Below are 60,948 nucleotides of genomic sequence, written 5' to 3' on the forward strand. Positions count from 1 at the left end.
TTTAACATAATGACTTCTTTTCTTTTGGGTTGATACCCAGTAGTGGGATTGCTGGATCAAATGGTGCTTCTACTTTTAGTTATTTATGGAATCTTCATAGTGTTTTCCATAGTGTAGTTAATTCCTAAAATTGTGTCCTGAGTATCTGCCATATACAATGCATCATACCAGCAGCTATTTATTTTAAATGAAAATGTATATTCATCTGACATCTCTAACGGTCATCTTTTCTTTTTTTCTTCTATACTCTCACACACCTCTAAATATAGACTGCTTTGTCTGCCAAATATTACTCTTGCCTATGCATTCCCTTTTTCACACAAAGTATCTTATTTGGCTGAGAAACAGACCAAGATACTTTTCAGAAGGAATGAATATTAGTAATTTATATAGAGAATTTTTTGATTCATATCATGCATTGTTTTATATTAACTACTATAAAAAATAGACATATTTCTCCCCACAGGGGTTTGTACTCTTGCAGGACTGTTTATGTATACAAATGTTGTAGATGCCTTGAAATCATGGATATGTACTCCAATCCATTCTATTGTTTGCCCAAGGTCATTAAGTCAGAGACAATATGCATGACAATGACCTTTACACAGCCGAAGGACTGTTATATAGAGTCAGTTATATGTTGATTAGATAGCAATTAAATGGAGAGAAATTTTAGCTCAATTGATAAATTACCAATAGTTAGAGTTTTAAATGGATAGAAAGTGGTATCTTATGAAATAATATCTGCTAGTATAATTAACAGAGAGCATAAATAGTCGCCATCAGAGGTGTTGGAGCAACAATTTCTCCAGTTTTCTCATTGGGGAATTAGCCTTAATTACCTGAACACAAAATTCAACTATAGTAGCTCATAGCTGTATGCTATATATAGTTATATAAGCAGTCTCACACTTGTTTTCATTACTTGCCTATATCATTGAAATTGCCATCCCATTTGGCTGGTTTATACATTATTTAGACTATTCCTCTCTTAGTCAGCTTGTGGTGTGGCTAACACACAACCCAGTTTCTAACTTAATCCCAGAATGAGATCTGTCCCTGAAACTCCCTCCTTCATTGACTTCCCTGTGGCTTCATCCTTGGTCTCATCAAGCCAGTCTTCATGCCTAAACCACCACTGGTTATTATGCTATGGCCTGAGGGCCAAATCCAGCCTGCTCCCTGTTTATGTAAATAATGCTGTATTGGAGCGCAGCCATTTCCATTCATTTATGTATTGTCTATGCCACAGCTGACTAGTTACAACCATATGCCCCAGAATGTAAATATTTACTGTGTAGCAATTTACAGAAAATGTTTTCTGTCTCCTGCTTTAAACCACATTTCAGTGCTCCCTGCAGAAGTTCTTTTGGAATTCTCATTTCAGAATGACATCCATTGCTAATGCTTCAATATACCCAAGAGACATTTGTAGCTGCTGTTGTTGTTATATATGAAATGTAGATAAATGTGACTTATTTCCATAACTCATCACTGTATGTGTTAACAAAACACCAGCGGTTCAGTCTAGATCCTGCTGCTAACCACACAGAAAGCCAATCAAGGAAAAAGGCTTTAATCGGGTGCTGCAGTGAGGAGATGAGAGATCAATTTAAAATCCATCTCCCTGACTAAAACTAGGGGTTTATATAGCAGGGAGCAGTGTAATGATGTGTAAGGAAACAGGAACTAGGCTGGGCAATGAAGCAATCATGATGAGTGAGGTGTCTGGCATCTCATTGTCGGGATGTGGTGATCTGGTGAGTTTCAGTTATTTGATACTTTTTTGAGAGACCTCAAAGTCCTTTCCTGAGGAAGGAACTCACATAAAACACATTGAAGTTTCATGCTTGAAGACCAGAAGGGACAATTTCTATGTTTATCAAAACACTATTTATGGGACTATTGGGTCGCTTTCATACATATTCTTCCTCTATTTCCTTCCAATCCACATCACAGAATAAGCAATAACATGACAAAGCAAATGAACATGAATATATCTGGATTCCATTTTTACATGGAGATATGCTTCTCTTAGCCCAAGTAGTACCACCCAGTGCATTTCTAATAGAATTATACTCACTGTGGTCAGCCAAGTGCTGTAGTGTTATTTAAATAGTATAATAAAAGAGGCAAAATTTCCCATATTATACTCTTAAGTATAAAGTGGTATATTTCTGTAATAAATCTAATTTTAGAACCTAAGAAAATCCTCAGAAATATATATTTTAATGAGTATGTAACTTAGATCACATTTTTTAAAAATACATGTGCTTCAATGTCCTAATATAAGTAATTTATCTCGTAAGTACATTGTGAGTACTTGCTGAGACAAAAATATAAATTATATTTCAAAATTTGGCAAAATATCTGTGTCAGGCATTGTTCTTGAAGTTTATACATTTTGTATGTGGAACATTCTGTTCTGTCATAACCACCCAACTCTGCCACAGAGCAGACATTAATGAATTAGCATGATTGTGTTCCAGTAAAACTTTATTTACAAAGACAGTCATAAGATTTGGTCCTCAGTACATAAGAATTTACATATTCTGTCTCATTACATCCTCATGATGATATTATGAAATAAGCTCTTTAGATGAGAAAACGGAAACACACATTTGTGAGGGTAAAAAAACTTACCTAATGTCACGCAGCTTATAAATAGTGTAGTTAGTATGCAAAATGAGTCATAAGTGGATTTCCCAAGAATCCAGGTCTGTATAAAGCCTGTAGTTCTGTAGAATCAGATTTCCTGAAATGCTACAAACTGGGTAGTAGCAATTTTCTCCTTGAAAGATCTTCCTTAGAAGTCTATCTAGGGAAGAATTTCCTCCTGTTCCAGTATTTATTTTTGTACTTCTATGTGGCTGGTGGAACTGTGATATTCCATTCTGAGCACCTGCTGCTAATCTAATTTTTTTTTAATTCCCAAGGTTATCCAATGTGATATTTTGTTTTTCTGTAATACGTCATTTTGTCTCATACAGAAAACTCTGTGGTAGACTTGGAGGGAATATGACAATATTTTCTAACATTAAAAATTTTCTTACAAAATCTAATTAGATACTGAAAGCAAGAGTGGATTACATCTAAGTCTCAGGGGTTGTAAATTGGAGATCACACATTTTGAGTAAAACAATTACATCAGGTTAACATGCTTTATATGTCTTCATAGCAATTCATGTTAGAATTGAATGTTGTCTCAATGTTTCCCTTTGTTTGTGAAAAATATATACACATATATTCATGTTTACTTTGTACATATTTTTCATGGGTCTATCTTGTCTGCACATCTCTATATATTGTATAAATTCTAGGCTTTCTTTTTATTCATCTTGTTGTTTAGCCTTTAGTTATGATGCAAACCTTGCTTTAACAATGTTTCCTACACAGACACCCTAAAACTCCCCTTTCATGCTTCTGGATTGTGTTCTCAAACACCTGTTACTTTTGTTTTTATCTAGTACTCTCTGTTCAAATTGTGTTTTGTGGTTAAATAGGCTTTTAATGGGTATGTCCCGGGACCTCAAACACTGTATATATTAGTGGTCATAATAAAAAATATGATGTTGTGCTTCAAATTATTGATTTCAGTATAGCTACTATGACAATATCCACTCACAAGATGAAAAATGTTTTAGATAAACATACAAAAACATTTCTTCAGAGTTCTACACAATCTTAAAGAGTTATAGTTTGAAGCAACATGTTGGATTTTTTCTTTTTATTTCCTACTAACTCCCTTAGTGATTTTGTGTCTTCTATATATAGATCCAATATAATTTATATCCCAATGCCCTTCAAATTTATATTTGTTGTCCAGCACACACTTCTTGATGTTCCTCAAAGGCACTTAAAAACCAACAGGTTCAAGCATAATTCAGTGTGTTATCCCACTTCCCATTCAATTTATGCCAGTCTTCACAACTGGTATTCTCTCTCTCTCTCTCTTTTTTTTTTTTTTAAATCTAGGCAAAGGGAATTATCACCCCTCAGCCATAGATGTCAGAGTCATGTCCGCGATTGCTGACTAACTCTCAACCTCAAACTCAATCAATCACTTAAAAAAGTATTGATTTATACTGCTGAATATCAGTTGAATAGAATTCTTCTCTCAGTTCTCTTTGTCATTACTCATTACTCTAGTTCAACCTATCTTCATATCTGGTTTAGGTTATGGCAAAGTTATAACTATATATTCAGTCTCCTACAATTCCCCTCTTGCCTTCTTTAAAACAGTTTCCATACTCTTCTCCATTAAAAACATTAAATTTGATAATAACCCTTTCCAGTTTATATTATTCAAGTCTTTATGTTATTCTTATAATAAAGATTAGTTTCTGAGCACAGCCTTTAAGACATGGCAAAAATATTTTTAATAACTTCCATTTACTTGATGAAAATGTTTTTATAATAGAAAATTACAATAGAAATATGCCCACAAAATTATTCTGAAAGATTTCAAATGCTTCTATTTTATCAAAGTAGCTTTGGCATCTATAATTTTTTTTAAAAGAAAAAGTTTAAAAAGGTAGCATTGGGTGGGCAGGGGTTATTAAGCTTATAAAAACTGCATTTTAAGTATAATGATAACTCACATATGTAGTTTATTCACATGTATCTATTTTGAAAGGTAGACTTTTCTAAGCGGAATCCCTCGATAAGAATATTAATATCTGTTTACACTTTGAGATATTACCATACTACTCTCTGGTATTGTTTTAACAATTATATCATACACTAGAAATCTATGAAAGTAGTATTTTCCCTGAATCTTTGTAAACATTGACAGTCAGTATTTTATTTTAAGGAAAATGTTAGACATTAAATAAATTCACATTGCTGTTTAATTTACAAATGAATATACAATATTTTAATGGCCATTACAATTTCTATTCTTTGTTATATGCAGGTAAGTTTTTCTGTTTTCTTATTTTTATTTTGATATGTTAATCTGTTTCTAAATTATTTGTAAGAGCACTTTATAGAATAGTATTATCAACACATTATTTTAAAATTCAGTGTTTCTGTATACTGATTTGTTATAAGTATTTCCCTCTAGTTAAGCACGTGCTACTAGATTTGCTTATGGTATTTTTGATAAAAATTAATGATAATATTTTTATCATTTTATTTTATACTTAATTCCTCTAGAGTTTCCCGTGATGGAAATAAATGAATGTATCTAATATTTATTTTAAAAAGTGATGAACTATCATGGCATATTGAGAAGTGTTTGTGATTTTTTCATACACATACACAGTGATGACTAGAAAGAACCTGTTTCAATCACATGGACTATATAATTTACATTGGAGATTTTAATGTCACTACAAGGAAGTGACATTCAATCTCAGACCTAATGGAAAAATGAGAGTTTGAAAAGGCTTAATGGAAGGGTAGGGAGAAAAACACTTCAGACAGAAGATATTGAATCTCTGACAATTATATAGGAGGAAATTTTGGTAATATAGTAAAAACTGAAATAAAATTAATATGTCTTCAGTGGAGAAAGCAATGTGTGGGGGGATGAGGGTATCATACAAGATGTCATCAAAGATTATGGACAACATTATGGAAGCCATGGTAAGCCATGAGGAGGAATTTATATCTTATTAAGTCCAAAAGAAACCATTACAAAGTTGTAAGCAGCAAAGTATGTTTTGTGATTTATATTTGGAAAAGATCACTCAGTTGCTATATGATAATGATACAGGAGAAAGGCAGGCAGGGAGATTAGGTAGAAGCTTACAGCAGAACAAGAGAGATATTTACCATGTGTCTTGCAAGTAAATAGAGAGATAGAAATGCAGGAGAAAGGATCATTAAGTCCTCATGATGAATTTGCTTGAAGTATTAAGGAAGTGGTAAAAGTATTGACAGTTTTTAAAACCTAGACTAACAGATAAACCAGTGAAAAAAAAATTTCACTGAAATTAATGAGACCAATAAAAAAATTTAGAATTCAACTTTGAATTTGGAACATGAGATATATAAGAACACATATTAAGTAGAGATTTGCATATAGGAGTCATAAGCTTAGAATAAAATGAGATATAACACAGATATGCAAAGAAACTTACGAACTAATTTTTAAATTTTTTGTATTTTTATTGGTTTACAGCTGGTACATAAGAAAGCTGTTTGTGTGTGTGTGTGTGTGTGTGTGTGTGTAATCATGTTGAACCTGACATTGTAATGAACTTTCGTATTAGTTAACACAGGTTGTTACATAAACATCATCGCAAATTATTTGTATTAGTTTCTTCATCTATTACATTTATTTATTTAAGTCTCTTTATATTAGAATAAAATCTTTTCAGAAAAAAAAGTTACAAAAAACTGTGATAGAGAATATCCATTTTTGCTCCAGACTTCTCCAGGAATATCTTTTATTTTTGATATCTAATACAGATTGGCCTCACTGACACAATCAAAATTACCTGTTATTTTCACTTTTTTAAAGCTCTAGAAATAATACAGAATACTGCTAGTGAGATTTCTGATGCTGCTGTTGTGGAATGTTAACTACAATGCCAGCATCCTTCTGAAAAATTGAGAAATATATTTTTATACTAACCTAGTCTTTTTATTCTCTCTTCAGCATCCCAATCCTCTTCCACTCTTTACCAGAGATTGTCAGCTTAATCTAACAGAGTGTGATGACTCTGGGTGAACAATTAAAGGTGAAATCAAGAAATGCTGCCTTGAGATCATTCTGCTTTCCCTCTGCCAAACATAAACTTACTTGATACTTCGGACTCTCTCTGGAGCTTTATGCTGACCTTGGATCACCACATGCAATTAGGTCAGTGTATTAAAAATAAGATCTGCCTTTTCAGATTTAAAACCAGGCCAGCACTTTGGTGCCTATGCTTCTATTTCTTGTTGCAGAGGATAATGATATTGAAGAATTTGATATCCTTTCCGATGAAACGCAGCTCTCTTCTACCCGTATTCATTGTTCTGCAAAAGGAGAAGCCTCTGTTTCATGAGTGAAAGTGTGAGGGAGTCACTCATAGCCTCTAGCACCAGACCAAATGGTCAAAATGAGGTTTGACCTTGGACAAGTTACTTCCTCTCTGTGTGCCTCAGTTTATTTTTGCTAAATGGGATGACAGGACACATGTCATAGGGTTGTTATAAAGATGAAATGAGCCAACCCACTTAAGCACTCTTTCAGTGTCTAGCATTGTTTAACCCAAACTGTTATTATTCTTGTCATAGTTGTTATCCCTGCCTTGACACTTAAAGTGTTGTGTGACTTTGGATCCCCTGAGCTTTCATTGCTTTATTTCTATGATAAGAATGAAACCCTACTTTTCAATAATTACTTGGAATAATAAAATCTATATTGAATGTGAACTTCTCTGGTTGAACTAAAGAACAAATAATCATGTGTGAATAAACAGGACAAAAACACTTTAATTTGGCCTCTTCAAAAGTGAGCGGAGAGACTTGGATACTCCCAGAGCAATCCCCATTAGGTTTATTCTACCACTGGAAAGAATAGATACTTCTCTCATTGTATAAAAAAATGTGTTTCATTTGTGTTTATAACAATCTCAACATTGGTTCAGCAGATCAAAGATTGAGCAGGTTTTGTTTTAACATTTTTCTATGTGGCTAAGCTGGGAGATAGAAATGTGTCCGTTTCATCTGGCATTTAAAAATGGGAGCAATGGGAACTTGATATAAAATGACTGTTAAATTGAAAACTAAAACTGTCACTATTGTTTTAAAATTATTTCAAAGATTTCTATGAAAAATGTCCAATTATTATTTCCTAAATTTTTTTGTTTATAATAAAAAGACAAATGCATTTTTATAATTACTTGGAGAAAATTATGAACTCTGTCAGTTATTGCCTCTGTGATTCTCTATCATGATAAAATTTAACATTTACTGCAAGCTCTTTGGTAAAGTGGTATCTTTCAATTCAGAATCTTTCATACTAGTTAAATTTCAAGATTCACACACATATATATGTGTGTATATATATATATACATTTATACAAACATGTTTCTTTCTACCAGATTTCTTTTTTCTTTCAATTTTTTGCTGACAAAAGAAATGAACACTTATAGTAATGCATTTACCTTTACCTTTTAAAACTAAAAGTTAAAAAATAACAATAATTAAGCAATCTAGTTATTTATTAAAAGTACATTGTCTCACTTCTGTTCCAAGCATATTGGCTTTTTCTTAATCAGTCTCAGCAATCTCCTTTATGTCTTAGAGGTGGTATTTTTTTTTCAAATATTTTTTTGTCATCAGTCCACACTATTTTGAGCCCTATTTGCCTCTTCCCTGTACAACTCTTATTCATCCTTCATTAGCAAAGATTTCATGGCCCTCTTTTGGGAGAAGATCCTCTGTGGCCTAACACACAGGACAGTTTTCTTCTCAGACCTTGCCACATGAATAGTTAAATTACTATTATTTGGGCTTTGTTGTTGTTGTTTAAAGCAAAGAATACATATTTTTAATTGACTGCATTATTCATTAAGAAAGTCCTTAACTTTCTTGGCTGAAACCAAGTACTCACTTCTGCTCACATTCCATGTGTAGGATCTATGTACACAGACCCACTCAAAGGCAAGGTAGCTATGCTATGCGGTATAACCACTCTTTGGGCACCTACATCCCGCTCACTGTTCTTTTGTTTTTATTTTATTTTATTTTATTATTTTATTTTATTTTATTTTATTTTATTTTATTTTATTTTATTTTATGAGATGGAGTTTCACTCTTGTTGCCAGGCTGGAGTACAATGGCGCAATCTCAGCTAATGGCAACCTCCGCCTCCCGGGTTCAAGCGATTCTCCTGCCTCAGCCTCCCAAGTAGCTGGGATTACAGGCATGCACCACCACACCTGGCTAATTTTGTGTTTTTAGTACAGACTGGGTTTCTCCGTGTTGGTCAGACTGGTCTTGAACTCCCGACCTCAGGTGATCCACCCGCCTCGGCCTCCCAAACTGTTGGGATTACAGGGGTGAGCCACTGTGCCCGGCTCCCCTCACTATTCTCTAATGGATATAGCAGCGAATTTTTGAAAAACAAGAATATTAGACAATATTTTACTAATGACCAAGATTAATAAAACCTACAATAAGTTGTATGTGATAGATCGACTGCAAATAGTAATAATAATAATAATATAATAACGTCAACACCTAAAATTCATGTCTTAAATCTGTATTAGGCCTTTGCTATTCAAAGAGATTTGCATTCATCACCACATTTTGTCTTCTTTAAAGAAGATGAATTCCAGAAATATTAATAACTAAGCCTAGAACATTCAGCTTCTAAGGAACCAATCAGATACTTGAGCAACAAGATTCTAGATTCAATTGTTATTACATTTATAGTGACTTCTTCTACAGTAATTCAATTAATATTTTTCTAAAATTGCCACGTCATACTTTTATACCTTCAGCATTGCAAGGCAAGTGCTCTTATCTTCAACAGCATGGATAACACCAGAGGGATAAGGATCTGAGCATATTTCCCCATTGAGGCAACAGCTGAGGGAATGAGTCCTGTCTTCAAACTTTGAAGCAAACTCAGCTCAGTAATTTTTATTTTAAAAATGCATAAATTATTAGTAGTCACATTTGTGCACTGGGAAACTAAGATTCAGAAAATTTAAGAACTTACTACAAGATCATTAAATGAGCAAGTAGGAATTCAAACTCAGGATTTTCTGATTATAAATTCGACAGACTTCCCATTATACCAGAAGTGAGAAATTTATTATCTTTGGGTACAACAAAAAAGAGAGATTTTTTAAAAAATGTCTACCACTTTAATTTTCATTTAAGAAAGGCATTTGACCATGAAAATCCCTTAGATTACCTGTTTAGCTCAGACTGAATGACCCGGAAAAGCAAAAACAGCTAAACTCAGCAAAAATTCACGTCTTCATGACTGCATTCTTCGTAAGTACTGGAAAAGTGGAATACCTGTGGTTTCATGAAAGATTTTAGAGGAATAGGACATCAAAGTGTTTTTCACTTTCATTTAAAGATTGCAATGGCTAATTATTCATGTTCAGGAGACAGTATGCAGAAAGCTGCTGGTATAATAAACTTGGTGATTATAAAATTAAATTAGCTTACGGTTCAAGTGAAAATATTTATAATGTATAACGAGTAAGCACGGGAGATATTGCTGCCAGAAGTTAGAAGAGTAATATTAACTATTCTTTTAAGAACTATCAGGAAAAAGAAATTATGTAGGCATTGAGTTTGTAGATTCCCTAGACAAGAAAATCTGCACAGGTTTCTAAAGTTAATTTGTACTAACTACTTAATTAGCGCCTCTAGGCTTGTTCTGTGAGAGACAGGGACATTTCTAGTGAGTGTTGTTGCACATCCTCAATGATTAAAGAGATTTTTGACCCCGAATGCTCACATCTGGCAAACATACATCAAAGGTTAGAAACTCATAATCTGCTTTATTTCATAGGAGAGAACTGAAATTTATCAGTATGAATTAATAATGACAGAAATTCAGCTGGACAAAACAATTTCCATGACTAAGTAGGACCCAAAGAAGAAAAGGCACTTCTCCAATATTTTTTATTGTTGAAATACAATTTTATCTTAAACCATGCTAATATTTGCCTAGAAATCAAAAGAAGAGAATTCCAATTTACCCAACCTCAGTTACTTTGTTTGAAATGAAAACACTAGTCATGAGTTAGGTAGGTAGCTAGAAATCGTGGCAAAGGCAACATGGAAGGCATAAACTCTAACTGATATAAAAGACTGAGAGAGTCCTGTACCAGGCACTGCAGCTACTGGCACCTGCCCAAAATATGAAATTGAGCAGCAAATTATATTTTTCACAGTCTAAAGTGTAGTTTTATTTCCATCCCTACTGACATATTTTAATGAATTCAAAATCATACGTTAAAGGGACTGAAAGAGATGACTGTGATGGTACTTTGTCTTATGTGTTTCAAATGAGTAGGATTAAATTTTGAAGTATTCATTTCACAGGAGAAGCTCACAATAATAGTATGGTTTATCTGGTGCAAGCAACAGAAAACAACATAATTTAATAGAAAAAAAATCATTGAAATTATATGAAGAAGTCGAAAGTCAAAGGGAATTTATAACTAACATGATAGATTGTAAGAAGGCCAACTCTGAGATGACTCAGGTCCAGATGTTTTTATCCCTTGCTTAGAGACAAAGACCAGGTAGAAAATGAGATGGGACTTGTATGTGTGTCACAAGCCAACTCTTAGGGTAGGAAAACAAAGAGCATCTTACTAATTTTCAAGTATGACATTAAAGATTCTTATGAGTATTTCCTGAAATAATACTGCATGTGTTAATAAAAATGAAGAAATTATGATTTCTAGGTAATATTGTGTGTGTCTGTTACACTCAGGATGACAGAGTAATTTCTGTATTCGTTTTCTATTTCTCTGTAACACATGGCCACAAACCTAGCAGCCGGAAACAGCATGTGTTTATTATCTCAAAATTCTGAGGTCAGATATCTGTGCTCAGTTGGGTTTTCCACTTAGGGTCTCTCAAGGCCGATAGCATTTTGGATACTCTTCCCTCTCTCTTTTGCCTTTTCAAATTTTATTAATATCTCAGGATCCTTTTAAGTACCATCATGAAGTTTTCGGGGCTTCTTGAGTTCTCTCTGGTCTCCTCTAAGCAAATGCAGTACTCATAGTTTGTATTATGTAAAATTAGATATTGATGGTAGTATTATTTTTGTGTTCTAAATTTTTGGCACTTTTTTTTTTTAACAAAGACTGCAAGCTATTACAGAGTGTCTATTTCACATACATGTTATATCACCCAGGGTATCAACCAAAGTTTTAAATATATGGCAGATAGTGGTTATTGATATATTTTTTCCTATTTATGGACATTCTCCAATAAGATATAATGTCAAAATAAAATTATTTCAAACCTGAATACTTTCTTTTAAACCTGAAATACCACCCTTATTTTATATTCAAGAAAACACTTCCTTTTGGAAACTCTTTTTCATTTAAGAGACTGCAAAACCATTTACTCTCCTCTCTCATTTATGTCCGTCTCTGTTCTTTGTCCACACAAATATTTCCATTTGGTAACAAAGCAAAATCTGTAATTGGAAGATAAACAATTGTAGGCACATGAAATAGAGTTGATTATCCAAGACAAAACAAAACTGTAGAAAATTCAGTGTCATATAGAAAAACGTCATATAGACTCCTCATAACCAGCTTTCTGTGCCCTGGGTAGGTATGTTTTGGAACCAGGTGGTTGGCTTAATAAGAGCTCTGGCACTAAACAAAAGGTTTTCAACCTACAGGGCTCATCATTTGAACATATTCTTCAGGTGCCAGATTGGGCTGCCCTAGAGTTGATGGGGATTTGATGAAACTATATAAATGTGCAGCTTAGAGGGACAGAGGGTCAGGATCCAGGAAGCAGGCAGAGACACTGAGAGAGGGAACTGATGAGAAATAACCTTAGAATGTACTGCAGTCCGACAAAATGCTGTGGAACTAGAGCCAGCCTATTAAGAAGCAAGGATTGGCCCCTCAAGCCGAGACATCTGGCCATTTCCCCTTGGCCACTGATAGTGAAATAAAGGCAGTTCATCCTGGATTCAGGGAAAATTGGGATGGCTTTTCAATTGTCTCTGACATTTCCATTTTAAGACAATTTCAATGTGTTCTTATATTTCATATCAATTTTAGAAATCAATCATGTTTTCTTTTTATTATAGGCAATTTTTTTATTGAGGTTATATATTATAGGGGCATTTCTTCTTAGATATAAAGGTCATCTATATAGAGAAAATAGCATTAAGTGTCCTTCACATCAGATTTGGAATTGTGGCTAAAATGGTCATATCTAAAAGCGTTTTCTAGTAAAATAATTGGAACTTCCCCCATCTAAGAACCATTTTCATTCAGATAGAAAGTGCAAAGAATAACTCTTGGGAGAGTCTTATTCTTGTACTTATCGTGAGGATTTCAAGCCTGGTTAGTTTGTGTTCCCTGAGGGACAACTTAGGCTTGTAACATCTTGTATTTTAAAGTGTTGAGAAGCATGCTTCCATGTTACTCCCTCAATGAGGACCTCGACCTTGGACGGTGAGGAAAATATAGCTTGTGTTTAGGGATTTCATGTAATTGTGAATTTAATTACCATATTTATGAAGGGAAAAAAGTATAAATAATTTTGAATGTTTGGGTTTAACATATATTATTTTCAGTATATTAATTAGATTCAGCCTTGCACCAGTCAATTAAAAAAAGCAAAAACAAACAACAACAACTTTCTTTTTCCTAATTTGGGTCGAATTATGATTTGATAATCAATATGGATTTGTTAATTTAATAAGGATAAAACACACTTTAAGCAAAGCTGAAAAAAGAAAAAGTCAATGGAATATAATTTTTAGCTTCTGGTATGACAGCTGTGAAGGTGGATCAACTAGTCTGAGGAAAGCCACACTCTCATGGAAAGGAGAGTTAGGACCAGGCATTCTAAATGGTTTGAGTCCAGGTGATCGGTAAGGAGAGTTTCATTGGTGGAATTTTCATCCTTTCTAGAGTATACTATGAGGCCCAATCTCATTTTCTCTTTTTGTTTCCAGGCATAGGAGTCAATGACTAGTCAGAGATATGAGCTTTTATTTTTGTCTTGAGACACATTATTTCTGGGAGGTAAATGTTAACCTGTAAGTAGAGGCAGGAGAATATGGGAAGGGATAATTGGTAATCTTTCCTTCATACAATACACAAATCAATAGGTCCACTTCCTTAGGAAAGAGTGTAAGCTTTTTGTATGTGCTTGTGGAGTGAGGTATATTTTTGATCAATGGTTCTAGTCTCTCCTAATTCCTATGGAATCATTTTGATCAATTATTCTAGTCTCTCTTAATCCCTATAGCTAAGAAGTCATTTTGCAGTCATATCCTTGCTTCCTCTAGCCCAATAGATGGCCTGGGTTTTCCTCAGCCAAGCAGATGATATATTAATAAATCATTGTTCACCAGCAGGTGCATCCAGATTTTACCTCACTGCCCTCACATTTCTGTCTGGTTGCCCATGAAGGCTCTGACCTGGGTTCCAGTTAGACTGTCTCTCCTCAACCCTGCTGTGCAGAGCCAGTCCTTATGAGGCTCCTGGCTTGTTTATGCAGAGTTCTCCAATTTCTCTGTTGGAGCTGAAATCGTTTTGTGCTCTCTACTTCATTTGACTAGAACACTGACTCCTTAGGGGAAAAATATTGGTTTTATTTTTATTTGAATGCTTCCAGGAATTGTGCCAACAGTTTTGTTTTTGTGTTTATTAGCTCATCCAATCTTGAAAACAATCCTAAGATGCTGTTATTACTGCTACTTTATAAACAGAGGTTTATAAGAATTAATAATTTACCCCGAATCATCTATTGCTACAATTTTAGTTGAGAGAAAGCCTGATACTCATCTAAGTTCCTAAAGGGTCCCCATCTCCCAGTTTGCTTGCATTTTAGATCCTACTAGGTCTTCCAATTAACAAGTTTTTATGAATTCTGATAATAAGGTGTTTTGTAGGTTGATGATTCTATCCCTTCACAATCTCAGTTCTAGCACTTGAACTTATTATCTATCTCCAGATGTAAGAATTTTCTCACATGTTGTTCATCTTATTTTATTATAATTATTTTGTAATTTCAGGTTATTTTAACTATGTATCTTCTTTTGACTTTACTGGATTCCAACTAAAAGTAGCTTAAACAAATTTAAAACAGTAACAACAATCATAAATAAAATGGAAATTATTTATTTGACAAATCGAAGATGTAGTTTGGGCAAAGGTGAAATAAGTTGTTCATTCGATCGTAGAGCCTTTTCTTTTTTTTTTTCTAGGCTTTAATAACCTCTATTTAGCTTTATGCTCAGGCATCCTCTATCCATACAGGGCATAATGTTATCTTGAAGACTCTGTCACATAATTTACTACTTGAATCAAGCCATTTTGAAATACAGTCTTAATTTATAATTCGTGTAGAAAAATCTCAAGTAATTCTTGAATTGGACGAACTTGAATAATGAGGCCTTCACTGAAGCAGTCAGGTTGGTTTAATAATGGATGATCTGATGACAATGTCTGGATAAAGTAACTGGGGAAGGGTCAATCCACTGAGACCATCTGAAATTGGTTTTAATGGAGAAAACTATAGAATATATTTGTTTGTTACCAAAAGAAAGAAGAAATTGATTTTGGACAGGCAAACATAATCATTGTACACAACATGCTTTTATATTTAAATGGAGAACAAGAATATGAATGATATAAAAATTAGGAAAGATTTTATTTTCAACAAGGAAAATTCGAAGCAATTTACCTTATTAAATTATTAAGTATCTTTTTGGCCTTTTTTTTCCAGTAATCTTTTTTTTTTTTTTTAGACGGAGTCTCACTCTGTCACCCAGGCTGTAGTGCAATGGTGCGATCCTGGCCAACTGCAACCTCTGCCTCCAATGTTCAAGTGATTCTCCTGCCTCAGCCTCCTGAGTAGCTGGGACTACAGGCACCACCACCACACCTGGCTAATTTTTATATTTTCAGTAGAGACAGGGTTTTGCCATGTTGGTCAGGCTGGTTTTGAACTCCCAACCCCAGGTGATCTGCCCGCCTTGGCTTACCAACGTGCTGGGCTTACATGTGTGAGCCACTGCGCCCGGCCTCCAGTAATCATTTTTAAAATAAAAACAGTAAAATATGATATAAAAGTATATTTCTTTCTTAATTATGTGTAATTTACACATAATTTTACAATCATACGAAATTGCATTAACTTGTATTATAATATTTTTAATAACAATTCATGGGACCAACACAGAAAATGCAGAATTTATACTTAGTCACTCCCCAATGGTAGAAACAACAGTTTCTTCCTATTGCAATTCTGCGTCCTAAAAATAAAAAAATAATAATAATAATTTTAAAAAATACAGGGAAAATATTGACTGTGCTACTTCAGGAGAAACTGGAACAAACAGAAAAACATTAAAACTAAATCAAACAAACATGAATTTAAGGTATTTAAACTTTAAATCAAGTTAAAACACTAAAGTTGGAGCTATCCCATTGTTCTCTATGTGGATGAATCCAATTTCATTTTGGAAAAAAAGGTAGTATATAATCTCTATATCCAGTTTGAATAATTACTTCACAATTTTCATAATATATAATTACAACCTAATAGATTCAAGAAAGTGGTGGGTATTTGTCCTCTTTTTTGATGTGTTCACAGCATCTAATGTAGTCTTACAGCACTTCATTAGAAAATTAACTCTTTTGAGAAGTGTCTGTTCATATCCTTCGCCCACTTTTTGATGGGGTTGTTTGATTTTTCTTGTAAATTTGTTTGAGTTCTTTGTAGATTCTGGATATTAGCCCTTTGTCAGATGAGTAGATTGCAAAAATTTTCTCCCATTTTGTAGGTTGCCTGTTCATTCTGATGGTAGTTTCTTTTGCTGTGCAGTAGCTCTTTAGTTTAATTAGATCCTATTTGTCAACTTTGGCTTTTGTTGCCATTGCTTTTGGTGTTTTAGACATGAAGTCCTTGTCCATGCCTATGTCCTGAATGGTATTGCCTAGGTTTTCTTCTAGGGTTTTTATGGTTTTAGGTTTAAATTTAACAGACACTTCTCAAAAGAAGACATTTATGCAGCCAACAGACACATGAAAAAATGCTCATCATCACTGGCCATCAGAGAAATGCAAATCAAAACCACAGTGAGATATCATCTCACACCAGTTAGAGTGGTGATCATTAAAAAGTCAGGAAACAACAGGTGCTGGAGAGGATATGGAGAAATAGGAACACTTTTACACTGTTGGTGGAGCTGTAAACTAGTTCAAACATTGTGGAAGACAGTGCAGCGATTTCTCAGGGATCTAGAACTAGAAATACCATTTGACCCAGCCATCCCATTACTGTATATATACCCAAAGGAATATAAATCATGCTGCTATAAAGACACATGCACACGTATGTTTATTGCAGCACTACTCACAATAGCAAAGACTTGGAACCAAGCCAAATGTCCAACAATGATAGACTGGATTAAGAAAATGTGGCACATATACACCATGGAATACTATGCAGTCATAAAAAATGATGAGTTCATGTCCTTTGTAGGGACATGGATGAAGCTGGAAACCATCATTCTCAGCAAACTATCACAAGGACAAAAACCAAACACTGCATGTTCTCACTCATAGTTGGGAATTGAACAATGAGAACACTTGGACACAGGAAGGGGAACATCACACACCAGGGCATGTTGTGGGGGTTGGAGGGACAGATAGTATTAGGAGATAAACCTAATGTAAATGACGAGTTAATGGGTGCAGCACACCAACATGGCATATGTATACACACGTAACAAACCTGCACGTTGTGCACATGTACCCTAGAACTTAAAGTATAAGAAAAATATATGTATATATAAAAAAAGAAAAATAAAATGAAACTCAAAAAAAAAAGAAAATTAATAAGGATCTGTGGATTACCTAGTAGATTTTAAGCAGTGCTTAGCCTTATGTAAGAACTTTTAATCAAATTTTTTTGAAAATATTTTTATTTCTGAATCTAAAATTTAAGAAATAATGAAAATATTCATAACCGGGTTATTATATATAACTTTTGCATCAATTTGTCACTAGTATAACTTTTATCAGGTTAATTTACTGCCTGTATAAGACACTTGAACAAAGATGATCTTGCTTTGTAGGATTTCCTACATGAATACGAGAATGAGAGCTAAGGAGAATTGGAGGGCTGCTCCTTCATGAGCTTTGAAGTTGATTTTGCTTGTATATTTTGAGAGTAGGAGTAGCTTTGCTTCTTAAAACTCATACCTAAATCCTGCAGAGAAACCACTAATAATCAGGATGCAACTCATTTCAAGATCCTTATACTTTGATTTTATTCCATATATTAACTTTTATTTTTCTCCATTTAACAAAATGCTACTGCAAGGGTTTATAATTCATTTTTTAAATAACAGCTCCCAATTATACAAACGTTTCCAACCCCTAACCAACAACCTAGAAATTGCTAGACTCTTTTCCATCCCATGCTTAGAAGAGAGAGATTTGTCACACATTTGGGCTTAAATGGTGCATTCCTAATATCACAGAATTAGTCTAGTCATTACTGTCCACAACAATTTCAGTGTCCATTCATCCCTTCCTGGTATTCATTATGTGATCTATTTTTTTTCACAATTCATTCATAACAGTATAAATAACCAGCTTAATTTTAGGAAGCTGCATTTTACATCTTAGTGTTTATTTTCAACGTGTTATGTGCAAGATTGATTTTAGCATATGCAGCAGTGCATTCTTGAAGTTAATCTCACAACTTCCTGATCAGTTGTCCTTATCTAACATTTTAGGATCTTCTTACAAAATGATGCATTATTTCCTGAAAACAAAAAAAAGTACGTATTATTTAATATTTAAACAGCTAGTTCTTGTTTTTTGATTATTTATCGAATGCATTTGATTCGAAGTTCAATATAACAGACATTGAATAGACATGCTTATGAGAAGAATGAAAATAAGCCCAAATAAAAAGGGGCAGATAGGCCAAGGTATTCCAACCCTGTATGCAGGAAAATAACTATTTGATTTGCTTATCAAATTTTACATTTCTCTTTCTAGGCTTAATGTTTCTAAAGCCTCACGCTGTGCTTCAGTATTAAAAAGTCGAGCTAATAATGTTGTCATTAGGGAGGACAGTGAATACGAATTTGGTAAGTTATTCATAAATGTTCAACATTATTATGCAAATTGTATATTGCAATATAGTACTGTATAATAGAAGATAACATAAAATTGCTTGAAATATTACAAATTGTCTTCCGTTGACATTGTTGAGAATTTCTAAATTTCTATATTCTTTACGCTTTCAAATAAATTTAATTTTTGCAAGTTTTAAAAAATTGCAAAGTAATATAAACATTTTTCATAGGATTGAAATGTCAAGTAAGTTAGTAAAATAAATACTGGTTTTAGTTCGAACTCTATATAGATAGAACAAACGGATGTCAGAGATGAACAAAGGGAAACTCATGAGTTTTGGAGGGAGAATGGTGTTTTATAGAGTCACCTCACAAAATCACAGCATATGGGTTCCCCGCCTTTCCCTCCCTTCTCCTTCCCCACTCCTCTTCTTCTCTCCTCTCCCTTCTCTTCCCCTCCCCACCTCTTCTCTCTCTTCTCTTTTTCTAGCTCATCTTGCTTGACCCTGAAAAGTACCTCCCATCTCTCAATAACAGTATCACCAACACAGTACCATCCATTTGTTAAATATTCAAATGAGGAGGCCTCTAAACCTGTTAGTCCATGTAAAATTAGTCCCTCGGTTCTAGGACTTCTAGCCCAGTTATGCAAGTTAAGTGTTTATCTAGTAAACAGGGTTGGTGTCAGATGTCCAGGTATTAATAAAAAGTGTCTTTGTTTTTCTTAGTATTATTTCTCCTCTCTCCGGATCACCAGAAAAGACTGAGGCAGGACCAGATTTCCTATGAAAGTTTTAATAGATCCCAATTATTGAGATGTGATTCACAAGAGCACTGTAAATCGAGGTACTCTTGAATAATTTGGACAAGTCCAGTTGTACTTCCTGTTTCCAACTAACTCATCAATAAACGGCAGTTTAAACTCACAGGTGTCTAAAGTAACTTATAGCCCTAAATTCTTCAAACTTGTTATCTTTTTTCCCTGTTATTGTATTTTAAAGTTTTTATCATTTATGTGTATGTCCAAGTGTATATCAGAATTACATTCCATATGTTATTTTGGCACTAAAATGCCAAACTATATCAGTTTATACAAGCAAAATAACAGACATCACAAATTTGCTAAGAATTGTCTGTATACAAAACGCTATCCACATTTTGTTGGCAATTTGAGCCCTCCATTGTGGAATATAAGTAGTGGAAAGAGTAGTTGATAGTCCATTGTGGTTGGCAGAAAAAATATGTATTCATATTTCCTCTTTTTAAGCCGCTATTTTAAATGAAAAAAAGTAAAATAAAAATGAAAAAACAAATCAAACAAAAGCCATTTGTTCTTATTTTATTCCCAAATAATGTCGCACATTTCAATGACATTTAAAATCTGGTGAAGTTTGTTTCCATTCAAGTGTAGCATGGAAATAATTTCAAACCAACTTTGGGACAGCAGTAGCAAATTGCTTCTTCGAAGTCGTTGAGCATGGTGAATCACATCTTACGCCATCTGTTGACAACATGGAATTCTGCAGGCTGGAAAGCTTTTCAGTAAACCCTAAGAAGTGTATTAGGCTGGAAGCTAATTTAGTTAGGAGAAAAACAACAACAACGCAGCAACAACAAAAAGCCATGGGGTGTCCTCTTAAAAAAGCAAACAAAAGAAAGATCAAGAAGTGCAAACACGAAGCTTAGATTCTTCTTTATTTGCACACATCTGCTTACTGAACACATTCCAATTTAATTATATAGCCAAATTACCATCCCCTTACAGAACTATTGTCATGGTTTTCAGATTCTTCCAAGTGTCAATTTCAGTGTAACTCCCTGTATATTTTAAAACAATGCCTAAAAATTTTCCATTCTGTGCAATTATGTTACATCTGAGAATATGTGCATTTTTTTCTCATCTAATCAAATTTTTCACATGAGTTCCCTAAAAATGCACGCTTTGTTGCATATATATCTGCCCAGGTCATTTGCCTCTGAATCTTACATAAATATATTAAAAAATAAGTACTTGATTTTCTTAGAAATATTAAAAATATGGAATATGTATTTCCTTTATTTTAAACTTAAGTAAACTAAATTTCTGCTTATATAATAAGTGACAATTTTCATTTTAACAAAGAAACTAACCCATTCCACTGATGATGGCTGTCATCAACCTCTGGAAATATTTTTAAAAACACATTTTTTAACAACAGTCTCAATTTTATAGACGTTGTGTTCTAAACATAAATTTATCCTAAAAATCTGTGCCAGAAGGGAAGGAAATTATTTAATGACAGGATATCTCATCCTGTGTTTTTCAACCAAAGTTACTTGTTGTTTAGTGTGACATGGACCTATTTATAAAAAACTACTGAGGTATTAAATACATGTCTATAAATAGGACTCATTTTAGAAAAAGTAAAAGATGTTTTCTATTAAATATGGTTTATATTATTTAATAAATCAATCGGTGAAACATAAGATATAAAAAATGAAAAATAGTCCAGAGTCTATATATAGAGAGAGACAGAGACTATATATATATATATATATAGAGTCTACAGGCAAGATAAATTTAGTAAATTACCCACCAATTTATTTATTCACCAAACATTTATTAAATGTATATTTTATGTTAAGCATAGTGAAAGACTACTTTTATATCCATAATTATATTAAGTTTACACAGCAATCCATTGAGAAAAATGTTTCTTTCCTGTGTCGAGATAACTTACTCAATATTGTATGTTTAAAATCTGAATTATTTAGTTGTATTATATGAGTATTATTTTGACTTTCCTTTCACAGTTCAGAGTCTCTCAAGTATTAAATCAACAGCCAAAAAAAAACAAGTTTCAGTAGAAAATGATTACAAAGATGTTATATTCTACTGAAATGAGAAGAATTTGAATTTGCATTTGCAAGGAGAGATCCAGACTTTGTGTTGATGTAGTTTATATAATTTTTGGTCTTTGTAACCTTCATCAGCTGCAGAGTAAACCCATGACTGTGCATCAGAGCTGAACAAGGCTTTCGTTATACTGAACTGACTACATGGTACCCTGAGATGCTGGGAAAAACAGCCAGTGAATTCAGGCGGAAGCCCATCCATTTGGCAAATAATTGGTTTCTCCAGTGGCGACAGCTGCTCTCCTGCCTTCTGGCTGAAATGTACTGGAAAAAAATCCCTACAGATGAAGAGGAGGACAGAAATGTTGGTAATACACGGGAAATCCAAGAAAATAGGAATCTAAAGCCAAGAGAAAAGCAATTTGTAACAACCCGCTTAGGAAATTGAAACCTAGATCTTTTTAGGGAAATGCCTGTTGCCTTGTCTTTCTTCAAATGTGTTTTCTACTCTTCCCAAGATAGTTTTTAAAAGTATGTAACCATGAACTATCTTTCAATAAATAGTGCAGTGTAAGAAGGCAAGTTTTCCTGCATTGATTCAATCATGGGTAATTGTTCAGAATGTAGAAAGTTCTTTGCAAGAATAAAAACATCTTCATTGATCAGCCTGGCAGCTTTCTTTATCAGCATTTCTATAAATCCGTCATCTATAAAATTTCTCAGAAGCATTTCTTGTAGAACCAATTAGTAATTTGAATGAATGAGTGAATGAATGCTTTAATGCTATAATATTCATTTTGTTGTCTTGTGTCTATGACAAGGTTATTCTGCAAGCAATAAAATTTACTTATCTAGAACTAAGATTTACACCAGAAATTTTTTTTGAAAGTATCTGATTATAAACATTGTTTTCAGATTTTTCAAGGGAGGGTAGACTCTCTTTACCAGGGAGGCCACAGTGATTACCTAGAATCAGTGTTCTCTGAATAGGTAAACTAAGACAAAAAGAAACAATCAACAAAAACAGAAGAAACAGGGAATCCCAGTGAAGGAATGAACACAGGAGACATCCCTTAGGGATTTCTAAAAATATTCAGGTGATATTTAAATGGGGCTAGATGTGCCTCCATTTCAGCAAGTAGGAGCTCTAGAGAAAGATAATTTATTACTAATATAATCTTAGTATTTAATCTCTCTCTCTAGGGGACAAAGTTGCCTGAAAAAGTGTGGTTAATAGGCCCTAATTTCAATTGATGCCTCAAAGATTTCCATTCTATCCTGTATGCTTAAACCCTTTTCTTCTTTTGGTAGCTATGATTATGCCAGAAACCATAACATTATATATAGAACTGTGAATCTTTACTGATAAAGACAGAGTGTGTTTGATATACTTTGATCTTCTTCATAATCTGTAATATAACAAGCTTAAGAACTTAATTATAAAACAAAAAATGTCATGAACTAACAGTGAAAAAAAGGTAAAACCAATTCCAAGGGAATTTGCCCAAATTTTGAACCTCCCAAAATCATAATTCAGTACCATCAACCCTGACTCTCAGGTATTGCCCCCAGTCTTTGAAAACCTGACTATACTGCATATTTCAGGAGTAATGAGAGACAAAATAAAGGAATTACAAGTTAACACTGGCACAGGTTAACAGAGCTTTCCATAAACCATAAAAAATATATAATCAAAACATTTTTAGTTCATCCCATAATTCTGCTAATGAAAACAAAATCTAAATAATCTAACTGAATGCCATGTACTTTAATAATATTTGTTTACATTTTATTGATACTTTAAGCAAAATGTCTTTTCAACCAAATTGTTCAACATACTTTTTTCTCATCTCCTACTACATTAATTTTATTCTCTTAGGAGCTATAGAGATTTTGGATCCACCTTCATAATAATATTAACAAAAATCATATTGGAATAAAATACCCTTGGACTCTGACTAATATCTAGAGTTTCTCTCATCATATTTTTCCTAAATTATTGTTTTCCTGTCTGCATTAATGCAAACTCCTCAATAATTTGAAATGGCTTTAGTAATAAGAATTGCACACACTGGTATGGAAATAGGGTACACTGAAACTTCCTGTAATTAAACTTCTTGAAAGTCTTTTAATTTGTGTTCCAATGAAAGACCAAGATCAGTAATGCCATTCATCTTCCCATAAGAGATTTGTTCCTATAAGGAATATCTTGGAAACTTCACCTTCATGTGATAAGTACAAAAGATGAATTTCATGAAATTTCTCAAGTCTTAAAAGAATAAAATGTAATAACATAATAGAAAATGAATGGTTTTATTATATAATCTAGAGAACATAAAGCAAGCTAGCCCAAAAAGAAGCAGAAATAAACAGCAATGAAATTAGAGACACACAGCAAAAACCCTGTGATATGGTTTGATTGTGTCCCCACCCAAATCTCCTCTTGAATTGTAACTCTGATAATATGCACGTGTTGTGCAAGGGACCTGGTGGGCGGTAATTGAATCGTGGGGGCAGGGTTTTCCCTTGCTGTTCTTGTGATAGTGAATGAGTCTCATGAGATCTGATGGTTTTACAAAGGGGTGTTCTCCTCAATATGCCCTCTGGCCTGCTGCCATGTAAGAAGTGGCTTTGCTCCTCCTTGTTTTCTGCCATGATTGTGAGGCTTCCTCAGTCATGTGGAACTGTGAGTCAATTAAACCTCTTTCCTTTGTAAATTACCCAGTCTCGGATATGTCCTTACTAGCAGCATGAGAACAGACTAATACACCCTGATAAAACTGTACCTGAAGCCTGATACACCTCTCAATATTTCAGTTTCAAGAGACAATAAAGCCCTTTTTTCTGATTTGAATGTTCTGTTACTTGCTGTGGCAAGCATTCTAAGCCAAGCATTCAAACTAACTCTTTAATATTTTCTATTTATTTATAAATTTGGTTACCTTTGAGTAACTGGTTGATTAAATGGCATTTAATTGATATCACCACAAATTCTGTGTGTATGTGCAGTGACCATCTACCAATCAGAAATTCTACTAATTACACATTAGTGCAATAAGCAGTCATTTGACTTTTTTGCTTGAATAAATTCTTTAATGTATTTATTTGATTTAATAAGACAGAAATATACAACTAAAACTTTTTGGTAGGGGTTAATTTAATTTGTTGGGGGTTAATTTACCTGGCCACAAATGAACAAAAGAGGTTAAAGGCATAAAAGGTGATTGCTATAGAAATGCTAATTAAAATAATGATAGTTTGGGGAGCATATTAAATTGCTTGTGCCTGTAGTTCCAGCACTTTGGGAGGCCGAGGCAGGCAGATCACCTGAGGTCAGGAGTTCGAGACCAGCCTGGCCAACATGGCGAAACCCTGTCTCTACTAAAAACACAAAAATTAGCTGGGCATGTTGGACGCCTGTTATCCCAGCTACTTGGGAGGCTGGGGCAGGACAATTGCTTGAACCCGGGAGGCAGATGTTGCAATGAGACAATATTGCGCCACTGCTCTCCAGCCTGGGAGACAGAGCGAGACTCCATCTCAATAAATAAATAAATAAATAAATAACTGAATAAACATGTATATGTGACTATAATACAGGAATTGAGTATCACCTTACACCTGGGAGATGATACCCAAAGTGGAGAGGACTTGTAAGCCTGACATGGAGTTGAAATTTATCCTGAAGGCGATGCTGACCTGTTTTAGGAAGTAAATCGGAGGACCGACATAATCAGATGCACATTTACTTTTTCAACTCATTCTAGGCACAGTCAAGAGAATGAATTTAAGGCTATTGGTTCATCAATGGACAAAGCTGTCAGAAGAAAAGAAAAAAAAATCATTCCCTTTAAAAACACTGTTTTAAAATCCATCCAAAATTTAACAACAATCATTTATTGAGAGCATAATATACATCAGTCACAGTGAAATATTAAGATACACAATAAGACATCCTATGTCAAAATGTGCACTTGATTGAAAATTATCATTTATTTCAATTGTTCTTATAAGTCTCAAGCAAGGCATGATGAAAGTGTTGTTATATTTTGGGAACCAGCTTCCATTTCTTGCAACTATTCCTGGACAAATTTGTGCTGATATATTTTAACATTACAAGTCATGTCCTATGTTATATGACACATGAACAATAAAGTTTTGGAGCTGATGGAAATAAATTTTTATTGTAATCATCTAAACCATTCAATAAAGGTGACTTGGCATGTCATAGATGTTTGACTTTGTTCCATTACGCATAAATAGCAGGATAGTATTTTTAGCAGATGCATTTAGATGGGTTCTAAAATGTATCTTCTTGGTTACAGAAGAAATAAGTTGTGTAGACAGCAAAATGAAACATTTTTTAAAAAAGGAATAATCAAGTACAGACAAAATCCATATTGATCTCCTTACCTGATAGTCAGCATTGCCATGTGGAAGTCTGATTCTTACCACCCATGATCCTAGACACCTTTCCATTCCATTGAAGAGTAATCTTGGGCTTTCCTGGGTGGTGCAGTCATCCTCAATATACTTTTCAGTTGTTAAGAAAGAAGCACCAGAGATGCAAGTGATGAGTGGAAATGACTAGTTTTGGTGGATATAGCACTAGTTATTACAAGTCTTCTTGACCTTTGAAGGCAAACTGCTCAGTGAATGGATGATACATATCTTTAGGACATTAGGCATTTCTGTCGTGTTGCTTTTGCTCTTCAAAACATTTAATCATTTCTATAGGAGGATTTACTCTGTAGGTATTGTCTGAATGAGATATTTCAAAGAAAGTCCTGCAATCATTATGACTTTTTACACATGGCATTACATACAACTTGACTTTCACAGAAGCATGTAGTTTTCACATTAAACAAATGAAAAGTGACAATTAGCTATATCTACCCTTGATCAGTTTTCTAAAAGGTTAAATAATTTCAAAATTCATAAATTTGTTGGCTATCTTTTGAAATTGAGCATTTAGACCTTAAAAATGGACTTTCCTTGTTCTCCTTTACTGTTTTCCAAGGGCTAAAATTGTTAAGCGGTAGATTTCTTTTTGTGACCTTGAGTGGTCATCATCCCATCTAGGATACAAGTCCCAGTGTAGTAGATATACATGGAATTGAAGTCAACTTGCTGAGGTGGGCTAAGACTGAGATGGATGTAAATCTGATCATTAAAAAGTTGTGCAAACACTTTAAACTTCACAAGTAAGTTGTACAATATTAACCACAGTAGATAACTTGGAAACTTGAAAGCTCATCATGATGGTTCTAAGTCAGTACATCTTTTGCTGATATTTAAATATACCCTTTGGGATATATGAAGTATTCCAGGAGTTCAAACTCAGGTCACAAGAACATTAATTTCCCTGTGTTTTTATAGAGGTCGTATGGTCAGGAAAGGGCCAGGATGTTTCAGAACAGAAAATATGTGAATATATCTCCTAGATTCAAAGCCACACCATAATATTACAATTCTAGAAGACCGTAATGGAGTATTTCCGAAGCTGAAGTGCCTAACCCCATAGCTGAACACTTGAATTTTATCTGATAGCATTTAACATAAGCGCTTCCAGGTATAAAACAAATTGGATAATAGTTAGAGCTAACTAATAAACTTCAACTTGTTTAAAGTTTGCTGAGCCTAGATTATTTTTTGAGAAACTCATCATTTAAAGAGAGCCAGGTTCTGAAAGTAGAAATGAAAAATAAAGCACAACTTATATAAGACTTTGGGAGTGTCTATTTAGATGTAGACAGTACCTGTATCAGTATTTGTCTTCCTCTATGTACCAGCATACATAAATCTTGATGTCCAATTCTTCTGTCCTTTTGAGACTTCTTTTCTCCTCTCATGACCTGGTTTTATCACCTGACTCCTTTTGTCCTTACTGAAACTCGTCTCCCAAGTACATTTCACTCACAAATATTTATTAGTCATCTCAGCACTGTTCTAATTGTTGAGGATATAGCCATAAATAAACAGGACTGTGACATCATGTTGTTTTACATGATACGGAGAAACAGAAAACAAATAAATAGCCAAGTAAACACATAAATGAAATAAATTTGATTAGTGATATTCAGCTACTGACAATTATTAAAATAATAAAACAGAGCAATTGGCCAAAGAATAACTTTGCAATACGGGAGAGAAGGAATGATTTTATAATGTAGGGGTAACATGACATATTTTTTCTTCTGTTCTTTTTCATATTATCTTTTGTGTTTGGTTGCTTTTCATTGGGCTTGGAAGAGTGCTTCTCACATCTTATGCATTAAAGAAAGCTTTATCAATGTATATGGGTAATCAGTATACAAAATTTAAGTTAGATTTTCTATGTTATTTTCTTAACCTAAGCAGTACCATGGCATAGAATGCAGCTGTACATACATATATATTAGAGCTTTTTTTTTAATTTTCAGGACTGCTCAAGTTAGGAAAATAACTTTACCATATATATATAACTTTACCATATATATATATATATTTACTATAACTATAGTTGGATGTACTATCACTATAGTTATGTATGCCATATATATATAATCAGCTCTACTATATATATGTGCGTGTATATATACACATATATATGTTTATGTTCACTCATTGAAATAAAATACTATTAAACATTTCGAGTTTTATCATTTTTTCTACATAGTTCAAATGAAGGAATAAATGATGGAAAAAGCAATTTTACAAAAAGGAGATATTACGAACTGTACTAAGACAGAGAAAATGTTTCTCGAAAAAGCTTAGCAGTTGGGAACAGTATTGCATTGATACTTTTACCATCTAAAGTTGAACATCAATATCTGCTGGAGGGTGTAGATGTTCTATTCAAGAAGAAATTGGCACAGACATCTGAAAACTTGTGACCATAGCAGAGAAATGTAGAAACATAAAAGAACATTTAAGTTTCTACAAAAACAATTTCTGAATTTTAAACAGCCATAACATTTCTAATCTTCCCAAACCTAAGTGTTATTTTATTTGTTTGTTCATTGTATTTATTACATAGTACCATACATGTTTGGGGTTCAGAATAGTCAGCTACCTATATGAAACAATAGCAAAGCCTCCACTTTGAAATATTGTCCCAAGTACTCAAGCCTCTCCAAACCATTATTTCTCCCCTTTCCTCTAAAGAATAGCCACAATGCCCCCCACCAGGTCATAGGTTCGGTCTATAATAAAGTCCATTTGTTGAAAAGGTCATATTCTGGTGGTCAATGGCCTGCTTTAAATCTTGGCTCTAACAGTTTTTCTTGGGTGGCTTTCAGTAAGCTACTTAAACATGCGTCTATAAGTATTCTCATCCATGTGACCTAAAGAATAACAGTCCCTAATATCAGTGTGTTGTGAAAATTAAATTAGTTAATGCATATAATGGGCTTGGAGGAGTGCTTTACCCAGAAAACTTTTCCTTATGAATATAAGATACTGTTATCATCATGGTCATTATCATTATTACTTATTTGGCTTTTATAATCCTGATTGCATTTTATTTTTTAATTTGGTCAGAGCTCAAGTGGAGAAAAGTGTGTCATTTTCAAGCACCGATATTTAGAGAATGGCCCAGGAAAACTGGAAAATAAGAAAGGAAGTAAAAATTAGAGCTTAAACCACAATTAGGAGATTTTAATAAGGCCAGGGAACATTGGTATTTTGGCATTTGCAGTGTGGAGCAGTACCACAGCACAGAATGCAGCTGTATATAATTTGGGTGGAAAATATCCTACAGCCTTCTTTTCCAGCCTTGATATTGACTGAAAGGGGGCTTGATATATGCATTGTTATAGATTCTTTCAGAGCCCATCAGTGAGTGAACTGGCTACCAGAAGTGCCAAGGAGGTAGGCACAGAATTACCCTGATTTCCATTCCTGGGGGAACTCATTCTTCTTTTTTTTTTTTTTTCTGGATAAATGAATCAAATGAGTGGGTTAGGAGAAGAAGAGCCAAAAGATTCCAAAAAGAAAATGTTTCTTTTCAATCCTGATGCTTCCTCAGAGGAAGAGGTTTTTCCTGCCTCTCAGCTGGCCAGAGTGCTTCTTGAGCACTCTTCCCTGCTCTGTGGGGTACAGAGAGGGGGAAGAGCAGGTGCAGTCACTTCTTTGCAGGCCTTGGCTCAGGTTTTGATAAACCTGAAGCCTGTTCAATTCTACAGGTCCTCTTAACCAAATTCAAGTGTATAAATACAAAAGGTTGTACAGAAATGAATATATTCACCTTGAGAAAAGAGATTACAACAAACTTCACATCTTAAAAGGCTGATAGTTACCTTAAATATAAAAAAATCAAAAAAGGAATAATATTTTTGTCAAATAATGGCCCCATACCTCTATAATAACCCCACTCCATTTTCTTGGCTTCATACTCTTTGATCATCCCCTTTTATAAACAACAGTGTGTGATATCATTTTTATAGACATAATAGAAAATTTTGTCATTCTTCTAGGATATTTAATTATGACACAGATAAAATTTACTTTATGTTGATAGCTAAGAATTATGTGTTTCAACTTTACAACTTATAGTATGATGCCATATAAACTTTTAAAATCATTTTAAATAGGAGAAAGTCTCTGTTTATGTTTCCCTCATAATAGCAGTGTAAGGTTTTTTTTTTTTTTTTTTTTTTTTTTTTGACAGAGTCTCGCTCTGTTGCCCAACATGGAATGAGGTAGCATGATCTCAGCTCACTGCAACTTCCACCTCCCAGGTTCAAGCGATTCTCTTGCCTCAACCTCCTGAGTAGCTGGGATTACAGGTGCACACCACCAGGCTCGGCTAATTTTTGTATTTTTAGTAGAGATGGGTTCTACTCATTTTGGCCAGGCTGGTCTCGAACTCTTGATCTCAAGTTATCCACCCACTTCAGTCTCCCAAAGTGTTGGGATTACAGGTGTGAGCCATGGCACCTGGCCCAATAGTGTAAGATTTAACATAACTTTCTCCAAGCTAACTTCTGGCTCTACATTTCAAACTCTTTCTCCTCCAGCTATCCTCATTGGTCCAGCTTTGGATGTCATGGCATGTAATATGACCTCTGATTTTCGCAATATGTCAAGATGCCTGGGGAATTCAGCACAGTTACATTCCTCTTTCTGAATGCCTACCACTAACCCAACTATACATGAAAGTGAATCACATACTTAAATTCCAAAAAACTCAAAGTAAATGTATCCTTAACTCAATTTCCCATTGATGAATCCAAAGCCAAATCTATACCTATAGCAACCTTACCCAGCACCAGAGTAAGTGTAATTGAGGGAAGTCAGTGTGAAAAGAGACCTTTGTTGCGTGTAATAGCAGGTAAAATCATTGTTTCTGCAAATTTTACAGAATATGACTCCATTGATAAGGCCTACACTGCATTTCTCGTAAATGTGGGAAGAATAACTTGGGTGCGCTTGTCTAAGTTCTGTCCCTTCTCTCAAGAAAATAACCTAATGAGAGTTCTGCTTTGCTTTTCAACATACTAGTATTTTGCACATTCATCTCCGAAACCCCCTACACTCACACACACACACACACACACACACACACGGGGAAGCAAATCCAGCCTGTTTTTCAGTCTGCTTTGCCCATGACTAGTTACATAAGTCTGCCTAGGGCTGGAATTGAGATCTCACATCCTAGAGGAGTTTACATTAGGTTACATAGTTCTATTTAACATTTGTTAATAAATAGATGGATATCTAGACCTCCAATCTGCCTTACTTGTTTAATTTGTCAAGATGTGTAAGAGAGAAAAAATGTGTTTGTTACAGCTTCTTTATCTTCAGTCATAGTTTCCCCTAGATAAGTTAACGTAATGCAGAATTTGTTGAAGATACTAAACTAGTTATTACTTGGACTTTTGAGTTACTCAGGTTTCTTGTTAAGGTCTTCATTTATTTCTAATGCTTGTTATTTAATGTGAAAAGACTTTTTCTTATTTGTTTCAAAAGAATATTCTGGAAAAAATCAGTTTTGAACCAACAGGATGCCTCTCACATTACTTGGACATCATTCATCATTTACCCAATCGCTTATGAGGCATTTTACACTTTAAAAAACACACTCTATATCAGACCAAACAATATTTTTGGGAGAAAAATTATGCTGTACATACAGAAACAGTTTTTGCTTTTCAAATTTGTCTTGGAGCCAGCCCTCTCACAGACACCTGGCTGAGTCCTGTGGAGACAGGTTGAAATAAGTAAAAATGGAATCGACTTTGACTAAAATTCCTGTAGGCTTTCCAAGCCAAACATATATGCTTTAGTAGCTGTTTACTAAAATACCAAGGAAAGATGAGAGAACTTCTTTGAGTCTTTTTGATAGAATACAAGATTTTGAACTCAGTAAAATACAAACAAGATAGTGGTATTAAACAGTGACAATGGAGTTTTTAGTGGGACGTGGATCAGCTGGAATGACAGTTAAAGTGGACAGATTGAAGCTTTTGAAAAGAGAGTTATTAGTATTCATCATTTGGGGGTGGGAGGATGTGGCTTGAGGTAGAAGTAGACACTATTAAATAGCTCATGATCAGTGGACAAGGCTTCTTATGCACAGAAGACACTCACTGGATCTTTCAGGGAAAAAAAGGTGTAAGAATTCACAAGTGGAAATTAGAGTCAGCAAATATAGAGTAGTGAGTTTATTATATAATAGACAACTACAGAGACTGCTGATTCATCATAACTGGTTCTTCCTATTTTAGGAGCAGATACCTTCAAAATATATTTTCTGCTTAAGGTCAGAGCTCAAACTCTTCTATTACATGTTCTTTCTCCAGAAGGATATTCTCTCAGTCTGATTACTATGTTGGTTTTAGGCAGTTAAGGTTTATAACAAATTACCCTAGACTGGGTGGCTTATACAACAAACATTTATTTCTCACATCTCTGGAGGCTGGGAAATCCAAGCTCAAGGTGTCAGCAGATTCAGTGTCTGGTGAGGACTCTCTTTCTGGCTTGCAGATGGCTGTCTTTTCACTATGTCCTCATATGGCAGAGAGAGGAGGGGGAGAGAGAGAGAGAGAGAAAGAGAGAGAGAAAGCAAATGAGAGAGAGCAGAGGGAAAAAATTCTCCTGTCTCCTCTTATAAGGGCACTAATTCCACTTCATGAGCGCTCCACCCACATGAACTAATTCCCTCCCAAAGACCACACCTCCCAATACTATCAGACTGGAGGTTAAGATTTGGATATATGCATTTTGGGAGGACACAAACATTCTGTCCATAACATATGTCTATCTGAGTCTTTGAAAAACTGTATAGAAATATCACAGGATATAGATGAATCCGTGAGGATCTGAGATCCAGTGATAAGCAGGAGGTCAGTGTCTTGCCTGTGCAATACTCTAACCTCTCTATGTCCCCAAAGCCAAACACTGACCCAGAACACAATGGTAGTTTAAGAAATAATTGTTGATTGGGTGAATAAATATAGGTCATAAAGTTATTTCTAAATTTACCCTTTAATTTCTTCTTATTCATAATGTATACATAGAATACTTAATTTTAACTGTGAATGAATGTTTAAATTAGAATATAATTATGTGTAATTTTAGTTAACCGAAGAAACCCTATTGAATGACTCACATACTCAAGGATGAGATACTCAAAAATAGGATCTAACTTTAGAGAAATTGTGAACTAGACAGACTTTTTTGGCATGCCTCTCCAGTCTTCAGATAGAAAACACTATTTTTCTGGCTTCAGGAGAATATTTTCCATTTGGCATACCTTTTACTTGTCTTTTGTGACCTTCCTCCAAATTCTGATAAAGTATTTCAAAACATCTTAGTAGTAATTGTGAGCTTATAATAGCTTAAGATATCAACTTCCTACGTAGCATATTGGAAACTTATTTTTAAAAAAGAAAAAATTCCAAGTGATAAAACAATTTGAGTCGAAATGTAAATGTACTATGACTGCAGTAGATCACATAGCCCAACATCACTTCAACAAGTGAGTATGTCTTCCATGTGCTCATTACTACATTGTGAAAATAACCCATTTGAATGGGTAACATTTTACAGATCTAACAGTGTCTTAGAGTTAGTTACTCAGTGGGATTCCGTACATATATTTCATGGTAATTGAACACTGAAAGCTTTAACAATGACAGATAATCACAATCATTCTATCTTCTATGCTGGGCTAAGTGTGAATCTTCACACTTACATAATACTAGGAAATTTTCATAGGTGGGGAGGGGTGTGCAGATAGTTTAATAAAAACATGTAGCTATCTTTTCACTTATTTTCAATGTTTTACATAGAGCAAAGGTTTCAAGTGTCTGTGATCAGAATGTAACCAAACAAACATCAACTTTTGGCTTTGCTTTTTATTCTCAGTTTTAATGTGTCATCTGGCTAATTTGGAAAAGTTTTATTAATTTATTTTTCTTTAGGATGTCTACAAATTTTATAGTCCTAAAAATGAAAAATTCTGGCAACTCAATAAATAATAGATAATGTTTATTGCTTTCTCTGAAGTGTGCCCTACCAAGTGTGGGACATAAATAAAAGATTAGTAAAATGATATCTTCACGATCGCATTAGATCCAGGTTTCAATACATGCATTTAGTTGCACTCTAGGGGAAAAAAAAGATTATATAAGAATATAACGTATAGTATGATAACTCAAAAGTCAAAATATCTTCCCATAAATGGTCAATAATGATGACAGTAATTATAAGTAAGTGTTTCATAAAATGTTGTTTTCCTTCCCATCAAGAATTTCAATCTATTTTATTGGGCAATATATTGATAATAACATTGAGTTATATGTTATGTCTACATTGGCAAGAATTTGAAATGACAGTTATGCTCAAAGGGTAACAAACCCTTGGGAGAATAGAAAGAAACATGACTGCATTTTCAGTATATTTGCATATCCTCTAGTGCTTTTTCTATGTGGAATGACGTTTCCTTTGTTATTTTTCTTCTGAGAAAGATATATGATATAATAGTTCTGAAAAATTCCTTTCCAAGGAATACCTATAGGAATAAATGTTTCCCAGGAGAGTACACTCACAGAGTCTAGTTACTCTTTTTTATTTATATTGGTGTTATGCTATTGTTTATAATCTTTGAATATCAAATCATTGTTATACTGAATTTGAAAATATTTTCTTAACATGCATATTATCCAAATCAGTATCACAGGATTATTTTATAGGGATAAGGAAGATCACAAAATGCTGCTTTAATTTGATTGTTAATGTTTATAATCCTTTTATCAAAATTTTATCATTGTTAATTATGAGGCCTAAAATACAATATTTTTTCAAAAATATTTTCTTGACTAAAAATCAAATAAATAGCAAAATAATGGAAATCATGCATTTTATTTCAAACAAATCTTAAAAGTTATTTGATCCCTGAAGTAAGCTGAAAAACAGAAAACTGTAAAGTGGTAAATTTTGTGTGCTGTGTAGATACATTCCACAGAAATAGTCTTAAAAACAACAACAAAACACACACCTTTATCCACTACCTAATTTGGGCCAAATCTTGTGCCTGTTCATACATTTAAACCATTTAAAAGATGATGTTTCATATATATATTTTTTAAATGACAGAAGAAAAACTTAGTAGATAGCTGAGCTGGATATCTCTTTGACCGTCTGTGTTATGTATTGTGTGTGTGACTTTTCCCATACCCAGCTTATATTTTCATAATTGGTCTCTAATCTAAATACCAAATGATCAACTATGAATGCCAGCTTGACTGGGACAAGAATTACAAGCATATGTACAGTACCTCAGGTTATTACTGTCAGAACACTGCAAAAATATGTTTGCCACTCTTGTATATAATTACACCCTGGATTCATTATAACTGGTAATAATGCAGTCTTTTATTCAAATCAGGATTTCTCTGGATCCAGTGTAAATGTTTCTCTGTTATATTAAGTCATTCACAACATAGATGACACCACTGAAGTTTGTTTAGGAACAATTGCAACAGAACTGGCAAATTCAGTAGCATGGGAGAGTCGAATGCTGGGCTGAGAAAGGAAAATATGTTCAGCAGCTTTACCTGTTAGAGAGAAAACTCACCCAAAGGTTTTCCTATTTTTCTTCCATATACCATGGTTTGTTTGCAGTGGATGTCTAATATGTTGATATTCTTTATCTCCGTGATCATTGGTTTTAACAATGATTGTGGAACAACAATAAACAAAAGATTATACCATCCAGATTTTGACAGAATTGCTTTGGCTGGGGTTGTTCAGGATAGAATGGGATGCTAAAGAGATGGTATTTTTATCTGCAATTTTAATAATTTACTGTGGCCAATTTCAAGGTGACAGAGAATATTAAGTTACAGACTCTGCTGATGATAGACTACCCTATGACTTAATCCATATTTGGATCTATTTCTAGGTTGTGTTTATTTTTTGTTACTTTGGGTTAACTCGCATCTTCTCAGGATTGGCTCACCCTTACTTTTCCTTCTCAGTTCAGATTATATTTCCTCAAGGGGGTGTCCCTGAAGCCCTTTTTAATACGTCCTTCTGCAAATCAGGTGCCCTAAGGTATACTAAATTGTTTGTTCTTTTTATGGCATCGATCATAACTTTTTACTTAAATAATTACTTGTTTAGTTTTAAGACATGGAATCAACCCAAATTGCCATCAGTGATAGATTGGATAAAGAAAATGTGGTACATATACACCATGGAATAGTATGCAGCCATAAAAAAGAATGAGATCATATCCTTTGTAGGGACATGGATGGAGCTGGAAGCCATTATCCTCAGCAAACTAAACTAACACAGGAACAGAAAACCAAACACTTCATGTTCTCACTAATAACTGGGAACTAAACAATGTGAACACATAGACAAAGGGAGGGGAACAACACACACTGGGGCCTGTCCAGTGGGTACAGAGAAGAGCATCAGGAAAAATAGCTAATGCATGCTGGGCTTAATATTTAGGTGTTGGGTTGATAGGTGGAGCAAACCACCATGGCACACGTTTACCTATGCAACTAACCTGTACATCCTGCACATGTATGCTGGAACTTAAAATAATTACTTGTTTAGTTTTTCCATGATATAATGCAAGCTCCTTATATAAGGGTAAGGATACTTTTAGTCTTGATCATAACTACATTCCCAATACCTAGCGTAAGGCTGGTCATAGAGTGTTGCTCAAAAAAGTATTGTCAAATGAATAAATGCTTAAATAAATGGCAAACCTTTGAAGAAAATTGCTTAGTCCTAAACAGCGGGTTTGAATTTATTCTTACTTTGGTGATAGATACTGCATTAATTCTTTTTAAGTTCACTTTTAATAAATCATGTATCACTGGTACCACAAATTTCAACATATTTGTCAATTTCTACAAAACTAAATATTGCTGCATTTGAGATGATCTCATTGTTTTGAACCAAGCAGGGTTATATTTTTTTTTTTAAAAAAAGGTGTCCTGATTTACTTTTTATTCTTGTTGTAGTTCAAGCAAAGTCCCTTGATTTGTTCTTCTTATCAAAAGAAAAACAGAGTTCAAGGGGGAGTTCAGCTAAATTAGCTTCATGATCAATTTCTTTATGGCATTTTATTGCATTCTGAAGTTCTGAAATATTGTAGTTTTTGTTAACCTTCATTGGCAGAAACCAAGGAGATAATCCATTTATTTACATGGATCACCTTGATTACTCTTGAAACTGATTATTAGATAAATTGTGATGATATTAAAGGTTTAAATGAAATATTTTCCTCTTAAACATCAGATAGCCCTTTCTATTTTTATAAGTTATATAACACTAATACCATAGCGATGATTTTAATTGTTCCTAAAAACCTATCTTACCACCAAATGATAAAATGATACAATTGTGAATAATTGGAGTTGAAAAACACTCTGGGCAACTGTTCTGCTTTGAAGATGAGAAAATGAAGGCCTTGCGATATTTCATAAATTGCTCAAAGTCAAAAGTTAGCTGGTGGAAAAACTCAGGGCTAATAGATAAGCATCTTGTTCTTCCCATTAAAATATTATTCTGGTTATAAATGATTACCTTAAGTAAGGCATCTACTATGGGGTATTATTTAATCTATTAAGAAAGAGCAGAATACAAACAAGGCAAAATCTTATAACATGTCTGAAAATGCGCCTTCCTTTTTTGTGTTTAATATCTTTGCACATGACATTTGGATTACCTGCTCATTCATGTGCATCCAAAGGTCTTTTTTTAATCCTGTAAAATCTTGTTCTAATGTAACCATAATAGTGGGAAGTTCCTTGAACAACTATCCTCCATCCAATTAGATACCATTTAGTATGTATTTTGTGTACACTTTCTAATTACTATAATTACAGCAAGTATTATTTACATTTATTACACACAATAGTCTAAACATCTTTAAATATGTTAATTTAAGTAAGTCTGTGAGCTGCTATAGAGCAGAAGCAGTACCAGGTACAACAGTACATCTCCAGATCATCAGTGCTTAGCAAAATAGTCACAGAAAAATAAGGGTATGACATGCAGGAGAGAATGGGAAGGGGTTCTATTCATGTCTCTCTCCTCTCTTAAAAATATTCAGTGGACTTTCTTCTTCACCTGTACTTAAATAAAAACTTAGGCAGGTTCCATATGACCATTGGTCAATCTTTGTAATTAGACATACTAAAACAATTTAACATCACAGAAGACAGTTTAGTTTAGCAACTTTAATGGCCAATTATAACAGATATTTTAAAGCCATTTTCAATTTGAGGTGTTAACCATCCTTCAAATTGTACCTACCTCTAAAAATGCTTTGACAAAAATGAGGTGTAGTCAGCACATTCTCTTCTTTCTCTGGGCCTCTACTTTTCTACCTGTATCTCACTAGCCAAAATTTCCAGGGCTTAGAACAAGTTCAAGGAAGAAGAGAAAGGTCTTCTCTTTACAAGAACTGCCATGAAAAGTTATCATCAATTAACTTAGTGGATATTTAAAGTGGAAGCTTTCTCTTTGGGGCATGTTAATGTGTGGTTTGCAGTTCATTCCGTTGCTGGGAATCTCTCCTCTGTCCTTTCCAAGAGGCAAAGCCAACCCTTTTCTGGTTGGGGTTGGTTGCCAAGACCAGCTCAGTCGGGGAGACCCTAACCCAGCGGCTCTAGAGGAATTAAAGACACACACACAGAAATATAGAGGTGTGAAGTGGGAAATCAGGGGTCTCACAGCCTTCAGAGCTGAGAGCCCCGAACAGAGATTGACCCACGTATTTATTAACAGCAAGCCAGTCATTAGCATTGTTTCTATAGATATTAAATTAACTAAAAGTATCCCTTATGGGAAACCAAGGGATGAACTGAATTAAAGGGATAGATTGGGTTAGTTAACTGCAGCAGGAGCGTGTCTTTAAGACACAGATCGTTCATGCTATTGTTTGCGGCTTAAGAATGCCTTTAAGCGGTTTTCCACCCTGGGTGGGCCAGGTGTTCCTTGCCTTCATTCCAGTAAACCCACAACCTTCCAGCATGGGATTTATGGCCATCATGAACACGTCATAGTGCTGCAGAGATTTTGTTTATGGCCAGTTTTGGGGCCAGTTTATGGCCAGATTTTGGGGGGCTTGTACCCAACATTTAGTATAACACATCCCACTAGATTTAGGCAACTTTCGGCCCTCTACCATCATCCATCTCCCTGATAATTACCTCAGCTCTCCGTGCAGTGTTTTTGGACACAGCCTAAGACATACAGACTGGCTTTTCCTTCCACATGGACTGACTTGGCTCCTGTGAAACACAAATGTGTTTCTTATCTCAACAAATTCTGGAAAGAAAGCTATTTTCCAAATTTTTTTTGTTTTTTGTCATAGACCACTTCTCATAGCCTTTTATACCTTGAGTACAGGCTAACTAGCAGTGAATTGTACATCAGTAGGTTATTCAAGTGAACCTCTCCACTGATTTTATTACATTTGCTTTATCTTGACCTGAGGTGGTAGCTCCTTCTCTCCCTCTTCTCCAGTAGATGGAATGGGGATCACCATACTGCTTTCTCCAACAATGTCTCCTCCTTTTGTTATATTAAATTCACCTCCTGGAAGCATTTCTTTGTATATGTGGGAATGAGGAGAGGCACTCTATCTGTCAGTCTTGAGGGTCCAAGAGTCTCCAAAATGATCATCTGTGAATTTTCTCAAAATCTCAATTCCAGACCATTTTATGTCATCTATATAATGCAAGTTACAAATCTACATACCTTTAAGTTATAGTATTGGTTTGCTAACATATTCTGTATTTCTTCCATGAGATTTAATGTCTTTCATATTTTTTCCTTTATTCTTGGGAAATTAACCTAGATTCTATTCAACTGCTTATAACAGTAACACATTGCAGACACAAATGTGAAATATAATACTTGTTCAATGAATAATTTATCATTTATGAATAAAGTGATATTTAGAAATCTGGTAGTTCTGCTCAGCTAAAGAAAGAAGGTGGATATATGTACTTATTTTGGAGGAAAATAATAAGTAATTTAGAAGAAACCCAAATTTATTAAAAAATTGTGGGGCATGTAATGTTGGAGATACATGCACTAAAATAGTGCAACCTTTTGCAAATTATTCATTTGTGCATAAAATATCAGTATTACTTTTTATTTGTGAAATTGAAACTAAATTCTCAAATGATGTATTCCCAAATTGTTTGTCAAATAACAAGCTTATAAAACCGTTTTTGTTGTTGGTTTTTTTTTTCTTTTTTTTTTTTTGAGATGAAGTCTCACTTTGTTGCCCAGGCTGGAGTGCAGTGGCACGATCTCGGCTCACTGCAACCTCCACGTCCTGGGTTCAAGCGATTCTTCTGCCTCAGCTTCCCAAGTAGCTGGGACTACAGGTGCCCGCCACCATGCCTGGCTAATTTTTGTACTTTTAGTAGAGATGGGGTTTCACCATATTGACGAGGCTGGTCTCAAACTCCTGAACTCGTGATCTGCCTGCCTCAGCCTCCCAAAGTGCTGGGATTAAAGGAAGGAGCCACCAGGCCCGGCATAAAACCATTTTAAAGCCCATCATTTAAATGACTATTAGGATATCTCAGAGGTAGTTGATATTGAATATAGCAAGGAAATACTTAATGGAAATGTAACTATCAGGTTATAAATTTTTTGCTGTTATTCAAACTATTTTTTGTGTTTGTTCAAGCTGCCTGCTTTTATAGCATACAAAGAGGTCAAATGTCAGTATTGTTCACAGGTTCTGGAACATTGACTTATTTGCCAATGCAATATTCTTTATTATCAAAGAAGAAAAAGGAGAAGGAGAAGGAGGAAAGGACATTTTACTCTTGCAATGCTTTCACATATTATTCTTTTTGTAGTACCAACCTGAGTAAAATAAAAATATATTGGTCATTACTCATCCTCAAGAATAACTTAAACTCTGATAGAAGAGAAATGCATACATGAGGGGATAGAGGTGATGCATCAATTTGGGAGGCAAATCTCCTGTTTTATACCAGAATAAAATCTCTCCAACTTCCTTTCTCATTTGGGCTAATATGAATAAAAGCACTTTTAGACATCCTAGAAAATTTTGAAATGATGCCATGATTATGAAGAGCCAGTGCGTTGAGGAACACATCAGAGCTAAGTCCGACATGAAGGGGTCAACCTAAAAACACACCAAAAACAATAATAATACAGTGGAGAGTAAGCGATAGAAATGTTTCTTAATTTTATTTAGGATTGGCTAGTGACTTTAATAGTAGAGACAGACTCAGGGAAAGGCAGTAAAGGTACATTTGGGTATCCATTGTCTTGAAGTTTGAAAGACGGAGACACTAACAGCATTAAGGAAAGACAAAAACGTCACTCTTTTTCAAAAGCAATTTGTTCTAAAGATTGTATCATGGAATGGCCCTAAAAATGTACTTACCAAAAATGAAAATGAATCTATGGTCAAATAAGTTTGTGAAACATTATTACATAATGTAAAATGGCGCATATCACATAACTTATCTATCACCAGCCTCATCAGGTGATACAGTAAAGAAACTTAAAAAAAAAAACTTTCCCTAACTTTGTACAAACTCTTTAAAACAAAATATTTTTTTCTTTCTTCTTCAAAAATATGAATGAATGATTATTAATACTCCATCTTAGTTGAGGTTCCCTAAGAAGACTCTGAAGGATACAAATGCATGCATTCTATTTAAGAGTTGATCCTACATTAGTAGGGGAGGGAAGGAAGTAACACAGGGAAAGAAAGATATTTCAGAAAGCTGCATTGTCAAGCAAATTACCGCTGCGGACAATGGTAGCTCAATTTTACTGGTGGACTTGGACAGAGAGTGCTGAACATGTCTCAAAGTTATTTCAGTTATTTCATGCCAGGGAAAGAAAACTAGGGGACTTTATTTGCATACTAATATCTCTTCTCTCCTTTCGGGAGGATTAACAGATCAACACGTCTGGAGGAGGATGGAGTGTGTTCCTGTGATGAGACAAATGCCATAGCTGTCTCCAATAAGCAGAATTCAGCACATGGAGCATCTGAGTGTAGCATCTACATTATCATTTGCTCCACCCATCCTCTGTTCCATGGAACCTAATATAGGAAAGATCCTCTGAGTTAATTTGATACGATCAACCAATGCCTTTGATAGTAGGGAAAACTAATATAGGATTTTTATTTTATCTTGGAAACAAAGTGTGTGCTTTTACATGTTTCTTGTACATTTTTCTCAAAACATCATTTTTCTATTACAATAAGAAAATTATTTGAACAATGTCAATCTAAAACTTAGACATGTGATCATTGTGTTTTCTAGTCATCATTTCATTCATGTATTCATTTCTTAAATATGTATAGCTTAACAATTTCTTAATTTTGTCGATGACACGGGGAAAATGGAAGAACTTAAAGACAGCTTAATAGGAGGGCTTATGACATTTGCAAGTGTCAAATCATGAACTAGAATCTTGAAAATAAACAACTAGATTATTTTTGATCGTCAAATTTTTGTTTACCATTTGTAAAAATAATCACTGTATTAATTCTGAAATTTGGGCAGATGTCATGTTAAGCCCATTTTAAATATTACCTACTTGAGAAAGTTCTCCCTATCTATGGACTCAGATAGGCTTAATATCTCACCCCTTTGCACGAATACATTGCCTTCTCCATACTTCAAGCACATTATTATAGGTTTTAGTAATTTATCTATTTAAATTCTATCTCCCCTGTATAACTCTGAGCTCTTAGAGAGCTGCCATTTTATCTTATTTGGCTGTATAGTTCCAATATCTATCACAGAGTATTGTATATATTTTTCTTTAACAATCCCACAATTTAATGACAACTAGAAATAATAGGTATACAAGGGTGTATAAGTAGACAATATAGTGCCTCCAGATCAAGGAAAGGTAAACAGTATCCACAGAAATTAAAATAACTATAATGGCCAGTTGCCTGTTTTATTTTAGTGCCCAATCATGTGAGCAGTTATTAGAAATACGATTGTGTAATTTTAGAACAGTGGTAGTATCAATCCTTTAGCTTTTAAAAACCAAATGATAAAAAAGCAGTTCCAAAAATGGAAATCATCTTTCAAAAATGTTATAAGCCACAGTTTTACAATAAGGAGCTGTTTGGTTCCTTAGGTAAACGTAAGACAAAAAAAAAATAGACTTGCATTCTTACAGTTGGATCTAGTTAATAGAACATATCACTAGATAAAATGCTTTTGACAGTCACTGCAACGTTCTGTTTATAAATCATACTTTTCCTTAATTTTGTAATTTCCTATTTTATTCTCCATAAGCAAATAAATATGTGACTTTGCAGCATCAAATATTTTCTCTTTTGAATGTTCTTTGCTATCAAAGTTCATTATGTAGCTGACCAAAAATATTTTGTCACCTGAGCATTCTCTTCCCACTTGAATAATTTCTAGCGGGAAAATATTGCCATGATTTCAGCAGTTAGTCTGTATAGAAACTGAAAATCTTAATATAATGCATCTGGTCAGAAAAATTATCTAAGAAAATGAGGAAAAATAATAATAGGTTAAAAATAAACCTCAGGCCTTGACTAGATGTCATTTGAAAGACTGAAGAGATCCACATAATTGGTCAAATAATAGATAAACTTTGAAACTTTTAAAAATATTATATATATTTTGAATATAACTTACTTGAATAAAGCTAATATGTTTGTATGGAAACAGTAGGAATCCATATTAAAAATATTTTGAGAGCTTTTAAGTTTATTCTAAAATTGAGGACTGTTGCTTGTAATTGAGGAATACAATTATTTAAAAGTCTTCCACTTGGCTATTTTTTAATGTATTTGAAGTAAATGAACACTTATCCAAGCATTCCACCTTAAAGCTTCCTCTGAATGTCACAGACACAGATGGATCCCCATTTTTGTCATCATTTTTTGGAGCTTTTGGACTGACTTTTTAAAGACCCCCTAGTTAGATTGTATTATAATTGTTTTTGCCTATATATTTTACACATTTATTAAGACCAGCTAGTGAAAAGCAATGGTACATTTTAATCTTTTTTAACCCCTAAATCTTTCATTAGTTATCTAACTAATTAATCTATCTTCTGGTAGCATTCCTAATGCCAGTTCCATCAACGAGCATTATAGAGAAAACAGATATATCCTTTTTAAATAACTTTCCTTCCAAATTTTGAAAGCCCCTGTCATATTTGCCCTAAAACTTTTGTTTTATAGAAAAAAAGTCTATTTTTAATCTAAATAAGTTTGTAATTCCCCAGTATTACATTTATTCTTTACTTTCACAGTGAAACAGTGAAGTAATAGGGCTAATATCACTTGTGAAATATCAAGAAATACATGCATATCCTAAGCATGGTCTAGCTAACAGAAAAAGAGTAATATTTTCTCTTCTTATTGTTGTATACATTCTAGTTGTAATTACAGCCTAAGTTTATATAAAGTCTTTGATGGCCATTTCAGATTTAACTCATAGTAATCTTACTTTCATTTTAGGGAAGTTTTGGACAAACATTTTCTCACATGTGCTCAGTTGACAGTATGTCTTCATGTACCCTTAAACCTCACACATTTCTCCTATCCAAAATGCATTTCTTTCTTGTTTTATAGTTAGATATTAAAACCTAATATTATGAACTAACATTAATCACCATTTAATTCATATTGTGTTTTGAATCAATGTTCTAGCACATACACACAAATAATGTGATATGATTACACACATCCTACACATACATATTAATCTTGTCACATAAAATACTTGCTGTTAGTATCAAATAATAATAGTCACAAAAATTACATGCATCTTTTCTATTTTTCATTCCAATCATTCATTTAGTTGGTAAATCAGTTTATTAACATATATTGGGGCAAATATTATTAAAATATAGAAACATTTCTAAAAATGACATAGAAATGCATTTGCCACATATTTCTAAAAAAGACAATTCCTAGTTCACATAAATTTATTAGTTCACTTCAAATATTTTTAAGAGCATTAAGAAATATACTGAATCACTAATCCACTTACTTATTACAATATGTGCTTGATGTTTCTTTGTGTTGCCTAAATCTACATTATTAGGAATGGTAACAAATACTTTGCCTAAGCTTGAACATTCCATATATGGTAATATGATTATCTGTTGATCATAAGGTCTGCTAATAACTCCACTTGAACTTGTAGTGAGCATGAATTTCTTTTCTAAGTCATTCAGGAGCCATCTAGCTGTTAACATTATTCTAGAATCTACTCTCTTGCAGGTGTCATGTTTATTGCTAGTGTGCTGAAATGACTTCTTTGCCCTTTTTTAACTTCTATAACCTGTAAGTTTGTGTTTGTTACCTATACACTCCCTAGATGCTCTGAAAAGAAAGGCACATTTTGGTGGCCACAGAGTTCTTAAATTTTTGGAATATATAATAGTCATATGTGTGTATGTAGACTGGCCTTGATCCCTTTGGTGTTTCAAAAGAGCCTAACTAGGCTCTTTGGTGTCTCAAGTAAAGCATCTAGATACCATGTATTACTTACATTTTATTTACTATACAAAGAAAACATATTGTTTTCACCTTCCCAGCATTTACTCATATTCACTGGCTGTTCTGTCACTTGAAAGTGTGGAACCCAGTTTCTTCTACAGAGGTTATTCGAATGGAATGATCTAGAAAATTCATTAAGCACATGTATAGCTATCAGAAGACATATGCCTGAGACTGCTTATTTCCACCTTGCTTATACACTGCAATTTGGTTAATTTATATCAGGAGGCCAACAGTGCTCAGTTTGATTGTTCATAGTTATAATTAACTGGTAATATAGATAAGCATATTTTATTTCTCATTTTGTTTTCCAAATATCAAATGACTTTAATATCACCATTCTAAATGTTTTAATTAGTAGAAATGATAGTCTTATCTTCCGTGTTATATAAGTTTTCAGAAAAAAAATAAACAGATTAAATGTCAGATCTAAAAGGAATCTGAATGATCACATAGTCCAGTCATTTCTGAGAGAAAATTTTGAGAGAATAAGGCACTGCCTAACGTCAAACATCTAGGACTCAGCAACTGTCAAGTCAATGTTTTGATATAACTAACAACTCCCAAAGTTGGGCACAGATTGCATCCTATGGTCTCAGGTTGGAATGAAAATTGAAAGTTACTGAACACTCAGCTCTTTTACAGTAGATAAACAGTGAACAGTGAGAATTTGACAAGTGTGCTCCTCTTTTAGATATGCAAATTCCTTTACTTAAATCCAAAATTCTATAGCTATCCCATGGCTAAAAATTGCTTTACTTAAAATACTACCATGTGTTCTATTATATTATTTGTTTTCTAATATATTTCGCTAGGTCATATTTTCTGACATAGTTAGAAAAAGCTAGAATAAATGAAGATATCGGCTACAAGCTAGTATTTACATTTCTCTAACCCTTCCCTAAACACTAAGTCTTCCCTAAACTCTAAGCTTTATATTTAATGTACCTATGGTCACTTCCATCTCTATGTCCTACAATCGCGTCAAATTCAACATATCCAAAATGAGAGTGACTACCTCCCCAGCAAATTGGTTGCTTTCCCAGAATGTTGGGGTGATCAGGCCCAACACCTTTATTAACAGGCAAGAGTGTACTACCATCAATCCTATTACTGCTTAAGGCAGAAAGGTTTTCATTATCATTATACACTTTACAAAATGTCACTTACTCTTGATTTTACTTCATTTTATCTCTGTTCCTTACATATTCTCCCTGCCACTTCCTTTGTTCTGATTCTCAAATTTTTCACTGAGACTATTGGAAAAATTCCTAATTGTCACCTTGTCTCTGTCCTGGAATGCTTCAATTCATTCTTCACAACTTAATACAAATGTTTTGTCTAAAACACAAGTCATATTACGGAGTTCTACTCCCTGAAAATTTTATGAATTTTCAGAGATTTTATTCAAAAGGCAACATCTTCATAAGTGAATAAGCCTTTGATCTTAGCTACCTGTATAGTCGCTTCAACTTCCCTCCACATCCTAAATCTCCATCACATATTCTAGGCAAAAATAAACAAAGAAACAAACAACACTGTAATATATGAGATCCCCAAAAAGTTTCCTCTCAAAAGCCTATTTCCCCCTGAGTATTTTTTCTTTCTGTTGTAAACTTAAACTCTTCACTCAAAGTTAACCAATAGTTTTTCGCCATTTCCTTTTTTTGGCCCTCATGCAATTTATTTCCTGTATCTTTTTTTATGAGGGTAGGGAAGGATTAACATTTTGCTGTAATGTTTTCTCTTTTTTCCCCCTTGGTGGATAATTAAAAGTTGCCTGTAGCCATGGCAGCTTATGTTCAAAATCACTTTCACTGAAAAAAAAATTGTCATACAGGCCCTGTTACTAATTTAGAGACCTCCAAGCAATACTTCCACATGACCATAACTTGATTTCTAGGGTCAGTATATGACATTATCCACTAAGGATTAGTGCTGGAATAAGATCTGAGCACGGTATCAGAAAAAAGAATACAATACTTCTCTCTACATCTGACATCAATCTCAAGTTTTTAGCCATTTGTGATTTTCAGATGCTCTAGGGCACGTTTTTAAGAGAGGAACCCTTATAATAAATGATAATCACCAATTCTTAATGGTTATTGCACTTGACTTGCTATTTATCTTCCCAGTTATTTCCACTGTTTGCATTATTTCTCTGCTATACATAAAACAAAACAGAACAAAACAAGCCCATGCATGATTCTAGCTGAAAAGAAAAACATTACATACACAGACACCCAGACCTAGCCCCTGTTGACTTTTTTTTTTAATGTAATGAAGACTATATTCTAAAGGAAACATCACTAGGTACATCCAAACATGGACAAAGTAGGCTGAGCCTATGGGAGTTGGCACTGAACAAAAATTTCACATTTCCAAATACAAATGCATTCCTGTGACTACATGTATTTTTAAACGAAAAATAAATTTTGGATTTTTTATTCCTTCATTCCTATAAACAATGATGAGTTAGCAGCCTATAAAAAATGAACTAAGATGTAAAACATATGTACATACAAACACGCATATATAGACAGGAACAAACATAAATATGTATAAATATATTATAAAATAATACTAGTCTAATGAAGATAACATGGAAATGTAGAAATATATGTAGAGTAAAATTACATAAACCTATCATTCCAAAATTGCTGCAAATCTTTGTGTCAAAGGTTTTTTTTTAACTCTTCTTTTTGCTACTGTTTGTGTTGATCTTTTTCTTTGACTTATAGGCACAATAAATCAATGATACAAAATATATACATGTTTTCATATATTCACGTTCATTTTCATATATTATTAAAGATTATTTAAAATATCATTTAAAGTTTTATTATTCTACGTGATAAAGTATAATTTATTGAGTACAGACTGAATGTTTTTATTTTACATATAATATTTATGATCATTTTATGTATAAATTCATTTAGGTAAATTTCTCCAGATGAGAATTTATATGAAAATGATTATACAGTATTTTATCTAAAATAGATCTTAGCCATAGAATTACTGGTTGAAGGCATCTTACAATTTTCATGATTCTTCAGACATATTAAAATAGTGTATCTCCAAACAGTGTGCCTATATCACACTTGTTTCCTTTTATTTTAGAGTGTCTTTAGGATGACACTCTCAGGTGCTTTAAGAAAAATCCTTATTTTGCTTAGTTTCTTTTTTCATCCTTGCCTATTTAAGTGTAGAACATTGATTGTTTATTATGATGGAATGAGCTTTTTTTCTTTTTTTTGCTTATAGAGGAGAGCATTTTTGAAATGTTGGCAAACTATTTGCATTGTTCATTTTGAAAGCATCTTTACTCATATGCTTTTAACCTATTGCATTTTTAATGTTTTCTGAGTTCTAAACTCTATTCAGAAATAAGGAAGATTTAACTCATATTTTTTTTCCAGTCCAAAGTAGATCTATAGCTGTGTTTAAGTACCTTTCTTTTTGCAAAATGGAGTTGAATGTATTTTTAGCAAATGTTAACATTGTTGCAGTAAGTAATGAAATGAAATTTGTGAAACTGAATTTGTGGAAAAGTTGAAATGGTGAAGTGAATGACAGATGTTACCAAGTGATGAAAATTGAAACATCTACTATTTTATTTTCATTATGGGAAACGTTTGTGCTAGTCTTGGTCCATGCAGTTTCAGTGAAGTGAATCCTCAACATTACATTCTCAGAAGGAAATATAATCTGAGTATGAATAATCTATTTCCTGTATATACTTGGTGAGATTTCACATGCCTGAGTCAGCATAGAGGTAAGCAGGCACAAGATGAAGTTCTAGAAAATTAGTCTTAAAGACATTGGTGGAACTCTTCTACCTAATGATGCCTGCCTGATATGGTTTGACTGTGTCCCCATGCAAATCTCATCTTGAATTTTTGTTTCCATAATCCCCAAGTGTCATAGGAGGTACCCAGTGGGAAGTGATTGGATCATGCTTTTCTTGCAATAGTGAATTATCATGAGATCTGATGGTTTTATAAACATTTGACATTTTCCCTGCTGACATTCATTTTCCCGCTCCTCTGTGAAGAGGTGCATTCCATCATGATTGTGAGTTTCCTAAGGCCATCCTAGCCATGCAGAACTGTTAATCAATTAAACCTATTTTCTTTATAAATTACCCAGTCTTGGTTGTTTCTTCATAGCAGCATGAGAACAGACTAATACAGTACATTGATATTGGGATTAGGGCACTGCTGTAAGGATATCTAAAAACGTGAAAGCAACTTTGGAACTCAGTAACAGGCAGACATTGAAAAATTTGGAGAGCTCAGAAGAAGACAGAAAAATGTCAGAAAGTTTGAAACTTCCTAGAGACTAGTTGAATGGCATTGAGCAAAATGCTGAAAGTGATATGGACAATAAAGTCCAGGCTGAGATGGTCTCAGATGGAGATGAGGAACTTGTTGGGAACTGGACCAAAGGTCATTCTTGCTATGTTTTAGTAAAGAGACTGGTGGCATTTTACCCCTGCCCTAGAGATCTGTAGAACTTTCAACTTGAGAGAAATGATTTACAGTATCTGGCAGAAGAAATTTCTAAGTGGCAAAGGGTTCAGGAGGAAGTAGAACATAATAGTTTGGAAAATGTCTGATGATGTGACAGAAATGCCTGATGATGTGACAGAAAAAAAAAAAAATTCTTGGAGAAAATCAAGCTTGCTGCAGAAATTTGCATAAGTAATAAGGAGATGATTGTCAATCACCAAGACAATGGGGAAAATATCTCAAAGGCATGTCAGAAACCTTCATGGCAGTGCCTTCCATTACAGGTCTGGAGGCTTAGGAGGAAGAAATGGTTTTGTGGTCTGGGTCCAGGGGGCCCTGCTTCTCTGCACAGCCTCAGGACATGGTGTCCTGTGTTCCAACTTCTTCAATTCCAGCCATGGTTAAACAGAGCCAAGGCATGGCTCAGGCCATTGTTTCAGAGGGTGGAAGCCCCAATCCTTGGTGACTTCCATGTCAGGTTGAGCATGTGGGTTCACAAAAGTCAAGAATCGAGGTTTGGGAACCTCTGCCTAGATTTTCAGAAGATGTATGGAAACACCTGGATGTCTAGGCAGAAGTTTGCTGCAGGGGTGGAGCCCTCATGGAGAACTTCTGCTAGCACAGTGCAGAAGGGAAATTTGGGGTGGGAGCCCCCACACAGAGTCCCCATTGGGGCACACAGTACTATGAGAAGAGGGCCACTGTCCTCCAGACCACAGAATTTTAAATCCACAGACAGCTTGCACTGTCTGCCTGGAAAAGCCATAGACACTCAACACCAACCTAGGAAAGCAGCAAGGAGAGGGGCTGTACCCTGCAAAGCCACAGGGGTGGAGATGCCCAAGGCCCACTTCTTGTATCAGCTTAACCTGAATGAGAGTCATGGAGTCAAAGGAGATTATTTCGGAGCTTTATGATTTGACTGCCTCACTGGATTTCAGACTTGCATGGGGACTGTAGCCCCTTCATTTTGGCCAATTTGTCCCATTTGGGATGGGTGTATTTACCCAATGCCTGTACCCCCATTGTATCTAGGAAGTAACTAACTTGCTTTTGATTTTACAGGCTCATAGGCAGAAGGGACATTTCACATCTCAAATGAGACTTTGGACTTGGACTTCTGTGTTAGTGCTGGAATAAGCTAAGACTTTGAGGGACTGTTGGAAAGGCATGATTGTGTTTCAAAAAGTGAGTACATGAGATTTAGGAGTGGCCAGGGGCAGAATGATAGGGTTGACTGTGTCCCCACCAAGTATAATCCTGAATTGTAGTTCCAATAATCCCCAGGTCCCAGGAGGGACTTGGTGGGAAATGACTGGACTGTAAGAGTGGTTTACCCCGTGTTGTTCTCAGGATAGTGAGTGATATCTCATGAGATCTGATTGTTTTCTAGGCTTCTGGCATTTCCACTGCTGGCACTCATTGTCTCTCCTGCTGCCCTGTGAAGGGGTGCCTTCTGCTATGATTATAAGTTTCCTGAGGCCTTCCCAGCCATGTGGAACTATGAGTCAATTAAACCTCTTTTCTTTATAAATTACTCAGTCTTAAATATATCTTCATAGCAGTGTGAGAATGGAGTAATACAATGCATCAAGCTAAACTATATTCACTTGCAAGAAGTTCATCTAGTTTAATATTTATATTATATTTTTAGATTTAATGATCAATTTAAATATTTTCCACATTTTATAAACTGATTTTAAAATATTTATTCATAATTTTATTTATCCGAATTTTGTTACATTTAGTTTTTCATCCTTTCTCTTATTTCTCAAATTGAATGCTGAAGTCTTTCTTTATGTTTTGTTTTAAAATAATTCATTCAATTAACACTAAAAATTTATATTTTATTTTGAGACATCACATAAGCTTAACTTATAAACCATTTATTATCAACTACTTGTTATTCAGTAGGTGAATATTTTCATAAATTCCAAAGAGCCCAGTGACAAAAGAAAATTGCAAGCAGTCATGGCTATAAATAGTGAAGGAGGGGGACTAACAAAGCCCAGTCTTATTTTCTTCCACAAATTTACATGTATAAATTACTCATTGTTGTGATTTTATAAATATTATATGTTCCATATTGCATATCCTTTTTAATTATGAAAAGAATTTTAATTGCTAAATTGTTTGTTTTATTGTGTAAAGTTTTCTTATTTTATATGTGTTGCATAGAATGTTTTTGTATTCTAATTTTGCATCATTGTTTAATTTTTTTAAATTTGGAATTTATTGAAGTTTCTCTTTTGGTCTTTAATATTTATGTCTCAAAGGCAGTGAAAGATCGGCTATGTTTTCTGTTAATTCATCACTAAACCCATTTAATGTGAACTCATGTTGTGGGGAAACCAGTCTGCTATCTAATGCCTGGTAACAACATTGACTCTTTCATGTGGGTTGGTGCTCAAGATAGGTAGCAGTGGTTATCAAGCTGGATATTAAACTAGTCAGCTTTAGTGAAGTCATATCTAAGTTGCTAAACTCATATATACAATCCATCACTGCCTTCATGGCTGTTTTTATATAAGCCCACTGAAAAAGTGCTGAGCTGACTGGGAAAGAACATTGAATGGAAAGGTCACCCTTTCCAATTAATCCTTAAAATGAGTCTCTTCCAATAGAAAAAAAAAATATTCTGACACTCTGAACACACCCCAAGGGGTCCATCTATAGATAACTTCTCCAAACCTTTTTTTTCCCTCATCAAGTTTAAAAATATTTGCACTTGATTTTGTAGGCAGACAGATCAAACCATATTTAGTTTATGATGAGCAGTTCAGGTCACAAGGTAAACAAATAAGTGGTCAACATGCATTTAGTCCCTACCACGGCCCCGTAGCATGAAAAGAGCTATTAGTTAAAAGGACAATTTTACTTTTACTTTTACTTTCACTTTCCCTTAAAATCCCAAGGGCTGTGACAGATTCTCCTCTGGATGTCTGCCGCTCGTTCTGTACGTCTTGGTCTGCCACAGTTGATATGAATGAACTTTATTTGTTGGCTCACAGAAGCCAAGCATCAAAGTTGCTTGTACAACAGTCAGACTAAGATGAAGAGCCTCTTCTTTCTCTGTCAAGATTGGTTTCTCTCAAACCAAGCCTCTGAGATGAGAGAATGTTAATGAGAATTCTCACAGGATGATCACCTGGCACTAAAGGAAGCAGCATTGCATAAAAAGAGAAATTGCCAAAGGACCTCAGCAAACATTGTGAAGAGCTCTGGAATTGAAATAATTCTTCATATTGTCATAAATCAAAGCAAAGGAACTGGGCCATCATTACTCTGCATCACCGGTCATTGGCTGTGGGTTGTATAAGGAAAGAAGTGTGATATTCAGAATGACAGCACTTTTCAGAGGAACAAATTCTTAAAGAGAAATTTAGCCAAAAGCTCTCAGCCAACAACATTAACAGAAAATAGAGGAATGAATGTGTCAGTCCTGAAGGTGGAAAAGGTTCTGACTGGCACAACATAGCATCCACCATAGTCTAAACTATTCTTCTCAATTCAGGAACAGGCTCTTCTGTGATTCTGGTGAGCATTTTTCCTGGTGAATCTTTAAAGGGAAAGGTTAATGGGATGTTGTATCTTTCTCTCCAGATGAAACTAATATTCATTATCACCATCTTCAGATGCTCATTCTAGATTCTACCTACCCTTGGCTAGTGTCCCTGGGAATAAAATTTACTTAAACTTAGACCCTCATCTTTAAGGCATCTGATACACCAGTCAAGTCACCATGCCCTTATCAAGCTGGAGCTAGTGGTCCTGTCCATTTAAAATAAACCAAATGAGATATTACAAAGAAATATCAAATTATATCACCAACGTACAAAATATTCTTCCCTGTTCATTGCATAACAACAGAACTTCCCCCTTCTAATTATCAAGATCAAGTAGCATTGCGAGATGTTGACTTATTTGTCCAATCATCTCTTACCACAAGGATATTGAAGTGAGTAGGTGGTAGGTGTAGTTATTGAGAATTGTTCTATGTCCCCTAGTGAAAGTATTTTCCCTCTGCAGCCAGAATCTTTAAATTTGCAGAGTCCAAAGTTGTAACAATAAAAAGCAAAATTTCTTAATTGTGTCCCAAGACACATGTATTTATTAATTATTATGGGTACAAAATTCTATAATGGTCATTGGTTTAGAATGAACGTTGTAACAACTATTGCAGACTGAACTCCAAGTGAGGACTTCAATTTTGTATTAGAACATGTTTCATTACTAGGCTAGCAGCTACTGGATGGTGAGCATGTGACAACCCCATTGGATCTCCTTGTCACCTGCCTAATGTTACATCTCTTTTGCTATAAAAACAAAACAAAACAAAAAAACCTTAATCAGGTGCAATATTATGTATGATAATGTGTTGCTTGATCAAATATGTTTAGCAATCCTCAGATAATAATGCTTCATGAGGCATATTTTGCAACTAACAAAAGCATATTTGTACTCCAAAATGAATCAATTTCAGTAAAATTATACAATAAAGATGAAATTACTACTACTTCTGCGTCACAAAATATGGAAACAGCCCAGGTTTTAGGACTCCTAAGGGAGGATGCTGTAGGCATAATCCAAAAAGACCTACCAGACATTATACTTGCATCTTACTGGGGGAAGGTGTAAGTGATTGCAATTGTATTTGCAATTTGCAAAAGTCTTGCAATTGAAGTATCTCAGTATTTTTCTAAAAATGTATTTTGTGACAATGTCCTGAATTTTCACAGGGTTTATCTTTCACTGTGTGGAGACCCTTTGTCTCACAAAATTTCCTCATATACCTGCCAACTTGCTCAACAAATTTGATTAACGTGGTGTCATCAATATGGTGGATCAAAGTGATATTCCACAAAGTACATTGTCTAGGTCCCTGTGACTATAACAAGGGGCAGAAGAATGAACAAACTTTTGAAAAGATACCAAAAATATGTTCTATGTCTATTTCTATTGAAGGCAATGTTTTTGGATTCTCCATTCCGACAGAGATGGGAAAGAATGCATTTGCCATATCAGTCGCTACATATAATGAACCAAGGCTGTGTTCACGATTCTAGCTATAGTGTCTTCAAAACAGTTATGCTCACCCTCTTATCAGCAGAAAAACAAATAAAATATCTTGCAGATTAGTGCTAGTCCTACAACGAAAGGATAAAGGGCCAGTGGTTCTCATTATGTATCATTTTAATTTACCACTGTGACCCTACAAAAGCCAAATGGATCCTGAAAGATGGCTGTGTATTACTTCAAACTCATCTAAGTATTAGATCCTAATTTATGGACTTCCACTTACCTTTCTCTATTACAATAGCTCTTACCCCACAGGTAAAGAAACTAATTAATTTGGGGATTCTATCAATGACCAAGTATCCCATTTCAACTATAATTTCAGGAACTGGAAGAATAAATAGCGGTGGTTCCATGGGTCCAGTGGACTCACTGTGAGCTACATCGCAGCCAGGATTTCATTTGTTTCCTATATTTCTATATATGTCCCCACTCAAATATGGAGTCACGATGAAGTTTGGAACACTGGAGATTAATGTAAACTTGAACAATACGTCCAACAATTCTCAAAATAATTGGGCTTTACACTTTCTTGACTGTATAGTTCTCAAATAAATAGCAATTATTCCTTTGGAAGAAATGAGAACTATTTTTTTATAAACACTTGGCAAAATATGATAAGAGTGTTTCTTCCTGAAGATCTGACCTCTCCATCTATATACAGATTCCAACATAAAGCTGATTCAGTTATGGAAACTTGGCAAGAGATTGTGACACTATTTTTATAGTCATTTAAAAACAGCTTTATTGATATATAAATTACATACCATAAAATTCACTCTTTTAAAATGTGCAATTCAGTGATTTTTTGGTACTTTTACAACATTGTGCAACTACTATTTAATTTTAGAGCATTTTTATAACCCCCATAATAAAACCTGTGCCCATTAGCAGCCATTCCCTGTTTCTCCTCTCCCCAGCCCCTGGCAGCTGCTGCTTTGCTTTCTGTCTCTATCAATGTGCCTATCCTGGACATGAAACATACATAGAATCATGAAACATGTGGCCTTTTCTTTCTAGCTTCTTCCATTTACTATAGTTTCTTCAAAGTTCACCTATACTTTAATGCATGTTATTTTTATGGTTAAATAATATTCCACTCTATGGATATATCATATTTTGCTCATTCGTTAATTAGTTGATAGGCATTTGAGCTGTCTACTTTGTTACTAGCAATAAATAACGTGTCTCTAAACATATATAGTATATAGCAAGTTTTTGTGTAAACATATTTTCAATTTTTTCAAGTGTATACATGAGTGGAATTGCTGGATTGCTTGATAACTCTATATTTAACATATTTAGGAATAGCCTGTTTTTCAAAATGACTATGCCATTTTAGCACTTTACCAGCAGTGTATGAATGTTCCAATTTCTCCACATCCTCACCAACATGTACTATTGTCCCTGTCTTTATTTTAGCCATTCTAGTTTGTGTGAAGTTGGCTCTCATTGGGGTTGGATTTTAATTTCATTAATGATGAATCACGCAGAGCATTTTTTCACGTTCTTGTCTCTCTGTATATCGTTTTAAAAATGTGTCTTCATATATTTTGTCCATTTTAAAATTAGATTATTTGTCTTTTTATTATTAAATTGTAAGAATAAATTATATATTCTGGATATAAGTCCCTTATAAGTAATATAAATTGAATTTTTTTTCCATCTGTGGATTGTCTGTTCATACTTTTGTTGGTAAATTTTAAAGCACAAAACTGGTTAAAATTTTCATGAAGTCCAATTAATCAGTTTTCTCTTTTGTCACTTGTGTTATGGTGTGATATCTAGGAAACAATTGCCTAAACCAACATCACAAAGAGTTATTTCTATATTTTCCTCTAAGAGGTTTATTCCTTTTTTCCTTATATTTAAAGTTTTGATCCATTTCTGGTTAACTGTTGCATATAGCATGGGTTGCAAGTTCAACATCATTCTTTTGCATGTAGGTATCCAGTTGACTTGACAATGTTTATTAAAAATATCAATTTTTCCAATTGAATTTATTTAGCCTGTTTATCAAAAACAAATTAACCAAAAACACAACTGTTAAAATTTGTGGACTCTAAATTCTATTCTATTGATGTGTATGTATAAACATGCTGTCTTGATTACCTGGTACTTTTTAGTAAGTCTTAATTTGGAAAGTGTGAGTCCTCCAACTTTGATCTACACTTTCAAAATTGTTTTTAGCAATTCTGGGTCCCTTGCATTTTAATATGAGCTCTAGATCAACCTCAAAAATTTATGTAGAAGTGATATTTCAGGATTTTTATGGGGATTTTGTTGACTCTATAGATCTTTTGGGGGAGTACTGTTATCTTAATAATGTTAAGCCTTTTAATCCATGAACTATTATATCTTTTGATTTACTTAGCTCTTTAATTTCTTTTGATAATATTTTGTGGCTTTCAATGGACAAGTCTTGAACTTCTCTTATTAAATTTATGACTAAATATTTTATTCTTTTGGATGTTGTTGTAAATGGCATTGCTTGATGAATTTCATTTTGAGATTATTGATTACTAGTGTATAAAAATACAATTTTTAGTCTTGAAGGTCTGTCTATATTGATCTTGTTGAATATATTTATTAGTTTTAATAGCATTCTTATATATGTGAATTTCTCAGAATTATCTATATACCTGCATACAAAAGCATGTCATCTTCAAATAGAAGATTTTAATTATTTCTTTCCATTTTTGATGCCTTTTATTTATTTTTATCCCTTAGTGCTGTGGCTAGAATGTCTAATACAATGTTGAACAGAAATGTTGATCTTAGACATCCTTGACTTGTTCTTAATCTTAAGGAGAAAGTACCCATTCTTCCACCAATAAGCATGCTGTTAGCTGTCAAGTTTTAGTAGATGCTCTTTATCAGGTTGAGGAAGTTCTCTTCTATTCCTACTTGATTGAGTACTTTCTTTGATGATGAAAATGTAGTAGATTTGTTAAATGCTTTCTTCATTTGTATTTAGATGATTGTGGTTTTTCTCTTTTATTTTGTTAATATGGTACATTAAGTTTATTTTTATATGTTAAACTAAACTTGCATTCTAAGGATAAAACTTACTTTATCTAGGTACAGACATTTTTTATGTTACTGGATTTTATTTGATAGTATTTTGTTGATTTTCTGTATCTATATTCATATAGAATATTAGTCTTCAGTTTGATTTTCTTGTCATATCATTGTCTAGTTTAAGTAACAAGGTGATGCTGGCTGCATTAAATGAGTTGGAAAGGGTTTCCTTCTCTTCTAATTTTGAAAGAATTTGTGAGAGTTTGTGTTAATTCTTCTTTCAATGTTTAGTAAAATCACCAATGAAACCTCCTTAGACCTGACCTTTTTTTTTTTTTTTGCTTTCATTATGAATTAAATCAATCTACTTGTTATAGGTATACACAAATTTTCTATTCTTCTTGAGTCAGTTCTGGTAATTTATGTCTTTCTAGGGATTTGTACCTTTCATTCGGGTTAGTTTGTTTATATATACTTGTTCATGGTATTTTTATCTAACATTCTTATCACTGTAAGTTTAGTAGTGATAGAACTTCTTTCATAACTTATTTTAGTTATCTCAGTCTTTTACATTTTATTTCTTAGTCTAGTTAAAGCTCTGTCAATTTTGTAGATCTTTGAAAAAAACACAAGATTTTGTTTATTTTCTGTACTGTTTTTCCACACATTTTATTAAATTTCACTCTAATTTTTATCATTTGCTTCCTTCCACTTGTTTTCAGTTTTGTTTTTCTTTTTCACTGTCAAAAATTGAAACATTAGGTAATTGGTTTGGTGTCTTTGTTATTTTTATTTTAAAATATTTAATTGACAAAGTTTGAAAATATTCAAGACATACAATGTAATAGCGTGATATACATATATACCGTGTAATTATTACTACAATCAAATAAATTAACATATCCATCTTCCCTTGTTTTTAATTATGTGACTTAAGTTAGTTATTTGTATGGACACTAGAGGAAGGTAGGGGATTTTACAAAGGCAATCATGTCTTAGAAGTCAGATGTGGGCTGGGGAATCGCACTAACATTTAACAAGAAGCAGAGGTCTACTTCTTTAGCCCAAGGTTTCCAGAAGAATATTTAGATTCAAATTATTTTACTATAGCCAACAGTAACGTCTTGAATCAGTGTTATAGTTGTATAAAATTGTAGTGATTTTGCCCACTGCCTATGTACTTCACTTCTAGTCTCCTCATGGTCAACCAGCAATGTTAGCATCCTTGTGGGACAATGTATTTTGATTAACTCTTAATCCTTCTTATCCCCAATGTCACTATTACTTGCCTCTGCAAATTAAGGGTCTCTACTATTCTCTGTCACTCTAGAATCACATTTTCTTCAATAAAATCATAAATACATTACTAAATTTTTCTTCTGCTACGTTAGTTATCTATTTCCGTATAACAACTTAGTATTTTGTTGATTAAACTTAGCTTAAAATATAGTGGCTTAAAACAAGAAACATGTATTATCTCTTACAGTTTTTGTGAGTTAGGAATTCAGAAGCAGCTTGGCTGAGTAGTTCTAGCTTCGAGACTCTCATGATATTATGCTCAGATTCTCAGTTGAGGCTGTAGTCATCTAAAGACTTGACTGGGACTGGAGGATGGAGTTCCAAGGTGGCTCACTCACATCCTTGTCAGGTTAATGCTTGTTAATGGTAGGAAGCCATAGCTCAACATCAGGTCAGTATCTCCATCAGCTGCCTGAATGTCTTTATGGCATGGCAGCTGGCCTCTACCAGAACTAATGTTCCAGAATCACAATGGAAAAGTCACAATGTCTTTTATAACTCATCATCAGAAGTCACACATCATCATTTCTGAAATATCTGATTGGTTAGAAAGATCAACTTTATTTAGTTTGTGAGAAGCTTGTAGGGTTTAGTGAATTGCAGGAGTTAAGAATTATTTTTGAGGCTGGCTAGCATACCTCCTACAGAGACTACAGGGACTTAAAAATTTTAAGGATGCTCATGATCACTAGCCAACACTTTTAATCAATGCATTGATGAATTAATTATCTTCTGTTCTTGCTCAAGAGACATACCCTTTTGGTGAGTAAGTAAACTCATATGATTAATAAAACACTTCAGCATTCTCATTCCACTGTTTTACTATTTGTTGTATATAAGAGGTTAGAAAACTATGACAGAGTCTACAGCCTATTTTTGTTTGAACTCCAAGTAAAAATGGATTTTATATTTTAAAAGTTGTTTTTTAAAAGGAAAAATATGAAGAATGTGCATCAAATATGTAATATGGCCTATAAAACCTAAAATATTTACTATTTACCTTTCAGAAAAAGGTTCTGACTCCTGTCCTAGATTATACCAATAGACTGTTGTTTTTGTTGTTGTTGTTGTTTTCTTTTTCTTTTTTTTTTTAGATGGAGTCTCACTCTGTCACCCAGGCTGAAGTGAAATGGTGCAATCTTGGCTCACTGCAACCTCTGCCTCCCAGGTTAAAGCAATTATCCCGCCTCAGCCTCCCAGGAAGCTGGGATTACAGGCACCCACCATCATGCCCGGCTAATTTTTGTATTTTTGTAGACATAGGGTTTCACCATGTTGGCCAGGCTAGTCTTGAACTCCTGACCCCAGGTGATCCACCTGCCTCGGCCTCCCAAAGTGCTGGGATTACAGGCATGAGCCACTACACCCAGCCTGGTTTTTCAACTTTATCTATTATAGC

The 60,948-nt window shown here is 34.1% G+C and overlaps 1 long non-coding RNA gene across 1 annotated transcript; it reads right to left on the bottom strand.

The window, feature by feature from the left end:
• Window positions 1-32,473: 32,473 nt before the first annotated feature.
• On the bottom strand, window positions 32,474-59,970 carry LOC134757404 (uncharacterized). Its single transcript, XR_010131294.1, has 2 exons — window positions 59,735-59,970; window positions 32,474-32,597 (listed from the first exon to the last, which is right to left on the bottom strand). It is a non-coding gene; the product is annotated as an uncharacterized lncRNA (long non-coding RNA).
• Window positions 59,971-60,948: the final 978 nt, after the last annotated feature.

This window comes from Gorilla gorilla, chromosome 17 (genome assembly GCF_029281585.2).
Source record: "Gorilla gorilla gorilla isolate KB3781 chromosome 17, NHGRI_mGorGor1-v2.1_pri, whole genome shotgun sequence".
NCBI lineage: Eukaryota > Metazoa > Chordata > Mammalia > Primates > Hominidae > Gorilla > Gorilla gorilla.